This window comes from Azolla caroliniana, unplaced genomic scaffold (assembly GCF_043228905.1).
Source record: "Azolla caroliniana isolate FFs.n. ecotype wild unplaced genomic scaffold, voAzoCaro1.0.p SCAF_22, whole genome shotgun sequence".
NCBI classification, from domain to species: Eukaryota; Viridiplantae; Streptophyta; class Polypodiopsida; order Salviniales; family Salviniaceae; genus Azolla; species Azolla caroliniana.
In genome coordinates, this window is record NW_028230457.1 from 9643233 (window position 1) to 9714688 (window position 71456).

General features: G+C 44.6%; 4 protein-coding genes across 7 annotated transcripts; 3 read left to right on the forward strand and 1 right to left on the reverse strand.

The window, feature by feature from the left end:
- Positions 1-16551: 16551 nt before the first annotated feature.
- LOC147849949 (DEAD-box ATP-dependent RNA helicase 15-like) lies at positions 16552-21521 on the forward strand. Of its 4 annotated transcripts, none has more exons than XM_087336958.1 (12): positions 16552-16574; positions 17367-17523; positions 18925-19025; positions 19106-19278; positions 19583-19814; positions 19897-20015; positions 20143-20199; positions 20283-20467; positions 20557-20701; positions 20813-20896; positions 20978-21041; positions 21132-21521. In XM_087336958.1, exons 2-12 carry the CDS (start codon positions 17405-17407, stop codon positions 21140-21142), a joined length of 1290 nt encoding a protein of 429 aa, XP_087193084.1. In that variant the 5' UTR covers positions 16552-16574; positions 17367-17404; the 3' UTR covers positions 21143-21521. The 4 variants fall into 4 exon arrangements, with proteins under 4 accessions (XP_087193084.1, XP_087193088.1, XP_087193087.1 ...); XM_087336962.1 differs by lacking the exon at positions 16552-16574 and adding an exon at positions 18619-18729 and having other exon boundaries at positions 17367-18517; XM_087336961.1 differs by lacking the exon at positions 16552-16574 and having other exon boundaries at positions 17367-18755.
- Positions 21522-22728: 1207 nt separating this feature from the next.
- LOC147849950 (uncharacterized) lies at positions 22729-25167 on the forward strand. Its single transcript, XM_087337293.1, has 3 exons — positions 22729-22965; positions 24314-24457; positions 24844-25167. Exons 1-3 carry the CDS (start codon positions 22762-22764, stop codon positions 25006-25008), a joined length of 513 nt encoding a protein of 170 aa, XP_087193419.1. The 5' UTR covers positions 22729-22761; the 3' UTR covers positions 25009-25167.
- Positions 25168-26598: 1431 nt separating this feature from the next.
- LOC147849951 (aluminum-activated malate transporter 12-like) lies at positions 26599-30168 on the forward strand. The gene is made up of 6 exons (XM_087337132.1): positions 26599-26839; positions 27642-27782; positions 28017-28289; positions 28385-28524; positions 28620-28763; positions 29322-30168. The coding sequence occupies exons 1-6, from the start codon at positions 26599-26601 to the stop codon at positions 29928-29930; spliced, it is 1548 nt and encodes a 515-aa protein (XP_087193258.1). The 3' UTR covers positions 29931-30168.
- Positions 30169-40736: 10568 nt separating this feature from the next.
- Positions 40737-43621, reverse strand: LOC147849952 (uncharacterized). The gene is made up of 2 exons (XM_087337068.1): positions 43515-43621; positions 40737-42404 (listed from the first exon to the last, which is right to left on the reverse strand). Exon 2 carries the CDS (start codon positions 42307-42309, stop codon positions 41089-41091), a length of 1221 nt encoding a protein of 406 aa, XP_087193194.1. The 5' UTR covers positions 42310-42404; positions 43515-43621; the 3' UTR covers positions 40737-41088.
- Positions 43622-71456: the final 27835 nt, after the last annotated feature.

A 71456-nucleotide genomic window follows, 5' to 3' on the forward strand; every position in this document is an offset into this window, starting at 1 on the left:
AAACCATGTCGTCCTCGTTTTCGAACCTCGCCCTTGAGAGCATGTCGGCCATGGCATTGTCTTTTCCGGAAATGTGTCGTATCTCCGGATTCAGGGACTTGATGTACGCTATCCACCTGAGCTTTGCCAGGTCCGGCGTCGTGCATCCGGAAACCATGCCGAGAATCGGCAGGCAGTCCGTCTCGATTATTACCTCTGTCCCGATCAGATAGTCTTTATCAGCCTTCACCGCCGAAACGATGCCCCAGAGTTCGCGTTTAACTTGGGCGTATCTTCGTTGTCGCTCACTGAGGACCTTCGCGCCGAACCGGATGGGGAACCTCGTGCCAACGACATCCTCTTGGTTGATCACCCATCCGATCCCGGTTAGACTCGTGTCTACGGTTACGTAAATCGGAGTGTTTTTGCCGTAGACAGCCTTTTGGAGCGCCGGTGCCGTGGCAAGTGCTTCCTTCATCTTTCAGACTGATTCCGTATGCTCATCTCCCCACTCGAATTTACGCCCTTTCTTTAGCAACCCATACAGCGGCTCCACGACGTGGGTGTAATGCGGGATCCAGATAAGGTAGAACACGCATGATCCCAAGAATCTTCGAACCTCCGTAACCGAATTGCAGTCATGCTTCATCGCGGAGATGGCTTCCACCTTGGCCGGAGATGGTTTCCGACCGTATGGTCTGCATAGGTGCCCGACGACCATGATCTCTGATTGCCCAAAGGCCGATTTTTCTGCAGAGACCAAAGAAGGTGAGCCTCGCGCCTTCTAGTCTCTGCAGCACCTTCTCGCAGTCATCTATGTGAGTCGCCACAAAATTCCAACATCTGTCCGGTCCGATTGTCTCGTCCTTTTCCTCCATAGGGCATCCCCTGATCGGGATGTCGTCTAAGAATGGCATGGTGATGTCCGGGATACAATCCTTGAGCACTTTGTTCATCGTGTTCACGATGTGAGCCACCGAATTCGTTCCTCCTTGTGGTAGGGTACACATCCGCACTAGGCCGAGAGGAGTCCGCATCGTCGTAATTTCTCTACTCTCCATGGCTAGTTGGAACTGATCGTACCCCGAGTACAGATCACCGACAGAGTAAATCGACCTTCTGGCAAAGGCCTCCGCGAACTCATCTATGGTCGGTCCGATTCCTACATTACGGATGGTCACCTTGTTGACCGGTTGCAGGTCCTGAATGAAGCGCAGCGTGCCATTCTTCTTTGGCACCGTAAACCACCAATTCGAATACGGGGCACTCAACGGTTCGAGGATGCCCATCTCCACCTTTTGCTTCTGAAGCTCCATCGACTTCGGAATGTGAGCTCTCAGCACCGGAATTGGTTTGAGATTCCATGGTACATGCGGTACCGTGAAGATCACCATCAGTTCGACGATCGTCGGGTCCACGCACCCGATCTCCCCCGGCGAGAACGCGAAGGCTTTCCCATGCATTCTGAGCATTATCCGAAACCTGTTCTCCTCCGCCGGTAATAGAAAGCCACCCCCACCTACCTTGAGCTCCCGTAGTGTTATGTCAGTGAACCGGTGCCCTATGCCGGCCAGATTCCACTGAGCCGCTCCTCCGTTGATCTCTTCGTCGGGGGAGAGGACTCTGCATCCACTGAGCCACTCCTCCGCTCGCTTCCTTTCCCGGCCGTTGACGCCGGCTATAGTACAACCTCCGTTTTCGGAGAACCAAAACTTCCTACCTACTGTACATGTGTGGGGTTCTTCCGGTACGTTCGGACTACCGCGACCCCACGCCTTGATAGCCCTCTCTAAAAATCCCCTCGGCTGTCACCGCCGAGGGTCTCGCGATTCCTCTCATGGTTCGGACGTACGGTCATGAATTGGACGGAATGCCGACCGTCCTGGCTCTTGACGTGCGCGTACGCTGAACCGTTGTCCAACACCTTCGTCTCCATGCGTGTTGTCGTAATGTATGGTTCGCCGAGAATCACCGGGTGCGAGGATGTTTCCTGCATGAAGAAATGTTGATCTATCTCGACGTCACCGACCTTTACGTGTATATTCGGGCACGCACCATGCAGCTCCTCCATAGCACGCGTCGCCACACGTATCTTCCACCCATGCTTGGTGTTGATAGGCCATTTACCCCTCTTGTAGAAATCCATGGACATCAGGTTGATTTCGGATCCATGGTCTACCAAGGCCACCACCGGTTCTTGGACATCTCCAATCTTAACAGGGGTCTCCGTGGTCGCTCTGGCCCAGTGCGGCCTCGAATAGTGGCTCTCTGCCAACTTGTCTTCTAGCGCCATGTCCTCTATGTGCATCGTTCGCACTTCCACCGGCTTCTCCGGCTCTGGCTCTGTCGACAACCTCTTCCTCTTTACCAAGTCTACGATGGAGTCGTGGAACTCCTTCTTGGCGATCCCGAGCACTTCCCTCAGCGACAACTCCACTTTGTTGTCGAGGATACGTTCCTCCAGGACCTTTCACAGGTCCATGGTCCTTTCGATTTCCGTGCTCAACCGGTACCCGACCTTCTTGGCTTTATCCGGTGCGTCGGTCGCACCGGCCTCATTCTGCCTTTGACCAAATCGGGTCTCGTACCGTTGCAAGGGCCCGGCCCCTTCGGTTTTACCTACTCGCTTGTCTTCCACCAGAGCCTCGTAGTTCTGGCATGCAGCTTCAACGAAGCCCATCTTCTCTTCGACCGGGTCACTCCACCCGGTTACCTCCCAGACTCGTTTTTTGCGCGGTCCGCTTCTTCTTTCCTTAGTTGTGCACCAGCGAGGCCTTCCAGCATCAGCGGCTAGAATCCGGCTTCATTCGTCTTCTGGGCCTCACCACCTCCGACCTGGATCCCAGCCGACGCGGAGTAGTGGACGGTCTCCGCGTGGCGAGCCGCCGCTTCTTCCATCAGTCGTTTCTGTTGGGAATCAACGCTTCGATTCACCTTCTTCACTCGGCCACAACCGAGTAATCGCGGATCAATGCAGCAGAAAATAGAAACCAAAGAGAGAAACACACGAGTACACAGGGATTAACGTGGAAAACCCTAGATGGGAAAAAACCACGGGAGTACAAGACTCCAAACAACACTATACAAAGAGAAGTATACAATGACGAGCTCCAAGGCGACGACCTTGAGCTCGCTGTCCTCGCCACAGGCGGCGGAAATACACAGAGGCGTCGTCCTCTTCCTCTCTCGCGCTCTATCTCTCTCTCTCTCACGGCTGCTCCCTCTTCACTCCTCTTGAGTGGAAAAACAGAAAAATGATCAGCAACATTAAAACTGTTTGCCCTAAGTCATATTTATACACATATATGACTTTGGGGCTATTTACAACTATAGCCTCAGGGACCCATAGCAGACATATTCACGGATATGTCCCTGCATTCGGATCGCTCTCCGGGTACATTCGTCATCCGGCTCCGAAGTCGGGGTCTTCCTCATCCGGTTCCGAAACCGAAACCGGGCTTGTCGGCATTCATCTCCGATATCCGACCATCCCATCCGAAGGGACCGTAATTCCAACAAACTCCCCCTTCACTTTGGCATGGGATGTCTTTCCAATCCGATCCTCTTCCGGCATGCTTCCAGCTTGTCGGGTGTGAGCACCTTGGTCAGCATATCCGACCCGTTCTCGTCCGTGTGGATCTTTGTCAGCACGAACTCCTTGTCTTCTATCCTTTCCCGGATCCAGTGATATCTTCGCTGGATGTGCTTCGTCCGGGAGTGATAGGCCGCGTTCTTCGCAAGGTGGATTGCACTCTGACTGTCGCAGTAGAGTCGGTACTCCTCCTGCCGAATACCGAGCTCTCTAATGAAGTCCTTCATCCATATTATTTCCTTGCCGGCTTCAACAGCTGCCATGTACTCCGCCTCCGTGGTTGACAACGCAACCGTCTTCTGCAGCCTCGACTGCCACGAAACAGCTCCCCCTGCATACGTCATCACATACCCTAATGTGGACCGGCTGGTATCTGCATCAGCCGACATATCCGAATCGGTGAAACCGTCGAGTTCGGGTTTACCGGAGCCGAATCGGAGGCACACATTCGCTGTGCCCTTCCGGTATCGGAGTATCCACTTGACCGCGTTCCAATGCTCTTTGCCGGGATTGCTCATGTACCGGCTCACCACTCCGACTGCATATCCGATGTCCGGTCTCGTACACACCATGGCGTACATCAAGCTCCCGACGGCTGAGGCGTACGGCACTTTCATCATATCCTCCTTTTCAGCCTTTGTCTTGGGACTTTGCTTGCTGGACAGCTTGCAGTTTGTCGGGAGGGACGATCCGACCGGTCTCGCTTCCGACATGTTGAACCGGTGAAGCACCTTCGTCGCGTACTTTTCTTGTGACAGCCACAACTGCTTCTTCTTCCGGTCCCGTATGATGTGCATCCCTAGTATTTGCCTCGCCGGACCCAGGTCCTTCATTGAGAAGGTTCGGTGAAGAGCCTTCTTCAGCATCCGTATCTTGACCTGGTCCCGTCCGACGATCAACATGTCGTCCACATACAGGAGGAGTATTAGAGAGTCTCCTCCTTCGAACTTCTTCACAAACACGCAGTGGTCGGACTGCGTTTTGAGGTACCCTTCGTCGGTCATGAAGGAGTCGAACTTCCGGTACCATTGCCGGGGAGCCTGCTTCAGTCCGTAAAGGCTCTTCTTCAACCGGCATACCAGGTGCTCCTTCCCTTTCTTCTCAAATCCTTCCAGTTGCTGCATGTAGATCTCTTCTTCGAGGTCACCGTGAAGGAATGTCGTCTTCACGTCCATCTGTTCTACCTCGAGGTCCATGCTTGCCGCTATGCTCAGCACCGTTCGGATGGAGGTCATCTTCACTACCGGGGCAAATATCTCGTCGAAGTCGACGCCCTTCTTTTGCTGAAACCCCTTCACCACGATCCTGGCTTTGTATCTCGGGGGGTTTCCGGCATCTCCCGGTTTCAGCTTGAACACCCACTTGTTTCGAAGTGCCCGCTTTCCTTTCGGCAACTCCACAAGTTCATATGTGTGGTTCTCATGCAGGGAATCCATCTCGTCCTGCATGGCACTCAACCACCTGCGGCTCTGGGTGTCATGCTTTGCTTCTTCAAAGCTCTCCGGCTCCCCCTCGTCGGTTAGCAGCACGTGCTCTGGTTCCGGAAATCTCCGGGGGGCCCTTCTCTCTCTTAGAGGATATCTCCGTTCCGGAGCTTCGGTAACCGGTTCTTCCGATTCTTCTTCATCCGAATCCATTTCGGGATCGGGGCCGGTTCCGGTATCGTTTTCATCTTCTTCGGCCGGTTCTGTTTCTTCACCGTCTTCGGCCGGATCCTCGAGTGCTAACCGGTCCCTTGCCGGTCGGGACTGCTCCTCGTAGAGTTGATCCTCACCGGTCGACTTGGAGCTCTTCACCTTCTTCTCCGACTCCCAGTCGGCGAGTGTCTTGTCCTCCATGAAGATGATGTCTCGACTCCTGAATATCTTCTTGTCGACCGGGTCCCATACTCGGTAGCCGAACTCGTCATCGCCGTAACCGAGGAATATGCATGGCCGGGTCTTTGGATCTAGCTTTCCTCTCCGGTCCTTTGCCACATGCACGTATGCGAGACACCCGAACACCTTCAGATGCCGGTAGGACACTTCCTTACCGGTCCACACTTTCTGCGGCGTGTCTCCGTCCAAAGGTACTGAGGGTGATCTGTTTATCACGTATGTCGCCGTCGACATTGCCTCAGCCCAAAACCCCTTGGGTAATTTCGCATGCGCCAGCATACTCCGGACCCTCTCCATTATGGTCCGGTTCATCCTCTCGGCCAGCCCGTTCAGTTCCGGCGTCTTCGGCACAGTAAACTCGAGTCGGATTCCCTTCGAGCGACAGTATTCCTGGAACTGCCCCCGGTATTCCCCTCCGTTATCCGCTCGTATCGCTTTCAGCTTCTTGCCGGATTCCCTTTCCACTCTCGCGTGGAGTTCTTTGAAGACGCACAACACTTGGTCCTTTGTCTTCAACGGTGCCGTCCACAGCTTCCGGCTGTGATCATCAATGAATGTTACGAAGTACTGGGCTCCGCCATGTGACTTCGTTTCTACCTGACACACAACAGTGTGCACCAACTCCAATGGTGCGCTACGTCTCGTCGGTGGCCTTGAGTGGAAGGAGGTTCGGTTCTGCTTACCGGCCAGGCAATCGGTGCACTTCTCCAGGTGCACTTGCTTCACTGGAACAAGGTTGTCTTCTGCAAGCCTCTTCATCCCCTTCTCACTCATGTGGCACAGTCTTTTGTGCCACAGCTCACCGGCAGTGTCGGTTGCCACATTCAGCTCTTCCGGACATAACCGGGCATTCATCAGGTACAGTGTGTTGTCTTTCCGGGCCCGAGCCACTATCAGGCTCCCCTTGCTGAACTTCATTACGCCGTTCCGGATGCTACCTGTGTAGCCTTCATCGTCTAGCCTCCCGGCCGAAATCAGGTTCAATCGAACCTCCGGAACGTGTCGGACATCCTTCAGCAGCATTTTGCATCCGGTCGGGGTTGTCAACCACACGTCTCCGATGCCGGCAATCCGGCACGTACCTTCATTTCCCATCTGAACACAGCCATGCTCACCGGCTGTGTAGGATGAGAAGTATCTTCTCTCCGGGGTCAGGTGGAACGATGCTCCGGAATCGACCACCCAGGTCGTCTCATTGCCGGCAATGTTTAGTTCACCTTCTTCGGTGATGAGCATGATTTCTTCCTCACTTGCCGCGAGTGCCGTCGTTCCTTTCCGGTCCTGCCCTCGCCGATCCGAACTGCTCCGGTCCGTGGCTCCCCGGTATGCACCGTTTCTCTCCGGTGACTTCTTCGAATCGGTGTCGTCGGCTCCGTTGTCTTTTCGGTAATGCCGACAATTCTTTCGAAAGTGCCCCGGCTTCCCACAGTGGAAGCATGTGGGCCTTCCTCTTGACTGCGACCGGGTCCCCGACTTCTCCCGTCTTTGCGGACTCCGGTTCCATTGTCTTCCCCGATCCGATTCGGTAAGCAGCGCCTTCGAGTCGGAGGCCGGTTCTTTATCTCTCCGACGCGCTTCTTCGTTCAAAATACTTGTCTTTACCGTTTGTAAGGACAAGTTATCTTCGGTGCACGAGGTGCTGAGAGTCACCACCAAGTTCTCCCAGCTTTCCGGCAATGTACACATCAGGATGATGCCTTGCATTGCATCCTCCAACGGGAACTTGATCGCCGCAAGCTGATTCACGAATCCCATGAACGTGCTTACGTGTTCCACCATACTCTCGCCGTCCCGGTACTTGAGATTCACTATCTTCCTCATCAGGGAGGTCCGGTTCAACGCATTCTTCCTCTCGTAGAGGCCCGACAGCTTCTTCCACATCTCATATGCGTTGGTGTCGTTTGCCACATGTTGTAGGACGCTCACGTCGACGTATTGCCGAATGGTTGCAACGGCTTTCCGGTTCAGAAGCCTCCATTCCGACTCAAGTACCCCTTTCGATATTTCCGACCTGTCAATCGGTTCGTACAGGTCCCGAACAATCAGAAGATCCTCCATCTTGATCTTCCAGTCGGCGTAATTCTGCGCATTCAGCACCATCATCCCCGGCTGCCCGCTGCCGCCGCCTTCCATTTTCTGCAACAGCTCGCTCTGATACCAGATTGTTGGGAATCAACGCTTCGATTCACCTTCTTCACTCGGCCACAACCGAGTAATCGCGGATCAATGCAGCAGAAAATAGAAACCAAAGAGAGAAACACACGAGTACACAGGGATTAACGTGGAAAACCCTAGATGGGAAAAAACCACGGGAGTACAAGACTCCAAACAACACTATACAAAGAGAAGTATACAATGACGAGCTCCAAGGCGACGACCTTGAGCTCGCTGTCCTCGCCACAGGCGGCGGAAATACACAGAGGCGTCGTCCTCTTCCTCTCTCGCGCTCTATCTCTCTCTCTCTCACGGCTGCTCCCTCTTCACTCCTCTTGAGTGGAAAAACAGAAAAATGATCAGCAACATTAAAACTGTTTGCCCTAAGTCATATTTATACACATATATGACTTTGGGGCTATTTACAACTATAGCCTCAGGGGCCCATAGCAGACATATTCACGGATATGTCCCTGCATTCGGATCGCTCTCCGGGTACATTCGTCATCCGGCTCCGAAGTCGGGGTCTTCCTCATCCGGTTCCGAAACCGAAACCGGGCTTGTCGGCATTCATCTCCGATATCCGACCATCCCATCCGAAGGGACCGTAATTCCAACAGTTTCATACCCCCTCATCCGACATTCAGGTCCAGGGCCCTTCGGGTCTCGCTAGCGTGCACCCGACCGTTCTATAGGTACACCACGTTGGCTCTCATTGCCTTGGCGAAGTCCCCGCAGTCCTTCCGGACGTGGCTGACCGCGTCGCAACACAAACACCGGTTTCCAGCCAGAGGCCTTTGGTCACGGGCATGTTCGCCACCGTCCCTCCGTGCCTATGCAATCTGGAGGTACTTTACCATCCTAGTCAGCTCCTCTAGAGTTGCTCCTCCGGACGAGCCTTTGACCATGTCGGTCGAAGTCGATCCGGTCTCGAGCCAGTCTCGGGTCTCTTCCCTTCGCACTGGCGGGGTTGGTTCGAGTTTCCTTGCTGCTACAGAGCCCGCCCCTGTTGATCCTTTATCGACCCACTCTCGCCGTTTATCGAAACGGCCACAGACTCTCTTCACCACAACCTAGTCGGTTGTCAGCCCGTCATCAGTCTCCAGCAGGAGACCCACTTGCTCCCGGTCCCTCGCATCCACCGACTTAACAAACAGCAGGACGCGACTTGTGTCTAGTATGGTCCGGTCGAGCGCCGAAAGACGCACAAAGCGTTCTTCAAACTCCCAGAGGAGCACTGACGCGTTTCTCCCCTTTTCGGAGGTCTCTACCCATTCCATGAAGTCCCGTTTCGAGAGTCGAAGCGCGTCTTCAAGCCCGTATTTTTCGAGGAGCCAACCTTCAAACTCTTCCCAGGTTCGGCTCTCAGCCCGTACCTCGAGCACCTCCTCATGGATGCCCGGCATCGCCACCCGAGGGAATCCGGTCAGTCGCCTTTCTTCCATAATGTCTCTCATTACCATCTCGGCCCGGTAGGCCTCCAAATAGCTCGTGGCATCCTTCCCACCGAACCGGCCTATCGTGTCGACGACCGCTTCAATAGCCCTATCGAGGGCGCCTGCGCCTTCGGGCACACACACTATCCGATCCACAGCCGAAGCCATGGCTTCCGCGAGATCCGACCCCCTCATCTTCTATTCCTCTACCGCTTGTTCACGTCAGGTTCACCAAATATGTCGCGTTGTTACGCGCGTGCGTGGAGAACGAGGCGGGACCACCGGGGTCTTGGACCGAGAAATAGCTTAGAAGGAGGAGAACAGAAGGCACTGTGGGCACTTGCACACGCACAGACACGGGAGCACACAGGAATCACAGTCCAACAACACAGCAACACGAGACGACTAGAAGTCAAAGTATATGAACACGTATGTATATAAATAAATAAATAAATATATATATATATATATCAAGACGGTTACAACTAACAGGCCAGCAAGGCGAACACCGCCGCCTGTTCACTCACACACATAGAAGTGCGGGATGGAGACTCTGCCGGAAGCACATGGGCGTTCCACGGAGCAGAGTCAGCCTCCCGAAAACCGGTGCAAAAATGGCTATGGAGAGTGGCAGAGGAGAAGGGCTCGGTCCCAGTCCGGCAGCACTTCGTCCTCTCTAATGCGCAATACCCTTTTCATTCCTCTCCCTCTCTTTTATAGCCCAAGGAGGGAGGCCGTTATCATCCGTTACATCACATTAATTATCTGTCCTTTCGGACAGAGATACACCTCGATTCTCTCCCTATTGAATGCGTGCTACCTAGGATTTCACCTCAGCCGACTTGTACCAACTTACTTACCATACAACGAAAAGTGTGCTCGCGTGTAAGGGCCGGTTTACACACGCTAAACTCGGTTTCCGCCTAGGGACGGTTTTCTTCACGACAACGCAACATGGACGAAGGAAGAGGCGAGCCGAATCTGGAAGAAGGCCTACAAGTTCTTCTTGTGAGACGGGAAGATATAGCGACCCCCGAAGAGGTGGAACGACACTCCGCTCCTGGTGGTGACAAAGGAGGAGGAACAGTCGGTGCTCGTGTCAAAGTTCCACGAGAGTTCCTGGTCCGGACACCGGGGAACATGGGCCACATTGAGACGCTTAAGGGGAAGTAGTGGTGGCCAGGAATGTATCGTGACGTCCACCACTTCGTGACAACATGCAAGAGTTGTCAGATACATTCCAGAATTTGGCACTGCGACGAGCTACACCTGACCTACCCACCAACCATTCACTTCAAGACAACAATGCCAATGCGGTATTTGATGCTTACGCGAGAGGACATGATGAACCAGGTGGAGGGTCGAGCGTTGACAAACAAGACAATCGTAGCGGTGTGCCGATTCCTGATCGAGGATGTGATTTATCGATACGAGTGTGTTAGGAAAATCGTGGCCGGCCGAGGGGAGCTTGATGCACAAAATAAGCCAAGGAGCTTTTCGACTGACTAGGGGTCAAGATTTCCCTCACAATGGCATACAATCCGCAAGCGAACAGAAAGGTCGAATGAGAGCACGAGCCAATCATCAAAGCAATAGTGCGGGTATGCGATGGATGAGTCGAAAACTAGTTGAGACTTCTTCCATATGCATTGTGGGTTGACTGGACCACGCACAACTCGGTGACGGGGTACATGCCGATCAAGCTCATGTTCGACCAGAAATTGATCATGCCGATGGAGCGAACGATAGCCTCGTGGGTGTTGGTCGAGTGGGCGGAGGAGATGAGCCAGGAAGAATTACTAGCTGCACAGATTCGATTATTGAGCGGAGGCCAGAGGATGTGGAACGAGCGACGACAAGAATAGAAGAGGCGAGGAAGAAGAACAAGGGCCAGTTTGTCCATATGCACTGACTCCAGCCACGGAAGATCGAGGAAGGCGACTAGGTGCTAGTCTACGATAGCAGCCTCAACAATCATTATCTGTTGACTTGGAAGTTTGCACGATGATGGTTCGGGCCGTACGTGGTGACAAGAGCCAACAACAACACGACATACCATTTAGTTGAGTTCGACGGGACGAGGATCGTGATATCGGTTGCAGGGAAACGGATAAAGGCCTTCAAGAAACGACATGAACCAGAACCGGATCTGGGGACCGACGAAGACGAGGGGGACAACGAGAACGAGGGGTTGGATGAAGACCAGATCAACGGCGGATCCGGGGAATGCGAGTAAAGACCGCCAGAATCCTCACCGCTTCACTACTTGGCACATGCCAGAGGATGTGCGATTTGGTGGGGTGGATGTCATGGGGACTTCCAACTACTAGAAGGAAAGGAGTCAGAGAGTGCGGGAATAGGAGTGTGCACGTATGTACACAAAGTTGTCTTTAAGTATAAACATGTGTAAGTAACATAGGACTCGTAAGTACTGGGGAGTAGGATTTTGAGGGGTACTTTAATGTTCCATGAAAAGAGGAGAATAAAGCATGTGTGGGGAGGAAATTGAGGAAGAATCGCTGACAAAATCAGTTATCTTAAACGTGATGTAACGGCCTCCCCTTTGTGCTATAAAAGGGGAGGTTTTGAACTATTGTGGGGATCCACCGTTTTGGGAGAACGAAGTGCTGTCGGTTTGAGATCTGAGCTCTATCGTTTCCTTTGTTTCTGTTCTGTTCTAAATTCGGGAAAAAGGTGGAGTCCTCTACTCACATAGGAAGCCCGTGTGCTCCCGATCAAAGGTTCGTCATTCTGTGTGTGTGTGTGTGTGTGTGTGTGTGTGTGTGTGTAGAGCTCGAAGCTTAGCTATCGGTTGCGATCGGGTGTACCCCCTCTATATTCTCTGTTAAACACTAATTTAATGAGTCTCTTTGTGTGTTGTGCATCCACGTATCTTTGTTCTGTTTCCGTTTGAGTGTGCATATTCGAGTATGTGACCTCTTCGCCGCAATCCGGCATCCGGGAATCGATCTGGATCGGATACGTGTCTCCGGAAACCGATCTGGCAAAGTTATCCGGAAACCAAACTGGACAACCTTCCTTTCTCACCAGCTCCTTGGTCAGAGACCCCAGTGGTCCCGCCTCGTTTCAACACACAAACGCGGAAAACCGCGACACTGTGCGAAAAAAAAGGTGTGGTTTTTTTCAGTACTCAGTTAAGATTGGACGACATATTTTGGCAACTCAATGCAGGACTACACCACGGGCTAGTCAATCTTGGACCCATCAAGGGCTCACATTCGAATTCTTAACAAAGTTTTGGAGGACATTATGGGAAAGGAAACAAGATATGAAAATAAATGTCTTTCAATGGCTAGTAATAAATACATAGAGCACTATCGGTCTGCCAGTGGCTGCAACAATTAGTTGGACCTACTGCATGCATCTATTGTAGTTGCCAGATTGAGACATTGAAACATTGCTTGTGGGAATGTCATGTTGCACAACAAGTTTGGAGACGAGTGTTCCAAATTCTAACCTTTTTGTTTAGGGATGGCAGTTTTTCGTGGGGTATGGTAGTATGGGCTACAATATTACAAATGATGTGGCCATATGAGGTAGAGGAAGGATAACGATGGTGTAGTGAGGTCATATGGAAGCTACTTATATGTTAAATGCAATGCAAGAGGTATCGGAGCTGCTATGCACCACCATAATGTGGTTTATTTGGACTACTAGATGTTCTAAGGTGTTTGATAATACTATTGTTCATCCAGTGGAAAGTGTACGGAATGTCTAGATTGAAATGGTGCATACCTTGAAAGGGCGGTATGATGAAATTAAAGGTGAGACAAATGTTGCAGTGTTGCAACGCCTTAAATTTATTGCCTATTGGAAGAAGGTCCCTTTTCTCACACTACAAAATGCAAGATCCATGTGGTGCTTAGCACCACCAGTATGTTTGTTCCCACCATCAATCACATAACTAGGTTATGGAGTGGTGGTGTGTTTATACTATTTATCCTTTAGGGATGGGGACCCAAGGAAGAGTGCAACATACCAAGGTTGGCTTGACAGTAGGTCAACATTCTTGTAATAACTGTTTATAACTAATGAAAGGATATTTTTCAGGAAAAAAAAAACCCTTTTCATAACGATGGGCACACTACATAAATGTATTCCAGCTCTTCATGGTTTACCCTAACACAAACTCGCATCCTCGTGTCTTTCTCACAACTAATAACAAATGTATGTGTGGTGTGCCATTGAAATGTACAAGTGCTTAAAACAATTACCTTGTCAATGAGCTATATGTATGATGTATGTGGACTAAGATGGACAACTAAATGTAGCTTGGAATTCCATCTAGTAACTAGTGAGTAAAATAGTCACTCGTTATCAATTATGCCCACAACTTTCTACGTGCTTCACCTAAGGTTTCCATAGGTCAAAGAGGGGGTTGCTTATAATCATTGATTGCCCACATTTTAAGTATTTCTAGTATATTTTTATTCACCATATATACTATGTCAATCTACATTGGTGCATGGCCACTTACATGTACACCTTGACCAATTACATAGCACAAGGTGCACTATGGTTGGGTTAGTTGTCGAACAACCTTTCCCATGATCGAGGGGTGTAGATGTTTCCAAGTTTCTCTACAAACACAGTGCCTTGTGTGTTGGCTTAGAGGTCAAGCAACATGGAGGTTAACCAATGCATAGGCATGTCTGGTTGCAATTGATCAATCTGTATCGCTTTGTAATCATTGTTATGCATTGGCATGTCTACTTGCAATTGATCATTTTGTATCGCTTTGTAATCATTGTTTGGCAACAAGATTTTAGTTTCAAGGCCAATAATCTCAATACTAATGATGTTGTCAAGTGTTGAACAACATTATTTTCACAATTCTATCTATCCACTATACACCAAAACCTCATTATTGTCTAGCTTTGGACTAGCCAACATCAATAAATCTCATATATATTGATGATTTATATAATTATTTATTAATATAACCATGATCTAGAATTCTCGAAAGGTTGACTTTTGTTTCATACACTTCCAACTTTGATCAATCACAAACATTCCCAAGAGGTATAAAACAAACCACCTAAACATGAAACAATGACATTACATGTGTCACGATGACTACCTTGAATAGAGAAGTGCATTGTTAAATTATTTGTCAAATGATGTGCACAATAATTCACAACTTCAGCAAATAGAAGGGTGGTGGATTGTTATTGAGTTTGATTAGGTTGAATCTTTCTTAAAAAGAGAACAAGTTCATTACTCTTAGAACGGAATTTCAGTCATTGTCCATCCAAATGTTGTATTGATATTTACTATGCTAGAGTTGACAAAAAGATTGATTGTAATAAACAAAGTGGGTGATCGAGGACTTAATATGATAGTTGAGCTTAATAATTAAGCTAATGTAAAATAAGAGCCATGTCAATTGATGTAACCAAGGTTGTTACTAGTTAGACCACTCAAAACCACCTACTATACACGACCACTCAATAAAACATGAATGAGCTAAAATCTGTTCATTGTAATTGTCTTGATATGCTACACTATACACCCAAAAACGTTGTTAGAACGTGCTATCTTTTGTTGCTTGGTTTGATTGCACATATCTTATCCATGCAATGTGTAGTTTCGTTCGATTATGCATGTCTTATCTACCCCGAAGTTCAACGTGCAACGTAATAGGGCAACGATGAATGATGTTAGAGAGGATGTGAAATCGATGGGTCTGATATGAGCATCACCGACTGATAGAGTGCGCAATGGAGGGCAGGCATGAGAGGCTCAGTCTTGAACGTGTCACAATGTCCCAATGGGAACCTGAGATCGCATGTCCCGATGGGCACGTGTTTCAAGGATATTTTAAATTGTAACGAGAGCGTAAAAAGACGGACGCTGAACGCCAGAACGATGCCCCCCCCCTCCCAACAAACAAACAACTTACGAAGAAAGAAGCCCCCCAAGATGTCTGTGAGCCGTCGATGCTCCTCAAAAAGCGATGGCCATAGCCGTCCGATCAAAAGGAGAATATGTGTATGTATATATATATATACATATATACATATAGCACAACAAAAATAGGGTTATGTAAGCAAATAGAAAATAAATAAGTAAAGAAGAAAATAAAAAGTTAAAAAATAGAAAATTAAAAAAAAGAAAAAGGAAAAAGGAAAGAGGAAAAAAAGGAAGAAGTTTAAAAATATAAAATAAAAAAAGGGGAAATGCAAAAAAAAGAAAAAAGGTTAAAGGAAAAAAGAGAAAAGGAAAAAAAAGAAAAAGGAAAAAGGCAAAAAAGAAAAGAGGGAAAAAGAAAAAGGAAAAAGGCAAAAAAGAAAAGGAAAAGGCAAAAAAGAGAAAAAAGAGAAAAAGGAAGAAAAGAAAAGGAAAAAAAAGAGATTTAAGAAACAAATAAAAACGAATAGATAAAATACAAAAAATACAAAAAGAAAGAAAGAAAGAAATAGGTAAATAAGTAAATAATCAGATAAAAAAAAGACGAAGAAACTGTTTAAAATTCTCTCTCTCTCTCTCTCTCTCTCTCTCTCTCTCTCTCTTCTTCGTCTTCGTCTTCGTCTTCGTCGTTCGACAGAGACAGAAGACACAGAGAAGAAACAGAAGAAACAGAAGAAACAGAAGACAGAAGAAGAGCTCCGGTGGTACTCTTCTTCTTCTTCTTCTTCTTCCATCGCATCGCCTGCACACTCTCTCTCTTCTCTCCTCATTCTCATCTTCCAGGTATGTCTCTTTGCCCTTTCTCTTTCTTTCTCATGTCTCCCTTCTCTCTCTTTTTGGTTTCCTTTTATCTCGTACGTCCGCGGACCTGGTTAGGGTTTCTGCAGATTTCCGATCGTTTTCCTACGGATTAAAATTCCCGTAGATCCATCCCCATGCTCATATGGTTACAAACTTACAGAGCTTTTCAGGTTCCCGTATGCATTTGGTTAAGAGTTTCTTCATATTCCCCCCCTGCTCACATGGGTTTAGGGTTTCGCACCTCCCATCTGCTTAAGTTTCGCACTATATATATGTGTGTGTGTATCTGGTTTGGATTTTTTGCGCATTTTTTTGGCCCTTAAAAGGTTGGGGATTTCGCACATTTCAGTGCATCTTTATTTGGTTTGAGGTTTCTCACACCTCCGTGTAGATATGGTTAGGGATTTAGCACATTTCAGTGCATCTTTTTTTGGTTTGAGGTTTCTCACACCTCCGTGTAGATATGGTTAGGGATTTAGCACATTTCAGTGCATCTTTATTTGGTTTGATGTTTCTCACACCTCCGTGTAGATATGGTTAGGGATTTCGCACATTTCAGTGCGTCTTTATTTGGTTGGCGCTCATGCACCTTTATTTTCTGATGTTATTAGGGTTTCCCACATCCATGTCTGCGTAAATATATGGTTAGGATTTAGCTCTTTCGGTATCGACATGGTTACGAGGTTCCAGATTTCTATGCGTTCAGGGTTAATGTTTCTGTAAAATTGTTGTGTTGACACGGCTCTAGTTCTGCTCAAATTTGTAATCGTAGGGAAACAAACGGCTATGGTTTAGGCATACAAGGTACAATTTCAGTGTAGATATAGTATTACACCTTCTTTGGTGTCTATTTCTCCGAACGATCAACTGTATGTTTCTGTTATAAAGGGGATTCTGTACGGCCTATTTTGCCCCATGTATGACTATGGAGTTTGCTGTTTCAAGGTTTTGTCTTTCTGGTCTGCTAGTACCTCTGTTTCTTGTACTACGCCGAGTCTTTCTTGCACGTCTTTTGTGTCAAAAAAAGCTTATTTGCCTCAGTTTGTTCCTAGATTTTTCAAAGTCCGCATTTGTTGAGTTTACTCTCAGGTTTCTGACTGTCAATAAGCTGTTTTGGCATATTTCTGTTTGGAGTCTTTTTGTGTCATTGGAAACCAATTCAGAGAGATGAATATTACTAATCAATTGCAGAAGTACTCCTTTTGGCTCCTACTGTTCCTCTTTTGGAAGGTATCTGATGGATTATTTAACATATAGAAGTGTCTTCCATTTCACATTCTTTATATTATCTCCTGTATCTAGCTTGCAGAACTATCTTATCTTTGGAGCCCATTGTTTCTATTTTGATTTGGTTCTCAGTTTTTTTGTTTACATTTTCATCGTGAGAATCAGAAGAATATCAACTGCTGCATTGTATTGGAGGATATTCATTGCAAGTTTGTACAAAAGCAGAATCATTGCCCTTTGCCCAAAATCTTTTTTTTTTCTTGTGCAAATTATGTTAGGCAATCACATGTATGGAAGTTTAGCTTAGAGATTTAGGTGTGCAGAAGAGTACTTAATATGTTAAAATGAAAAATAATGGAATTTTTGCAGATAGCTAGGCTTCTTTTTCATATATATTCTTCATCAAAATGGGTGAGATCAAGGACATCGATACATACCAAGAGGAGTTGCTTGACTATGAAGAAGAGGAAGAACTGGCTCCCGATGCCCTTGCAACGAAAGCTTCTGGAGAAGGCGGCGGGAAAAAGTAAGTCTACTGGAGCATCGCAAAAAAAATTCTTTGCACGGATGGTTGGGTGATCTCTATAGAGTACATGGGTGGTGGCTTGCTGTCTCCAACTTGTCTCCTTCGAATCTCAACATCTTATGTTCTGTAGAAGTAGAATTATCTCTATTATGTTGCTTATTTGCTGAAGGATAGCCTTTTCTTTGGCAAATGGTCATTAGAAAACCTTTTTCTTTGTCAAATATATGGATATCGCTCTGAACTCTCAATCTACATAGTTTTTGCTTCTACAACATTTTTTTCTGCCACCTCCGTCGTAGAAGTTATTGTGGTTTCGCTGCAAATTTCAAGATTTCAGCCAGTAAAGTCTAAAGATACAAGGTGACAGTCTGCAAGCTGTGTTGTATGGGACACTCAATCAATGACCACTTCATTTAAAAAGTACTCTTTGCCAATATATTTTGCCACAAGCTTGACTGTGGGCAATTTCCCAGTCTGGAAACTACTTGGAGCTGCACTTTCAACAGCAATCTCAAAATTATTTATATATATGGTTCAAAGAGCAGTGTTTGAAAGGGCAAGTTAATACAGAATATATGTGAATTTTTGAAGAAGCAGACCAACCTTACGTGTTGTGTAGGTTTTACCTCTAATATCATGAAGCATGAGGTCTGAATGGATGCCATGGCCACAATTTCTTCCATTTGTGCTATATAGGGTTTTTTTCCTGTAGTGTCTTGCAGCACATGAAGTGAGAATTGCCATCCACTGATCTCAATTATTTAGAATGGTTGTGAAATTTGTGGAATTAAGATGCTGTGCACCTGGTGACACAAAAGATGGTGGATCACTGGCTTTAAGTTGGAAGTTTCTAAATGAAGCACATGTTAGAATCAGAAAGTAATAAGAAAAAGTCTTGACAACTTGGACACAAGGCTACTGAAACTTGAATGACTACAGAAATGGTCTTCTATTTCTCAAGTTGACTTCCATATCATCAAAAGCTTTGCAGTTAGTATCCTTATGACAGCATTTGATACAATTGAAGTACTTCTGATGGTTTATCATGGTAGTGAGATTAAACATGGGAGATTGCCTTACCAGTTATGTTTATAGCAGAGGATCTTAAAGTTTGTTGTTCATCAATGGCTAGAAAGGGAATATCGAACCTGCAGTTGAGTTATAGAGAAATGGGACGGTTGCTTATGGAACTGTTCAAAGTTTAAGGTTCATCAAGACACTGCTTCAATTAAGTTATTCCTTAAGTCTCTCTGTTCTTCTCTAATATGCATTTTATAATTTGCACATGTTTCATAAATCTTGAAATAAGGAAGCAGAAATTAGAGGAAATTGCTACCAATTCTGCACCTTTTAGGTTTATTATCAGTTAAACCTAAATATTCTGATCCTATGCATTTGCAGAGGGTATGTAGGTATACACAGTTCAGGTTTTCGTGACTTCCTTCTGAAACCAGAGCTGCTGCGTGCAATTGTAGATTCAGGATTTGAGCATCCATCTGAAGGTGGCTATTTTCTTTTACGTAAAAGAGTGAACTGTATATGCATACGAATTGTTTAATGAGTATCTTTTGTCTTGTAACAGTGCAACATGAATGCATTCCGCAAGCAATTCTTGGGATGGACGTCATTTGCCAAGCCAAGTCTGGAATGGGGAAAACTGCTGTATTTGTTCTTTCGACTCTCCAGCAGATTGAACCGGTTGCTGGTCAAGTTGCTGCCATTGTTCTTTGCCATACGCGTGAATTGGCCTACCAGGTGTTTATCCAGTACAAAAAAATTTACGCAAAAAAACTGGAAAAAATAAAGTGAAAAACTTCGTAAATAGTCCAGAGTCTTCTTTATTTCTCCAAATGTCCTTTTTCAACCTTTTCTTGAGAAGTTATTTGTTGTATTTGAGCAATTATAGGGTCATTCATCCGCTTTTTCTTCTTTTGTGTGTTACCAGTGGCATTTGGGGCAAATAATGGAAAGTTTATGGCATCACTGGCAATAAATATCTCTATAGTTTTTCCAAGAAGTTAAACTGCTGTTGTTAGTGAGTTTGATAATTGTATTGCAGATCTGTCATGAATTTGAGAGATTCAGTACGTACTTGACCGACATTAAGGTATCTGTGTTCTACGGAGGTGTCAACATTAAAGCTCATAAGGAGCTTTTGAAGAATGATAGTCCCCATGTTGTGGTTGGGACACCCGGCCGTGTTTTAGCTTTGGCTAGGGACAAAGATCTGAATCTGAAGAGTGTGAGGCATTTTATTTTAGATGAGTGCGACAAAATGCTTGAATCGCTAGGTATGTTTAATACACAACTTATGGACATGTGTTTTGAGCAATTGCCTTTTCTTTCTTGTGTAATTGTTTGTGTGTATCATAGACATGCGAAAAGATGTCCAAGAAATCTTCAAGTTTACCCCCCATGATAAGCAAGTGATGATGTTTTCTGCTACCTTGAGCAAAGAAATTCGTCCAGTGTGCAAGCGGTTTATGCAAGATGTAATTTTCTTTGCAACTTCATAATTCTGGTTATTGATCATTAATAGCTTCAATATGCATGCTTTCCATGTTGCTTATATATAATCATTCTTATAAAAGCCTGATGTGATCTGTTTCTTAATTTCAGCCTATGGAAATCTATGTTGATGATGAAGCTAAGTTAACATTACATGGATTAGTCCAGGTAGTTTTTATTTGTTTGTCATATATTTCTGTCAAAGTTTTCTGTCTTGTGATGCTTAATGCTTGTGCGCTATTTTGTTTCAGCACTACATAAAGTTAAGCGAGCAAGAGAAGAATCGGAAGCTAAATGACTTGTTAGATGCATTAGATTTTAACCAAGTAGTGATTTTTGTGAAGAGTGTTAGTCGAGCAGCAGAGTTAAACAAGCTTCTCATAGAGTGTAACTTTCCTTCAATATGTATTCATTCAGGCATGTCTCAGGAAGAACGGTAAGATGGTCATTCCTCCTGGAACTCAATATATATGGTTAGTTGATTAATATAGGCATTTCTGATAATACTCCTCTTTGATGGATCAGGCTAACACGGTACAAGAACTTTAAGGAGGGGCACAAGCGCATATTAGTTGCTACTGACTTGGTCGGACGTGGAATAGATATTGAGAGAGTCAATATTGTCATCAATTATGATATGCCAGAGGAAGCAGATACCTATCTTCACAGAGTAAGCCAAAATTTGTTAACTTGAATGGACTGATAATAAAGCTTTTGTTATATTATTTATGATTGAAATGAATTGTGTCATCTATGGCTAAACCTTGGTTATAATGGGCAGGTTGGAAGAGCTGGTCGGTTTGGGACCAAAGGTCTTGCGATAACATTTGTTGCTTCAAGCAAAGACTCAGAGATTCTCAACAAGGTGAGCGTCCACATGATAATTTTCTCGGAACTCCTAATCAGATGTTACAGATAAACTCTTAAGCTAGTGTTGTAATGTCAGGTTCAAGAGCGTTTTGAGGTGGACATTAAGGAGCTGCCTGAACAGATTGACACTTCAACATATAGTACTACAACCTTACTCTTAATTTCTGTTTGCAATGTGTGTATTCATATGACAGGTTTTTAGAGAAGATTTTTTGTTGCTTTTTGTGCAGTGCCTTCTTAGGTGATGGTTTTTATGTTAAGGTGTTCAATGGAAGGGGCCCTGTGTCACTTGCTAGATGCAGTGTCGTTGTTTCATAATTGGCTATGGAGAATCCTTGAAACTTCATCAAGCATTTTCATTTGGACTTCACAGTATTATCACCTGAAAGCATTGCATGGAGGATGGATGGCTGAGAGCTCTTATAACATATTTTAGAAATGGAAGTTATGTAATGTTCTTAGAATTCTCCTTGCTGCTATGTATGAAATTTGCTGCGCCTCGGTGGGAGTGGGTTCTTGGATCATTTTCCATTGGGCTCATGTACACAATTGAGTTTTTTCACTGTATTCTGCAATGAAGGATGTTGAAGTTCTTTTCATCAGAAGTTAGTTCATTTGGATTCCTTGTATAACAGGCTTAAACAAAGAGCGGGGAAGTACGAAATCTTTTTTGTTATGCATGTATTCATTGTGTTGGAAAGCCTAGTGAGAAGACACTTGTTTTTTCTCTTGTAAGTGTGAAAAATAATGTTTTTAAACTATGAAAATCATTAGTCTCCTAGGCCATTTTGCCACTACAGAAAATTATTACCAAAAAGGCCCGCACTTTCATAGGCCATTTTGCCATTTTACTACAAGAGTATCTCTTGTGCCTAAACCACTTCAGATTATTCTTTGAGGCGCTCAACCTCATCAATTCCTTAACCTTGTTAGAGAATACTGCTGTAGGTACCAAAAAGGATCTCTTGTTCCTTAACCTTGTTAGAGAATACTGGCTGTAGGTACTAAAAAAGATCTCTTGTTCCTTAACCTTTTGATTGTACTCCTTAACCATGTTGACAATGAACATAGTACCTTCTAAATGCAAACAAGGGGGAACTAGATTAGCTCTAACAAAAGATGAAATAAAATGCCTGTATGAGATTACATTTTAGGTACCAAACAAGTGAGGAAACATACATGAACATAGAGAATGGGGAAGTATGCAAAAGAAAGTGTAGATTAATCAAAATACTAACAGCAGGGAACACATTACAAGAGGAATGTGATGTAAACTGAAACTTGCAAGCAAAATACATCATTGTGTGCCCATTGTAGAGAGTTCTTACAGAGAACGAGAGGTGTACTGCGTTTGTTTGTGTGGGTGTGTATCAACACAACGAAAATCCCATTTACTCCCACAAACATGCCATTTGCAGGTCTCTAATGGTTAGACATGCCACCAAATGCTCTAAATCTAGATGACAACCCCTACTTAACTGAAGGAGAAGTATGATGTTAATGAATAGATATGAAAAGAAAGGAGACATATACATATACATGTACTGTTGTACATATGGATATACATATACATATACTGTATACATATATGTATCAGTATGTACATCTCTAATACATACATACATACATGTTCATATACATATATGTATCAGTATGTACATCTCTAATACATACATACATACATACATACATGTTCATATACATATATGTATCAGTATGTACATCTCTAATACATACATGCATACATGTTCATATACATATATGTATCAGTATGTACATCTCTAATACATACATACATACATACATACATACTGATACAATAGAATAATAACAAAGAGAGTTAACAAAGAAAAGGCAGAGATGGGGGATGAAGAGGAGTCATCGTCGTTTCTGGATCAAACCCAGCAGTGGATTAACAGCTTCCGTCATCGATTCCCTGTTTCTTCACTGAAGAATGCAGGGATAGGATTCTATGATGCTCTCATCTGTCGCTCTCTGGTCGTCGATGTGGCTGAGACAGGAGGAAGAGTCGTCTGTACCATGAAAGTCCCTGCTAATATCTGTGTAAGTTTTATCTTCTCTATTCCTACTCTATACTAGGACTTGCATATATACTTCTGAGACTAACAATGTTATATGATGATGTTATCCTTGTACATGGTATCATGCTTATCAATGGAATACATGTACATGGCATCATGTTGTCCATGTTGCGATGAATGGCTTGTAATCTGGGAAGTTTGATTGTATGTACTGTGATCCATGTGCACAATATCATGCTTTTCTATGGGATCCGTATACATGGTACCATGTCATCCATGTGCATAGGATCATGTGATGTATGCATGTAGAATTATGTGATGATGCATGTGCACAATGCCGTGTCACCCATGTACTCCAATATCATGCCATCCATGTACACAAGATCATGCGCATTATATGATGCGATCCATGTATATTGTCTTGTGTTATACAGTCTAGGAGTTTACTAAAAATCTAATTCTACCATGAAATGTAAGCATGAGAAGAATAAATGTTAAAATGTGATCCTAGTGCATGTTATCATATTATACCTTCTTGGGCTTTTGTTATGTCTACACTGCGATATGTATGCGAAGAGCAAAGTAATCCATGTCCATAATATCATGTTACAAAATTACAATATCATCCATGTATGTGGTATTATTTTATAGAATTGTCTGTGTAATGATGGCATCAAGTTATACAATATGATCTATGTAATAACAAGTATCTGTATTCTATCATATCATACAAAGTGATTTGTTTACATCACTTTATCAAGTTCTGTAATGTGATGTAGCTACATAATATCACGCTATAGTATGTGCAAATATATTTTAACTATGCACTATCAGAGAGATAACACTATAATGAACCCTTGCACTTGAATTCATCAATCTAATAACATGTGCTTGAATTTTATGTCGGCTGACGTATGCAATTATTAAATTTACTTCAACAACATTTCAACATTTTATGCAAAGTGTATAGGTTTGTTGGTGTTTAACATCATGTTTACTTAACTTTCTTCCTTCAACTGTTTAACATCATGTTTACTATATGAACGAATTTGCAAGTTATGTTTCGATCTAATGGTCAAGTCAAATATGTGTATGTTGGAAAAGTTAAGAGTGAATGTCAAGTGGCTTGAACAATGACCCATGATGAGTTTCATGCTTCTCCACTCTTCCTCTATGATCCACATATAGGCACTCTTTATTTCCCCCCAATGCTCCTAGCAACCCCTCGAAGAGAGAAGCAACCATTCATTTAGTATATAATTACTCAAATGTTTTTTTGTTTTGTTTTGAAAGATGTAATGGCATTTGGTTCATGTAGATGATCTCAATATTTTTTGAGAGTGATTTCTTTTCATCATCAACTCTGGCAGAATGCAGGTCATCGGCTCCATGGAGGGGCCATTACTTCTCTAATAGATATGGTTGGGTCGGCAGCTATCTTCGCTACAGGTGCACCATATTCCGGTGTATCTGTTGAAATCAATGTTACCTTTATGGACGCAGTCCCCATTGATGTAAGTCTCGTATCCCGATCCATGACTTTACAAATTGTAACGAATCCTTTTATGTTATGTAAGGTCAACACCATATCTCATTTTTTTGCACTGTTTTGATTATCTTCTTGATGGTTTTTACATATATCAGACAATCTAATAAAGGGGAAAATGTAGCACTATGAAAATACATTTTTTTCCTACATTTGTTTTGTCTAGATAACCTAAAAGAGATTGAGTTTCAATGGGGGATCTAGCTATATACTCTTTCTGAGCCACTGAACCCATCTTCTTAGAAATTTATATCTAATCAATACTGTCATCATCATTGTGGTTCATAAGACATAATCATACATAAATCTAGCTTTATTAGAATGAATTTTCTTTTCTTTTCTTCCTGCATGAAGGAGGATGTTGAAATCGAGGCTCAGGTTTTGCGGATCGGGAAAAATCTTGCTGTTGTGACTGTTGATATGCGAATGAAAGCTACTGGGAAAATCGTCATTCAAGGGCGTCACACTAAGTTCATTGGAGGACAACAAATGTTGAGCACAGTGTCGAGCAAACTGTAACATGGAAATCATATTGGAGTGTTTTTGTCCTTTATTTTGTAATTTAATGCACAAAATTCTCAAACTTTGAAGTACCATTAATGTGGTATGAACTCAGCTTAGGGGTTAGGATTGAGCATAAACATCATTGAAACATGGGATCTTAACTTTCTCTGCGAATGAATGTCTGTCTATCATTTTATTATCATTAATGTCTGTTTATAATTTTATTATCATTATATACATGCCTGATCTTGAAGATTGGTTATGCCTTTTGAAACAAGTGTAATTGTTCATGCAACAATTCTATATGCAATGTTTTTGCCAAGTTTTGAAAGGTTTGGGGGCTTTGAAGAGAAAGATTGTGATGCATCGCCAAAAACTTGAAAGCAAATGCGAGAAGCTTTTGATTTATAATCTAATAGACATCCTAACGTAAAGCTCTTAAAAAATGTAGTGAAGAATATGGCTCTATATATACTTTGTAGTGAGCTTTGGCTATGCTATAGGATGTAACATTGTTCTTGTCTTCATGGTCTTCACAAAAACATAATTTTGATTCATCAAAACAATCATTGAAAACCTTTAATGCATGCGAGCCTCATTTGACATGCCTTACTATTCTATCAAATCATTTCATCGATAAGTGTTTAGTGAAGAGAGACAAAAAATTAAATTATACAAAATCACATCACTCTTGGCCCTCATGGCACATAATAATGTTCGATTCATCCATAAAAGTTGCAAAAGTGTGTATGGAAGTTTTTTTTATCAAGTTTATGCATCAACATTATAATGTAATGTAGTGATAACTAGAGAGCTGCTCAAAGACAACGAGCATGTAAAGAAAGGTGACAAGTGAATCTAATTTTTCTATTGGCCCTAATAAAATACGATAATGTTTCATTCATCTACTAAGGGTGAAGTCACTAGTGCCCCTAATGAAAGATGAAAATGTTTTAAATTCAGCTAGTGAGGATGCCAAAGTGTGTACGAAAGTTACCAATTGTATTCATCAACATGTTATCTTAATATTCCTTGAGAGCAAATAAACATTGCACACTTGTAAGACACAAGCACCACACAACAGGTTACTGACAAGCATCGCACACTTGTAAGACACAAGCTCCACACAACGGTAACCTAGATGAAGGATTGGATTGGAATTTAGAGTTGGTAAATGTCTTACTCAAAATATGAAACATATTGGGCATTATGTTTGTGACAACCTTTTTGTTTTTAAACCTTTCCTTTGTTTTTACACTTGCGACTTGTGTGAGCCTGCCACAAACTTCCAAAGAATGTTTAGCAAGTGTGGGAACGGTTGACCATTTTGTGTGTTGTTTCTCCAACTCTAGGTACATCTTTACAAACCCCAAATATAAACATTAAATTAAAACCTTCATATAAGGTCCTATGTAAGTGGAGGGTATTAACTAGTAACTAGTGTATGTGCGTTTGTGATGTTGTAACGTATGAGAGAGAAAGTGAGAGAGAGAGGGTTGGCCTTTGTTATAAGAAGGTGATGGGAAGCTTCAATCTTAGAAATTAGAACTATAGAAGACACAACAATATATAGTGACACTGACTACTAGGGGAGAAACTAAAACAATGAAGCCTAGTAAATTTGTAGAGGAAGAGGATGTGGAGAGAAGGTGGTGGAGGAGTGTAACAAGCTTTGTATTTGTGAAGAGGGAGGTTGAGTGGCGGAGGGTGGTGTATTCTGCAAAGGTTGCGCTCGCATTGTCCCTTGTGTCATTGAGCGTGTTGTTGCAAGAGGTTTTCAAAGAGATTGGTAACAATGCTCTTTGGGCCATCCTCACTGTCATCGTCGTCTTCGAGTTCACCGTTGGTACTACTTGTAACATCTTCTTCTTATGTCACTTCATTGAGATCGAGTCATACTCCCCTTGTTCCAACCTTGGTTTTCTCGACCATATTTATATGCTTTGTTAGGGCAAGATGCCACCACAATTTTCTCCTCATTTCTCTTCCCCTCTAGGCAATTTATATGGTCCCTAATTTATTCTCTTTATCTCGTATATTTATATATATGAGAAGACATTTTTTCTCATTCCCAGGGTTTGGAGACATTTTGAATATAGCGGTAGATGGGGTTTAAAGCTCACTTTCTAATTTCATTAGACATTCCCAGTTTGACTGAATGAATGTGTTCATGTATTTGGGTAAACCTAAGTTGATATTCCACCGAGTCCAATACACTAATGTAGGTTTGATTTTTGATTTCACTAAATTAACTAGATCATATATGGGGGTTGGATCCATAATTAGATTACATTATGTTTTATTAATTCATAATCCTAGGTGAATTGGTCTTTTGTACCCACCAATTTAACTAGATAAAGTAGGGTGCTCGATGCATAGCATTTCTCTCATTTTCTTTCATATATTATCATTGTGCACTCGTTTATTGTTATAAAAATATGTTATTGAACATGGTCCATCGTATTCGTTTGTAGACATTTTCGAGAGAGAGAGAGAGGTCAAATTGCATCTCCCTTTTGAATGTCATTTGGAAAGGAATGTCATGATGTTTGGAAAAATAAGTTTCTTTAGGAATCGATCTTAGTTATGATATTTTGTTTGAACAATTAAATATTTTCACATGATCGTTGAATTGATAACATGTGTAGGTGCCACATTGAGCAAAGGGTTGAACAGAGGGCTTGGCACCATCATGGCGGCTACACTTGGATTGATGATAGACTATTTTGCTAACTTCATCGGACCTGAAATTGAGCCTTATGTTGTGGGATGTTCAATCTTTTTCATTGGTGTGTACATATATACTTTGTCCTACAATCCTAAATTATTCTCTTTGATAGTGACAATTGTTTCAAGCTCAATTGTGCTTGGTCTACTCATTTCTTAATATTTGGTCATGAGATGCACAAACTAATTTTCTTTGTGAATTTTATGATGATTTTCTCTTGATAATCCTCTTTAAGTTGGGTTTTAAAGTATTCTAGAGAGGGAGGGGAACATAATATCACAATATATTTGTGTAGGTATGGTTGCTACATATACACGTACAAATCCGTCAATCAAAGCTAAGTATGACTATGGTGTAGTGATGTTCTTACTAACATTTTGCCTAGTTGTGATAACTGGCTATCGAGTATCCGATAACATTGATCTCGTCTTCGAGAGAATAGTGACAATAATGATAGGAGTCATAATATGTCTCATTGTGAGTGTCTTTGTTTTCCCTATTTGGGCTGGTGACGATTTACATAAATTGGTGATCCAAAACTTTGAAGAGTTGGCTGATTCCCTAGAAGGTTAGTGTTGATTTCAAGTTCTAATTTAACCACAATGCAATATCCTTTGAATGTTTTGCACTAACAGTATGTCGTGTTCGCTTTTCACAACTCAGAGTGTGTCAAGGAGTACTTTCAAGGCGTGCACAAGTTTTCTCGCATATCATCAAAAATATGCAAAGACCAACCGTATGACGATAAAATTTATAAAGGATATAGGGGAGTTCTTATTTCGAAGCAAACACAAGAATCTTTAGTGAGTTGTTTACACATGAAATCTATAATTTCATCATCAAAAGTAGATTTCCCATAAGAATACGCTCAATTGTACATTGTTGTCATGATTGATAGGCAACATCAGCGAGTTGGGAACCAAGGCGTGGAAAACTTGGCTACACATATCCTTGGAAACAATTGGTTGATGTGGGAGCAATATTGCGCCATTGTGCTTACACCGTGTCGGCATTACACGGTTGTGTCCTCTCTGAAATCCAAGTACCAACTCTGACGATAAACTAATTAACAATAAAAAATAGCTAGTGTTGGACTTTCACTTTTCCAAATGTCATAAAGACAAACGAATTATGAATTAGGCAAGCTAGTCCCCCCTCTCTTTTCTTGGGGGACCTCACAAGAAAAAATAAATGTATATTTTACTATTGATGTCAAAGAAGTAGATATAAATAATGTATCTTCATAGTGTGTTTTAAAATTCTAGCATTAGATGCTTGGATAAGGTTTTATTGAAACTTAAAATAAAGACTTAACCCTCAATAACCTTATGTTTCATATTTGGATCCTTATCTAGAGCCAATATTCCTAAATGTTTTCTATTTAAACTTCTTGAAGGCCACGTTGGATACCCTTAAGAGGTAGACTTGTACTACTTCAAAACAAGCAATCAGTACTAGTTGCAACAAACAATAAACGATTGCAATCCATGCATGTTGTTAGAAACCAAAACCACATTCACATTGACCCCAAGTGATGGTGACATTTTGGGATAATCCAGGAAACAATGATGGTTTTTTGTTTTGTTTTTGTAATTGATAGGCCCCAGAAGCTTTGAAGAGGGTGTTTGCAAGATGTTGTATGAGGTTGGGGGTGGAGGCTGCTAGGGTTCTAAGACGTGTGGCCTTTGATCTCCACCATAACCATAAAACACAGCCTAAGCATCGCCTCCTCCGCCCCCTCCGCCATACGATCGAAGAGCTTCGACAAATTGTCAACAAAACATCACTAAATCTCCTTCCTAGAAACCCTAACCCTAACCCAGACCTGAATGTGAACACGAAATCTAACCCAAACCCTAATGCTAACACAAAACCTAATGCTAACACTACTAGTAACCTTGATGATGATCTTGAGAGACTTACCGCTCTCTCTGACCTTCGAGAAAGCATTGTGTTTGCGGAGACCCTCTCATTGTCTGGTGTTGTCACTTTGCTCATTGAAATTTTGGCAAGACTTGATCGTCTCCTCGATGCACTAATGGTGTTTCAAGAGCAAGCAGGGTTCAATGAGCCATTGACATATGATTACTTTGATGGTGTGGATGATGAGGATACTAGTGGTGATATCAAGATTAATGTGCATGTCGATGGTGGTGTCAAGACAATGGAACAATATCACCATGCACCATCAACATCTTGTGGAGAATGAATGGTTTCTTAGATTTTGCCTATCACACATGTACAGAGCGATAGAGAGAAACTTTAGATATTAGATTACATTTCCTTCCTTAGTACCAAAAAAAACATTTTCATCTAGTGTTTGTAGTAACAGTCATGAAAGAGCGATTTTCATGTAGAGCCTCTACTTGAGGTCCCAAAGAAAGCATTCTCAGGTAGTGTTTGTAACTTTAATTGTAAGTATTGATGATCCTTTGTAGTTTCTGTAAGTTGAGTATGTATTCCAAATTTGGGGCCAACATTCTATGGTTCGAAAAATGGGTTCTGAAGGCTGAGACCTTGGAAGAGGAATTCATTAATGTAGGGAATCCATACTCTTTGCATATGCCATCTTCCTTGATGGATTTTACTACTTTAGACATCTTAATTTGTTATGTTCACGGAATTTTAAGTTACTAGCATTCTAAAAGAAAAACACAAAGCTTTCATATTCTAGTTCGGCATACCATAAAACTAGGATGCTATAAGTATAATGATAAGTGGTTAGAAATTTTGCTTTTTGCCAAAAGAGAAAGTGTGCATTGGTTGATGGACTTAAAATTGTGAACAATCTTACATGGTATTAAGAGTTGTAGGTTTACCGTTTCCTCATGTATAAACCCAACAAAAGTTTTAATCATGAGACACGGTTGGTGGTGGAACATGACTCTTAGTCTCTTAGATGTAATCATATTGTTATGTTTCATGATCATTAAAATATAGTATTGTCAATCACAAAACTATAACCATCATGGCATGTGAATGGTAAATCATAATAATTATTGATTCACTTAAACTAAGAAACAAAATAGTGCTCAAATCTACAATGACTTTTATTGAAATTGGGGCTTATGTTTTGCAAAACTTGTAGTCGCTAATATGTGGATGAAGGTTATCAAGGAAGTGGTAGTTCAAGCCCTAGAGGTAAATTTAGTTTCTCTTCATTTGTCATCCTATAATTCTATTGTCATTGTATGCATGCAAGATCTTTCATTTGTTGGATGAAGTATTGAAGGTCTAGATCTTGAACCAAATAAAATCTACAAGTAACTCCACAACCTAGAGTGAGCTTGGTTTTTGTATAAAAGATGAGGGAAAAGCTTGATGATTTGAAGTTCCTTCTGTTGAGAGATCAAGCTCTAGAGTTAGTTAGTTAGTCAACCATGTAACTTCGTAGTTACCTAGATAGAATGCGATGAACAATGGTGCGTAGACCCGAAGGTTGTGGAACCAATGGTGATCTTCACGGTACCGCATGTGCCGTGGAGTCTCAAACCGATTCCGGTACCCAGAGCTCACATCCCGAAGCTGATGGAGCTGCTGAGACAGAAGGTGGAGATGGGCATCCTCGAACCGTCGAGTGCCCCATATTCGAATCGGTGGTTTACCGTGCCAAAGAAGAACGACACACTGCGCTTCATACAAGACCTACAGCCGGTCAACAAGGTGACCATTCGAAACGCAGGTATCAGACCGATCATCAATGAGTTCGCGGAGGCCTTCGCAGGGAGGTCGATCTACTCGGTCGGGGACCTGTACTCAGGCTACGATCAGTTCCAGCTAACCGTAGAGAGCAGGGGTGTCACGACGATGCGGACTCCTCTCGGCCTAGTTCGGATGTGTACCCTGCCGCAAGGAGGAATGAACTCGGTGGCACACATGGTGAATGCGATGAACAAGGTGTTGAGGGACTGCATTCCGGACATCACCATGCTGTTTCTGGACGACATCCCGATCAAAGGATGTCCGGTGGAGGACAAGGACGAGTCGGTCGGGCCCGACAGTTGCCGGAGGTTCGTGACGAATCACATCCACGACTGCGAGAAGGTGTTACAAAGACTCGAGAGCGCGCGACTCACCTTCTCTGGAGAAAAATCATCCTTCATCACGGAGATGGCTTCTACCTTTGCCGGGGACGGTTTCCAACCATAGGGCCCGCACAGGTGTCCGACTAGGTCCGCAGATTCTTGGGTGTGTGCGTGTTCTACCACATCTGGATTCCGCACTACGCACATGTCGCGGAATCGCTCTACGGGCTATTGAAGAAAGGGCGTAGGTTCGAGTGGAGGACGGAGCACGAAGTCGGTCCGGAGGCTGAAGCAGGCGCTTGTTGTGGCACCGGCTCTCCGGAAAGCGGTTTACGGCAAGGAAGTCCCCATCTACGTGACGGTGGACACGAGCCCGACCGGGATCGGATGGGTGATCAGTCAGGAGGACAAGGACGGTGTACGGTTCTCGATCCGGTTCGGGGCGAAGGTATTGAGCGAGCGGCAGCGAGGATACGCCCAAGTTAAGCGCGAGCTGTGGGGTATCATTTTGGCAGTCAAGACCGACAAGGACTATCTGATCGGGACGGAAGTGATCATTGAGACAGACTGCCTACCGATTCTAGGTATGGTCTCTAGATACGCGACTCCGGACCTGGCGATGCTCAGGTGGATCGCGTACATCAAGTCCCTGAACCCGGAGATACGACACATCTCCGGAAAAGATAATGCCATGGCCGATATGCTTTCAAGGGCGCGGTTCAATGATGAGGACGACATGGTTTTGGATAACGAGGAAGTCGGTGAGGATTTCTTCAGGTCAGCCAACATAACAACAAGAAAGGGGAGCACTCTGGCACTTAACGAATTCGACAAGAGCAAGTACGACAAGGAGTGGCTCCAGATCGGCGGGTTCCTGAAGGTGATGACACCGGACTCGACATGGACGAAGGAAGAGGCCAACCGGATTCGGAAGAAAGCGTACCGATTCTTTCTACGGGACGGGAGCATATGGAAGCACCCTAAGAAGAGAGACGACATCCCGCTCCGAGTGGTGGCGAAGAAAGAGGAACAGGAAGAATTGCTAATGGTGTACCACGAGAGTCCCTGGGCCGGACACCGCGGGACGTGGGCCACATTCGAGAAGCTAAAGGGGAAGTACTGGTGGCCAGGACTATACCGGGACGTGCATCGTTTGTGACGACTTGCGAGGGCTATTAGGAGCTCCACCCGACTTACCCTCTAACTGTCCACTTCAAGTGGATGGTGGATCTGGTGACGATGCCAATGGGGGTAGGGCAGATGCGGTATCTGGTGCTGACTTGGGAGGACCTGACGAACCAGGTGGAAGGCCAAGCGTTGCAGAACAAAACGACCGCGGCCGTGTGCCGATTTCTGATCGAAGAAGTGGTATGCCGGTATGGGTGCGTAGGTAAGATCGTGGCCGACCGCGGGGAATTGGACGCGCACGAGGCGGAAGAGTTGTTTGACCGGCTAGGAATTAAGCTCTTACTCACCATGGCGTACAATCCGGAGGCTAACGGGAAGGTGGAGCGTGGACACGGGTCGATCGTCAAAGCGTTGGTACGGGCATGTGGAGGCCATGTCGGGAACTGGCCACGACTCTTACCCTATGCGTTGTGGGTGGACCGAACTACGCACAGTTCAATAATCGGGTTCATGTCGGCAGACCTAATGAATGGGCAGAAGCTGATCATGCCAACGGAGCTGTTAGCGGCATGGATTCGGCAGCTAGAACGAAGACCGGAGGACGTGGACCGAGCCGCGGAGAAGCTACGGGTGGCGAGGGTAAAGAACAAAGGACGGTTCAACCGGACTCACCGACTAAGACCGAAGAAGATCGAGGAAGGCGACTGGGTTCTAATGTATGACAGCAGCCTCGACAACCAGCACCGGGCAACGCGGAAGTTTGCAAGAAGGTGGTTTGGGCCTTATACGGTGACGAGGGCCAACGACAATGGGACCTACCATCTCGCAGAGCTCGACGGGACAAGGATGGCGGTACCAGTGGCGGGGAAAAGGATCAAAGCATTCAAAAAGTGGCTTGAGGCTGAACTAGACCCGCTCGGTGTTGTTGTCTTGGCCCCGCTCATCCATTATTTCATACCGGATACCCGCTCCGGTAACCAACTCCTCGCCGCCACCCGCCGTCTCTCCGGTCTTACGTTGATCCGCAAACGCCGAAGTCTCTAGAATAGGTGTGGAGTGTCCCGCCCATTTCCGGTCTTTCACAGAACCGTAGTCGTCATGCCCGCTTGGCCTCCTTCTCGCTCTCACCGGCTCCCACCATGTGTTGCGACTCGTTCTCCCCGATCTCCAATCATGCTGGCTTGGTCCTTGCCCGGTTTGGTGCCGAACGATCATGTTCTGGTTTGGTTGGCTTCCTTCCATAATTGTAACCGGTCGGTAAGGGTTCAACTGAACACTTCCGGTCTTGCCGGCTCTTCTTCAGTTCGGGCCCGGTTGACCAGCCCCCGCTTCATTCTTTTCTCGGTTCGCCTTTCGATCAGGTCGGTTCCCGACTCTCTCCTTGTTGCCGCTCTCGGCCTCCCCTTCGATCCTTTCGTATATGCCCGTTCTGGGCCTCGCATCCTCCTCTTCGTTTCGGTCACCGGCCTTGCCATCGCCACCGTCCGTCACTCTAGGTCTCATACCGGCTCTCGGGCCAGATGCCGGGGTCTCTAGAACCGGTGCGGGTAAGATCCCGGCGCCGCCACTCGTTATGTCCATAGCCACCTCCATCCAGATGTCGTTGTTCGTGGCTACCCCGTCTCCGATCGCGGAAGCCTCGATTACGCTTGCCGCCTCCTCTCCCTCGATCTCCTTGCCGCCGTCTTTGTTACCTTCCTTGCCGCCGCCACTGTTCGTCACTCTAGGTCTCGCACCGGCTCTCGAGCCGAACGCAGGAGTCTCTAGAATTGGTGCGGGTAAGGTCCCGACACCACCGCTCCTCTTCTCCTCGCTTGATGTTTCGGGCCACCGTGTCCCGAATCCTCCGCCCACTCTCGAAGTGGCGCTCCTTGCTCCTTAGTCACCGACCTCATCCATGGACGCCCATTCACCGCAAGACAAGAGGGTCGCTTGCTCCGCACCCTCTCCCACGTCACCGTCGTACGCTCTTCCGGCCTCCACATAGGCCCCGTCGTCCACGCATAGTGAGGCTTCTTCCTCCACATCCTCTGATTGTCTCTGGCCCGTCTCCATAGTAGACCCTTCTTCGGCTTCGATTTTTGCCTTCACAATCTCGTATGCTTCCCGTACCAAGGCTTCGATGTTGAGCTTCACCGAACCATTCCGCAGTGAGTTTTCCTCCGTCGGCAGTGACGCGTAGTCACGCACCATCCTCCTTTCGCCGCCGCTTGTGGGCCATGTTGTGGACGACCGCATCTCCTCGTGTCGTCGGCATACCCTCTCTACCTCGTTCCAATCCTCGGTGAGGCCGTACGCCCCTTCATCGTCTTCGAGTTCGGATAAAATGGCCATTCTCCCCTTTTCATCGACCGACTTTAAAAATAATAGGACCTTGTCCGCCCCCACCGATCTTCGATCCCGGTCCGAGAGTTGAGCAAAATGATGCTCGAACTCTCGGAATGCTTTCATTGTGCTCCAAGGAGCCTTCACCGATGTTACCCATAGACCAAACTCGCGTCAATCATACTCGTATGCCTCGTCCCGTCTTTCTCTTTGCCTTGCAAAATCCCTCACCATCCTCGCCATTACTTTTGTGATGTCTTCCTCTTCCATCCTCTTTCTCCCTTGCCGCCTATTCACGTCGGGTTCACCAAATATGTCGCGTATTTCCGCGCGTGCGTGTAGAATAAGGTGGGACCACGGGGGCCTCGGACTAGGGAGTAGATGGGAAGACGGGCATGAGCAAAGTGGAAGAGATTAACACGATAGAGAAAGTAGAAGGAGACAATAATTATGAAGCTATGTATATTATGGGCATGAAAGCCGCAATGCGATTACAACTGCAGCCGCATGGGCCGGACTCAAAACATAAGTAGAGTGTAAACCCTAATCGGATAAGTAAAGAAAGAGATGAAGAAACCCTAAAAGAAACCCAAGAAGAAAACCCTAGAAGAAACCCTAAAACCGAATAGAACCCCTCGACCTAAGTGGTATACCTCTCTCACTCAAAATAGGCAACCCCTTCAATAGCATAAGGAGAGAAAGCCGTTACAAAAAGGAGAGACTAAATATCCCCTTTATTCAATGGGGATATTTGCTTAGATTCTAGGAGGAGGGATTGATAGGGCCTTAGCTCCCACTCCTCACACATACTACTATGCCCATTACTCACCTCGTACTCTACAAAGTGCATATTATCACATTTATGCCTCTACGAACTTTGTGGTGCACCTTTAGCACCTTAGATTATTACCCTTCCCATTACATTTTGTTTACTTATTTTTATTGCACAAATTTACAAGTGCCTGTGTAACGTTGCACACCCCCATTTTATTTGTCCCTCCCGATTTTCTCACTGTAGATGGAATTCTTAATGACAACGACTGAACAAAAGCCCGAGAGCTCTACAGAAGTGGCTCATGACCCACGATGGGTGAAAGCAGTTGACCCAAGCCTTCGTCATAGGCTTGAGGGGGAGGAACCAAAATTGCCACGACGCAGAAGCCGACACCGAAAGTCGCACAGAAGCCAACCCGAAAGCAAAACCGGATGTCGGACGCCTCACACTTGAGCTTGAGGGGGCGTGTTTAGAGATCAAGCTCAACTAAAGTTGGTTAGTTAGTTAACCATGTAACTTTGTAGTTAACCTAAATAGAATCTAGTTAGAAGTGTTGACTACAACGCCTTAAATAGGACCTTGTACTTAAGTAGGATATTCTAGATCCTCCATTCCCAAGGTCATTTAATATAGGACTTACACAGTTGTACCTATATTCTCCTCACACACATGCACTCTTGCACATGAGATCTATATATACCTCATTGATGGTATTTTTGTATTTGATAATGTTTTCTAACATAGTTACTCATCCCCCATCTTGTGTTGTTCATAAGTGTTAACTTTCTCTCTCTATATCTCTCTCTCTCTCACACACACACATATCACTTAATCTTCCGCTTAGCTTAACTACATCACATAACTAGGTACTAATTAAACCGTAGTTAATCACCTACTTCTTAACACCTTCTAAGGCTTGCCACTCGAGGACAACCAATCGGGTGCACTTAATTTGCAATAGTGAATTAGGAGAGCGAACACACCTTGCCTTATCTCTTTCCAAAGGATAGGATAAACAAAACCTTGGGAGGTATGCAAGAGTCTACATGCAATGTTTTTGAGACATGGGCATAGGCTTGGCTGATTAAATGTTAAACAAATGCTCTATACATACCCACACTAAGGTCAAGTTTAATGAATATCAAGGTGGTTGATTTCTCATTTCTAATCATGTGTAGTTGGCTTCCTAATTTCTAACAATTGGCCTATTTCATGTGGATATCTGCCTAAAAGTGTTAGCATAGACCCATCATATGTCATGGACACTCTAGATGTTACATTCCCTAAAATTTCCAAAATTTGACATAATTTTAGCTTACCTTTAGACTCAACCCCCATACCATCCAGAACACCCTAATGCCCTCTATATTTTCAACATGTTCCAACCTTTGTGCTACACCAAGTAAGACGCTATCTTCTCAATTTTGAGCCATTGGGTTACATCTTAATGCATTGACATCATTCCTATTTCCATTTCCATTGGGTTATACCTAGAGATGTTATTTCCAACAACGGATCTACACCTTCAGATATTGGTAGTTCATTTTTTTATATTTAGGTACACTTAGGCACCATTTCCAATAGTTGAACTCGTACACCTTGAAACCATAACAATGGTCCAACAAAAACCTATCTCAAGTAGGCTTATACATAACCCACCGATTACAATATGTTGAGGACACCCTAGTGACTTGCCTAATTGCAATTATTGCTTACAACTTGACACATTAATAACTGACTGATCGCTTAGTATGTGATATACGTAGGGTTGAACAAGGTTTGATTTCTCCTAATATTTGTTTCATGTGCAAAACTAGTATGGAGAAGAGGCTCAAATTAAGGCTCTTCTTCCCATATTTTTATTGAAAACAAAGGGAGCCATGACTAGTAATTGACAATAATTGTGATTAGGGCTTCTCAAACACAAACTATTTGTAACTAAACCCTTTAAAAAATTTCAAACACCCAAACAATGAAATCTTTAAACCAAAAGCATTTCCACTGAAAACTATTCAAACCAATTAATTTGAGGGATTTTTAAGTTCAAACCAAATGGTTCAAGAGATCTACAAATCATTAAGCCATGGATTCATGGTTCGGTTTCGACTTGAACCAAATTGTTATAAGGGTTACTTTCGAACTTTAGGATTCACAATTATAACTTCATAATGTATAATGCATAATTGATCAAATTAAATTACATATTTAGTAAAAATTTAAAAAATGCCCCCCAAATTGTAGCCAAATTGAACCATTTACAGATTTTTGAGCCTAAACCAACAAACCAAATGGAATTGGTTAAGTTGTTAAACTATGGTTGTGTGCTTTAGTTTGGCCCAAACTGAACCGTTGTCGATTCCTAGCCAAGGAGGATAAGATGTGAGTTCACTCAACAGAGCTAACTTACTCACCGAGTTATGATAGGGTATCAAGGTTTGGGTAACCATTAACTCTTTCAGATTCAATGCAATGACAAAGTGTCAAAGTTCATGTAGATAGCAAGAAAACTCATAATCTAATGTGAGACAAGACCAATACCATTGAACACTTTTCTAGGCATGACAACCAACCTAATGGCAATTAATTGAATACCTTCATTTCCTCTCACTTGTTCTTATCCCATAAATGTGAAAGTGATCCTTTTCTTATTCCTTTCTATCTCCGGCCACATTTTCTTGACATACAAGAGACATGTTCCTCTCGATTCAAATACATTTGTATCTTGGGCCGACTAACCTATTGGAGCCATATATGTCTATTGAAGATGCTAATTTACATTTCATCAAGGCCATTCTTGCTTCATTTAACTTTGTTGATGCCCAAACATCTACTATTGCAACAAGGTGAATAGCTTAGTAGGTAGGTTTCACTCATTTGCAATTGCTTTAAATCGATTAATTGTTGAGACAAAGTAGGTAGAAATTTCAATCATTTCATTTTTGTCCATTGGTCTTACTTATAGAAGAGACGAGATTCCCATATACAAACATTAGTTTATCTTAGCGTCCTAGTTTTGTCCATATCTACACCAAAGCTACACCTACAATAATTTTTATGCCGCAACCGTTCAAATCTAGGTCCCACATGGCTTGAAAGGTTTTTTGGTCTCTTTTTGTCTTCTATTAGGGTTGGTTGCATCGCCTAGAAGTAAGCCATAGTTTTACCAACCCATGCTTCAAGGTTCAAATCTCTCTAATCGCATTTGATTTATGTACATTGGCTTAAATGGATGGATTGTTATGGATTGAATGCTTAGTGTGTTGAGGGAATTGAAAATACACATACCCATTTGTAGGGAGAAATACACATGATTTCTCTTGAGCAGCCCATATTAGATCATGATAACTCATCATGGGAAAAAATCCATATGCGAGCATGATCTTAAGATGAACCACTACCTTTAAAGGTTCAATGTGTGGCCAACCTTATTTGATTTTTTCACATCTCATGAATCATACATATATTGGGAAACCTTGTAAAGCCATAAAGGAACATGTTGCTACACCACTAGACATGGTTATTTTAGTAAGTTAGCATTAACAAAATGATGGTTGATGGCTTATTTGGCATTAAGTAAGCTATTTAATTGACAAGAGTTGCACATGGGAATATTGAGAGGAGTATGCAAACCATCAACAAATTAGAACTACCTTTCACTACTCTATGAAGAGCCTCTTGTCAAATCCACATAGATGCTTTGGAATGTTTAAATTTTGTGATCTCTGCCCAATATCAGATCTGCAATACAAATTTGAGGGCTTGATCTGGGAGATAACAAAATTGAGGGGGCTTTGCTTGTTGACAGACCCAAATATATGGCATGGCACCTACATCTCTGACCAAAACGATTTCTTTTCGTTAGAATGTCATTACTAGCGAGAAACCTCAAGGTAAGGAAGGGCCTGAGACCAAGCTGAAATGCAACTACAGATTCCAGGTAGTAGGTAACCTTTTGCACCACAGACAAGGATCAGAAGCAAACATAAAATTTGCATTAGTATGAGAGACCCATCAAGTAAATCTGTAATGTACTCAGATCCATTTGGAATGATGAAAGTCATACCAGTATTTCCTCTAAGATTTTGGGTACGTTTCTGCCATGCGATATTCCCAAAATCTTACAAAATGGCGACACTGTTCGAATAGGGGAAAATAGCTTTTGATCAATTGACACCAAACCACCGGGATGTGTTCTTCCCAAACCCAATTCGAATCCGTGTGAACCAATAGTGCAGATGGGGCTTGTCTAGGAAACCATTGGGCAGTTTTCCAAACAAAACCCATGTACACGACCACCTGTTTGTATAAAGATAAGGACCCATGATTTTCTAGGTGGTTTGCATTTCAGGATCCCAAACCATTGGACAGTTTTCCAACAAAACCACATGTACACCACCTGTTTGCATAAAGATAAGGACCCATGACTTTCTAGGTGGTTTGCATTTCAGGATCCCCACACATGAGTTAGGAAGATAACCCTCTCAGATTTGGGACTTCAAATTTCCACCCCCTTTCTGGTTATAAAACCCATCACCTTCATCCTCTTATACATCTCCACAATCAGAAGTTCAATACAATATTTCAATTGCGAGAAGGAATGAGGAACAGATATAATATGCGCCTCTTCCAAAACTTCAGGTATGCATTAACTGGGATTGCTTTAATTTTGCAGTACATGAGAAACAGAGACATATAAATATACATGGTCTTAAATTTCCATGGGGCTTTTTCAGCCTTACTCATGAGAAGCAAAGTTTTGCAATGCAAGCACAAGAACTTCTCTTTTGTATCGAACAGCATTCTGGAAGCTGAACTTGATAATGGTTTTATGTAGTGGGTACAAAAATGGGCCAAATATTAGTCTCACATATACATTTCCATACACATTCTGTTTGGGATACACATAAATACACACACAATACATATGCATAATATTCAAATTTGAACAAAATTCGGGAATGAAGATTTCCTTCCTTTTGTTATCTTAACCCCAACATGGTTAAGTAACAATCTCTGCACTCAAAAATCCTTTCAGCAATCTGTGTCATTTTCTCTTCTCTCTTTTGAAGGTTTGATCTGAATTTCCTTTTCCTGCAAATGTTCCCTCCATGTATTCAATCAGCAAGACCGATCTGCTTCCAGACAGCATTTCGAACACGGCTTATATCTCTACCTTTGAGAGTTCTTCCTTGACCTTCACATACGGAGAACGTGATCATCTGGCTACAAGCTCTCTCTCTTGCCAGCAATTCATGTGGGGGGATTCTCTCTTCAAAGCGATCATTATCATCACCATTACCATTACCATTACCATTGCCATTGCCATTGCCATTGCCATTATCATTATCATCATCGTCCTCCTCATCATTCTCATTCTCATCCTCGTCCTCATCCACATCACCATCATTATCATCACATTCTTCTTCCACAACTATACTTTTCTTCTTGTGCTTTGATGTCATGGTGTCTTCTTTAAGTATCTTAGACCAATCAGGAGCATTGACAGGTGCAGATTGATGCTCAACATAATGAAGAAAATCATACATTACTGATCTTTTCTGAGCAGTAGAAAGTATCGGCATTGGTTCACCCCCATCACTATACTGTCGAGATATTAATGTAGAAGAAGCCTCTGACATGAAATTCTTTAAGGTGTCATTAATCGAGCAACTTGAACCCTTCTCAGGGAGATATTGCCGTGAAGTATAACCATCTCTCACACTACCTTCTACAGTGATATTATTCACTCTAGATTGATGCTTCTTCACATGATCACAGTTATGGCCATTACCATGGAGGTGGTTGATGTAATCATTACCACATCCATTAATTTCATGATGAGCAAATCCTGAAGCCCCTGCATCATGATGAGTACGCCCTTGATTGTAAAACCCTAATCCACCTGTATGGTTGTGATTAAGAAAGACTATCCTTTCTGTGGCAGTGCTAGAGAGTGGAGACTTCAAATGATCTGAGCTTGATTTTATCATGTCTAGATTTAACCACATAGTATCTTCCTCTTTGAGGTTATTATTACTTATATGTGCATCAACATCATCTGCTGTTGCTTCAATGTTATTAAGGTTGTTGTAAGTGGGATCCATGCCATTATTATTCAAAGAAGAGGCAAGAGGGTTTTTGGAGATTGGGTTAGTGATGATTTGTGTGGTAAGAACATTACTAGACCTAGACATGGTATTATAAATACTACCACATAGGATCTTCTGATCACGAAGAATGCTTCCCAGACCAATTACTGAGGCAGCTGACAGACAACGACCTCTTTTTGCAGAAGATGATAGAGAATCTGTACTGACTCCACTCAACCGAGCCATGGCTGCTTCTATAATAGAGCGCCCCTAAGCTCTAATTGTTAACGTTGACAATCTATGTATGTATATATTTATATATACCAGCTCTTTGATTTTTTCTGCATGGAAAAAGAGTAAAACGAGAATTTTTTAAGCCTAGAAGAAATTGTAAGCAAAATAGAAAACAAGAAGTCGTTCCTGAATGAAGGTAAAGGATAGGCAATCAACACTGTGCTAATTCCATGGCAGATTTAAAAACTGAAAGAACGGATATGCAAAGAGCGTTTGATACTATGGATAATACAAAGAAATTGCAAAAGAAAATGAAATGGATCGGGCCATGAAACCATTACGCATGATGAGTGCGCCAGGCATTAAAAGAAAAACAGAAGAACCGAGAAGATCTTAGATATTCAAACAAGTCAATCTTGAACTGGAAGAGCGTGATGCCATATTATATTGGTTAGAGCTTTGCAAGAAGAAAACGATCAAACAGCCGAAGTTGAAGAAGACGAAGAAGAAGAAGTAAAAAAAGGTAGAATTTGGTCGCTGATTATGCCGCAATCATACAATGAGAAGATCAAGATCAGAAATTCAACATCAGAAAAATAGAGAATAAATAGCACGACACTACCATAGAGAGAAAGGTTGGAAAAACGAGTAAGATCATCACGAGCACAGAATATTCTACAGTAGAAATTGCAGAGGGAAACGCAAAAATAGATTAGGAGGCTTAGAGAGCAGAGTTTAGGAAGATTGGACATGGCACAGGAACAGAAGGAATGGCATGAATTATTGCATCATAAGGAAATATTTTCCAAGTTAGAAGAAGAAATGCATATATTCTCAGAGGCTTACGCTTCAATTGGAAATAGGAAAATTAGTAGCACAGAAAAAAAAAAAGATTAAAGAACAGATGAACTTACTGAGCGCTAGATTTCTAATGTATTGAAGCAGAAGAAGATCAAGGCTTCAATAGAACATAGTGAAAAAAAAACTCTAAAGTGCTTGTTTCACCTGAAATTTAAACAAGTATATGGTCATGAACAGAAGATTAATCACCATTCCATTTGGCATTTACAATAATGCAATCATATTCCAGTGTAGATTAGAAAAAGAAATCTCGGAAAGGAATGGGAGTGACTGATTAAAGGATACCACATAATACAGGCGTTGATACGGTTAATCATTATCAAAAGGAGGCTCACGAAAAAAAGAGAGGAACTTACCGAGCAGAGCTGCGATGGATGAAGAAGAGAAGCAGTTCACCGACAAAAAAAAAAAAAAAAAAAACCTGCAGAGAGTAGCTATCCAAAGAATTAGATAAGCAGAAAGATCAATCCTAAGAAGAGTAAAAGAACGTGAAGGATTTGTTGTCAGAAATTACAAATATGATTGAGCAATGAGGAGGGAATGATTGGCAGACCTGGGGGGGGGGGGGGGGGGGTAAGGGTAAATATGTAAGGATGAGATTGGCGAGTAATCTGTGATCGAGATCGAATGAGGAAAGGAAAGAGAGAGAAGGAGAGAGAGAGAGAAGGAAAGGAACTGCAGAGAGGGAAGGCAGCGAGCTATGGCGGAAGCTGCAGCAGGAATTTTTCCATATATGTATATATACAGAACAGACAGTGAAGAAGAAAGAGGAAGAAGAAGAAGAAGAAGAAGAAGAAAGAAGCATAAGAGAGCGAGAGGGGTAGGCTCCGTAATTAAAGAAAACCGGAAATTCCAAATTAAAACGAATTTAATAAAAATTAATAAATAATAATAATAACGAAAAGAGAGACGGATTAAAAAGAAAAACCGCGGAAATAAAAAATTGAACGAAACATTTTACTAAATTAAATAATAAAATATTTAAAACACCAAAAAAGGAAGGAAAAAAATAAAAGAAAAAGTGCAGACGCGTTTGAATATTATTTGCGAGAAAAAAAAAATGTTAATTTATTTTATTTAATTCATGAAAAATCGAAATAATTTAGCAAATAAACATGTGATTATTATTTTTATTTGTATTTATATCGATAAACAAAAAACAATTTAGTTTATCTCTTTCATTTATTAAATCGAATTCTCTGACCTATTATTAAAATAAATAAATAAATAAATCAGAACTGAAGGCTTCGGTTTAGGGAGGGCCCACGGTGACGTCACGACACGTGGCAAGTCGATGCCACGTAGGCTGCGCTCCCGCCACGCACGTGGGTGGAGATCGCGCACGTGGCATGCCACGTAGGAGTTACGTGGCAGAAGAAGGTTATGTTATGTATTGTTATGTATTGTTATGTTATGTTATGTATTGTTATGTTATGTTATGTATTGTTATGTTATGTTATGTATTGTTATGTTATGTTATGTCATGTTATGTCATGTTATGTCATGTTATGTCATGTTATGTCATGTTATGTTATGTGTGGGGGCATTGATGTTGCATGTCAAAGAAAAGGTTTGTTCAATCCTTCATTAAAAACCCGCCGGTTAAAATTTACAAGCTCTAAAATCGGTTGGTAAGTATTGAATACAACACATATGACAAACACAATATGATATATGTATGTATGTATGTATGTATGTATATGCAAGTGTGCCGGAACGTAAAAAATTGTGCAAACAATAAAATGAATGTGTTTGGGTTGCATATATTAATCTGTATAGAAATACATGCATACATAAATACAACATTACATTGTGCGATTGTGTCCATCCCTTTTTGCGTATTATGTACATTGTGCTGTTGAGAATGACGTATAAAGTATCAGTATTTTAACCGCGGAAGCAATTCAGGAATCATCGGCTAGTAGTGGTGTATTAAACCATGGAGCATTACAGATATGTCATCAAATATATTAAACCATGGAGCAATTTTCGAATTCATACGTTAGGATGTTAGGATGTAGCTGATTGAAACCACCTCTCTCTTTCTCTCTTTGCCTCTCATTTCATGCATCCTAATAGTGCCTAGTGTACGTATTGCTTAAAAGCTACAACTACATGAAATGTCCTGATGGTCTATTTGTTTACCTTCAATATGAATGAATGCTTTGATCATTTTCCATGTTCCTCTCCTTCTATGACTCTAAAGGTCTTCCCCCATTGGTCTTATCTACTCCAACTTGCCTCAACTTGCTTTTCCACGTACTCTTCTCTATCCTCTTTAGATGCATATGAGAATCTCTCTATTCACTTTGGTCGTGGTCACCATAGTTCTTTACTTGCTGCCGCTTCTTTTCAGATTCGCCAAGTAGATGGTTTCTCATTATTTCCATTCCTTTTGAGCCATGAATGTATGTGATTCCTTTTCTAAATTTATGTTCTTTATTTTCCCTTTGGTTTTAAGTGTTGCAAGCGAAAACTCTACACAAAATTCATGCATGACTAAACGTCTCTTTCGACAAAGTCAGTGTGTGGCTCCCATAGTGTTGCCGAACACGCACACACATATAGAAAGTTGCATATCCATTATGTCGTATGATTTGGATTTATTGAAATCTACCTCACGTTAGTCCATCTTCTCCCTTCTCTTTCCTTGATTTCAAATTTTTATGTTTCTTCATATGTGGGTTATTTCATATGCATCCTATTCGCGAAATATGCCATGTGTTTTCCCTCTCCATTCTGAGCTACAAATCTTTTAAATGTAGTTATGATTCGACTGTAGCTTAATTTGGACATGTATTATGAGTTTTCTCATGTCCCTACACATCAAGTGCATATTGAATTTGTGTTTAAGATATTTGATAGCATGAAGAAATATCACTACTATCATATTGCAATATAACTTGTGGGAAAATGCATAACATATTTCTTGTTGACTAATTTGTGATTTTTAGGATATTTTTATCCTCACCGAATTCGTGGATGGAGGTGCTCCCATTGAGAGAAATGTGTGCATTTTTGCGCAAACAACTCGTTACTCTCTTTCCCTCTTTGATTATCATGTACAATGTAATGCTCCACCTTCGTTACATTCACATTTTGTTCCCCCACTGTTTCAAGAATGGCTTATCCATACTCACATTTCCCTCTTGATCGTGGTGTCTAGTGTCAAGTGTAATGTTCATTAGTAAAGTCATTGAACATTGTGAGCCACTTACGAACTCTAGACACACGATGTGTAAATGTTTCACTTTGGTTCCATAGGTTGTATTTGATACCTATGGACGATAATACAATCCATCGATCACTCTCTACAACATGTCATGCCTCACATTTGGAGTACACATTGGATCAAACCTTTACATAAAGGGGTAGATATAAGACCATAAACATCTATAGGAAACTTATGGTTTATTCTCTTCTGGAGAAAGTGATTTGGATTTTTACAACCAAATTTGAGTATATGACAGAAAAGAGGCCAAGATACAAAAAAGTGGGTTTCTAAAGACACCATAACGCATTGATCATTTCTCACTTGTCACACTTCGAGTCTTAGTGGATGAAAGTCATTTCAAAGGTAAAATGATTATATTGTTGCTTTATAAACATCAAGGAAACCTTTTTTATGGTGCCTGTGTGAGTATCTTTGGATATGCATGGAAGAACTTCAAGTACGAAGCAAATATATGCTTGTAGTTTCTCACATATATGAGAAAGTGATATATCATGACCATATGGGATATGAATTTTTAAAATTTTCCTTTAGCATTATTGGTATTAGGGAAGGATGGTCACTCTCCTATCTTTAGGCCATGAATTGATGAGTTTTGGCACAAATTCTTAGCAAGTTCGTACAACAAGTGTGGTCATCATGCTTTTGTTATAGACACATGATGCAATACTTGTGCAAATACTTTCAAAGATGAACAATCTTATGAAGTGTCGTAGAAAACTTTTGCAAGGATAATCTATTGAGTCAACGACTTTAATTAAACAAAGGTATGCTTGCAAACACTCAATGATGACAAACCTTGCATTATGCAATGGTAATGGACCACTTGAAATGGTAGAAAGTTTCTAATGCATTGGCCTTGAGGTTCCCTCAATCAATGATGGAATACATGCGTTATTTGTGACTTTGAATCGGTAAAGAGGGCTTATTATGCATTTGACAACACATGCATTGGAGGAGAAATTAAATGTTGGGTTCAAATGAGACATGGTTGACAATATGGTGACATTAGTGCTTTCCTACGTGGTAGAAAAATGGGATGGGTGCATCTCTAAGTTTACTTCACAAGAGTTTGAAAAAAGTCTAGAAGAAATTTCTATATAATTTCATTAAGTTAAAATACAAATTTGATACATACTCCCTATTTCCTCAATCTGGATCCACACAATTGGCTTCATATAAATTATCTCACATTCTCATAATATATGAGATGGGGCGTTCGAAAACACCTAGAGCACGCATAGACCAACGATCACACTTGACTACAACGCTAAACTTCAACCACATTCGAATTTTCTATCCCCAAGTTTTCAACTCTAACCTATCTATCCCAACCCATTTTTCTCTCTTACCCATATGTGCAGTCTCGATCACAATGTTCACTTTTGTCCTCCTTTGAGAACAATAGTGAAATCTCTCTCTACACATGCATACGGAGCAATGTAAGTTCAATTTTTATTAGACATTTGTCAAGGATGTAATTGATGTACAATTCACACTTATTATTCACAAACTTCTATTGTCTATATCAATTCAATTCACGAGAACTATTAGAAGGGATAAAGGCCAATAGATTCTTATTTGTGTAGATGTCTTGAATGATGAGTAGTGAACAATGAATGGCATGAATTTTACTCATTTTCTCCACGTTTCGACAACATCATGTAAACATTTGAGGCCTTAACAATATGATCCCAACTTTCCAATGTACTCTTTCACTGTCATCCTCCCTCCTTTTCCAGAGCGCACTACCCTCCTAAATTCTTGATGAGTGGTTATGAGGCCTGGGAACATCTATGTACTAATCACATTGCATTACTAGTCAATATCATAACAAGTCCCTAATATGTATACTTTAAGGTCTTGTAATAGCACCTACAATGTGGATCATTACTTTATCCACGTAGCAATGGCATTGCACATTCACTTTGGCTTTACATTGCTTATGGGCTTCGATACCGTAATTATAGCTTGAACTCTAAATGAAATGAGAATTTGCTAATAAAATTAGTCACTTCACAATGTTGACAAAATCCTTATATTCTCAAGATATCTATCTAGAAATATATAAAGTGAAAGAGCCTCTTTATATATTCTTGATTATATTATAGTTTTAATTGTCTGTTGTGTTGTAAAGCGAAAGGTGAGTTTTGGCGTTGATGTGTTGAGAGGGCCCATGTTTGTCGAGATTTATTTTTACATTTCATTGCTTTCCTTGGCAACATTATTGGAGTAGGCGCATTGAGCATTATGCTACTCTATCGTATTCTAATTATGTACTACATTTTTGGTACATTTTGACTACTCTTTCGTTAATACCAATTATAATAATTCCCTTTCACCTTGTCGTTGGCCTACATATTGCAAAATAATTCTCTCTCGTATGCTTTAATATTGTCATAACATAGACTTAAGATCTTTTATAAACACGCAAACTCTATTTACAAAACCAAGAGAATTGTCATTGCCGAATTGTTTGGTCGTTCTCAATACTTGGGTTGGGAGAAGTGGATTTGTAAATCCTTTTGAGAAACGAACCATTAGTGTGCATCACCTCAAAGAGATGATTATTACAACAATTTTCCAATGTTTAAGATTTGAAGTTACAACGTTCCACTGTAAACCTAATGCTTCACCACTATCCTCATTGTAATCATATATATTATCTAAGCCCTCGACATCGTAACTTTATGAGCTAATGAGACATAATTCATCCCATCAAACGAGTACATGAATTCAATTACATGACGTATAAAGGCAATGCTTTCCATTATTTACTTACTTTATGGTTAAGATTTGTTTCATTATTATACATTGTTCACCAATCCATGAGGACATGTGAGAACATGATGATGATCACCTCCTATGTGAACCATCAATGTGTATATTTTGGTATTCACCTTCAATGGGAACCCACTCATTCCTAATTGTGTCTCCTACAATGACATCAATTTGGTGCTTGCATTGTTGTAGAATACTTAGCATTCAATATGTATGCTAAGTATTCTAGAAGTATTCTAGATTTTTTTCAAAAAATACTTAGAATACACGTTTTACAGATAAAATAAGTTAAATACTTAGAATATGTGTAGAATACTTGTAAAATACATTAAATACTTCTTAAAATTTAAAGGTTTTTGGAAGACAATTTCATCTATTCTGATGTGGGTAATTTGGAAGGCGCGATGCACATCAATATTTGATAATGTCACTCAGGATGCTTCAGTTATAATTGTTGAATTCTGGTTGTTACTTGTTCATACATTACATGGTCAATATGAAAGTTTCACAGGCAATGTTAATGCCATTTTCAGGAAACAAATGCATTTTAAAAGGATATGGACCTCTATGCTCATTTTTAGGGAAGATGGAGATCACATAATTTGGGTGTATACTGTTCCCGTCATTTTGGGAAACAATGTCTACTAACTTTGTTTATTGACATTCTGTTGTTACAGATTTTGGGTGCTATAGGTTACATTGAATGCTCAATTGTAGTTTGGGAGGAGTAGATGATAAAAATCTTGGAGATATGGTGTACAAATAGTGTAGTTATTGCATATACACATCAAATTGACTATGAGGAATGGTGCTGGAAAGTTGTTGTTGTTGCACAAGTTGCAAGATGGATTATGAAAGAGAGGCATCGGTCAGAGTTTGAAAAGCAGAAATCCAGAAACAAAAACAGCATATTGCTTGAAGTTTAGCTAAAAACATTTCTACTTTCTAGCATTCAAGTGAAGCACTTCTTACAGATGTTGTTACAATGATAATGTTTCTATGTCAGTTTTATCAAGCAATAATTTGGAAAAACAGCCATTGATAAGGTTATGCACAAGAAGGCCAAGTTTATGAAGCTTTAAAAGCTTCAAAAAGATGCAAAATTTGGGCATCTCTCCTTGCTTGATCACCCCTTACAGTTGGTTATGCTCAACAAATTGGCTATGATGAGGGTACAAGGGAATCGGTTGGTATATTTGTTTTATCCAACACAACTTTTGTATTTCTTATGATTTAATAATACCAAGGCGTATCTTTTTAGGAGAAAAGAAAAAAATAAAAAATAAAAAATAAAAGTTTTTTTAGCAAAAATAAATAATTTTAAAATTTTTAAAAAGAATTGAACTTTTTTGAAATGTTATATACTTGTTAAATACATAGAATACGTCAAATTCTTAGATTACATAGAATACGTGAAAATTTGAAAAATGGCAATTCTAAAATGTAGAATGCGTGTAGAATATACTTTAGAGTATTCTAAAACATAGAATACACATTTTTTAACAACTATAGGTGCTTTGAAGAATGATTTTGATTAATCTCAAAGGTACCTCCTTTTGGTCTCCTTAATCATGTCTTCAAAACTAATGAAAGAGACGAAAAAACCCTACAGTAGGTTATTTCCTTCTCTACTTGCTATTTCGCATAAAACATTATCGTGGTAGATGTTTTGGGAAAATTGTAGATTGTTTGCTTACAAAGGGGTAGTTGGGAATTTTGTAAAATTTCAACCTAAAAAGGGTATTTCGAGCATTTTACAAAAATATTGGCCCAAGTTGGCTATTGTTAATTTTTTGTGAAATTTCTTGCCATTTTTGCAACTGACGCACTCATGATATTTTGGGCATTCTCCAAACTTTCAACATGCGATGGCCGTTTTGGCGATCGTACAAAAAAATCATGCACTTTGTGGCTTAACTCATGAAGAATATGTTGTGTGCTAGGTCGAAACTCACATATATTTAGCATCATTGCCTTAAGACTAATGATCAATGCTCAAAGCCCTCAGTTGAGCTTTTTGTAAGCTCTATTTCTAGTGAGTGTTGACATAAACATCAAGAAGCAACTAAATGTTAGAGAGCTAAGAACTTCGAATTGTCATAAATCAAGGGTTTAGGCACGAAACATGGTTAGACTTCATTAGTACAAGTAACTCAATCACTTAATAAAACTTAATTCAAGACATATCATTTCAAAAGAGTCGATAAGAAGTAACAATGGAGACTTGGTAAAACTAGAGAAACATAATTGATTAAGTACGAAGTTTAGTTACAACAAAGCTGATCTTTAATTATTTCACTCTCTCTCTTAGTACAATTCAAATTGGAACGATGACTTGGATACACAAAACTCTGTCTTTGGTTATGTGTTTCTATTTACAAAATGAGCAATAACATGAAAATCCAACAATCAAACTTTCGTAGCCCTATCAACAGAAGTTGAATTTGTAGTTGTTGCATCTGCCACTCAAGGAGTCTGCCTACAATGATTACTCATGGAAATGATTGACTTCATCACAATCTACGATCGACACCCACAAACTTTCAACTATGAATCATCTGAATCATGCATATCCCTAATCAATACCCCAAAGTGTTAACCGTTTCTAGAGGAAACACCTTCAATGAGCCCACAGGCTATCGATATCAAGGGGTCGTGTTACGTGAAGGCTTCTTCTACACCGAGAAGACGTTAGGGGAACGGGGAGCGTACATTGGCTACAACTTGGTAGACATAGACGTAGCTAGGATTACAAGTACGGGGAGAACACACAGATGAAGGAACAGTAAGAGCGAGATTTATATTAAATGAGAAATCTCACAATGAATACAGTACACGGCTCTTAGCCGGAAACATTCTTGTGCAGAGCTAAGCACTACTATACTAATCCTGCTAATAATCTAGGTATATCCCCCCCTGCCGAGGTATGCAGGTCTCGGCTTATATAGTTTTCTTCTTTACACAGAGCCGAGCCGTCGGTTGATTGTGAGTCAAAACTCGACTATTTTAGTTCTACCTATTTCCTCACCAACTTTTCTACCTATCGGCGAATTTACATATTTTGTAATTACATTTCTGGCCTATGAACAAAACCTAGCACGCCCGTGGGACAGGACTTTGTCCGTCGGACCCACGATTCACAAAGTGGAGGGATAACAAACAGATTTTGCCAAAATTTTACAAATTTTCCCTTTATACAAGGAGGGCTTAAGGGTTTGTTTTAATCCTCTTCTAATATGCCGAGGATATCCTCGGGGGCGTGGGGTTGGTCAGGTTGTTCGGAAGGTGGGGTTGGTGATGGGGGTTTTGCTGCCGAGTCCGGGATTGCTGTGTCTTCACGTGGGCCGTCCTCTGTTGGTTCCGGTTCAGGCAGGGTTGTGGTCGTAGTTTGTTGCTCGGGTGTCATGTGGGTGTCTGTAGGAGTGGGTCCCTCCTGTCTGGCTTCCATGGTGTTTGTTGTTGTTGGCTCTGGTTTGTGGTCATCAGTCATGGGAGCTCTGTTAGTCATGGTAGCTAGGCATTCCTCCTCGTAAGCTTCGGCTTCTAAACGGAACATCATTTGATCGTCGTTGAATTCCTATAGAATTTGCTTGATTGCCGTGGTGTGGGATTCTGCTAAGGTATGATATTCCTCGGTCAAGTCTTCATGGAGGGTCTGGATGCTTGTGTGACCCATCTTGTAGAACCCTCGGCCCTCCTTCCTTCGATTCTCGGCATCCGCGCGTAATATGTGTAGTTCAGCGGCTTGGGCTGACCATTCCTGCCATACGCGGTCGAGCGTTTCCTCGATCTTCTTGGTGAGTTGCTGACGATATTTGTTGATTAGGATCTTTATTCTAGTATCGTCCATGCTTATTTGAGCTCGGTGAGCTTCCACTTCCTCCCTTGTAGCCTTGGCGTCTTCTTGGCATTTGCTGACGAGGAGCTCAAGAGTAGCTTGGTTATCTTTTGCTTTTGTGATTACGAGCGCAATTGTTTGCTCGTAATGTTTGGTGAGCTGTGCTATAGTTTCGTCCACTTCCTTTCTCAAAGCGTCCCGTAGTCGTCCCCTGGCGACGATGCCCTCTACTTGCAACTGGTGATAAGCATAAGAAATTTGCACCCTTTGCTCTTCAGAGATCCTCCACTTTTGCATGTGTTCGTTTGCCAGTTCTTGTAATTCCCTTTGTTGACTCCGTAATTCCTGCTTGTCTGCGAATAGCTCGCGTTCCCGTTGGCTATTCCTCTCTTCTTCCTTGATGAATCGTTCTTTGGCCTCGGTGATAGCGACCTGAAGGTTCATCACCTCTCTTTCTTGTGCTTTTAGTGCGGTCAGCTTTGCGGCCAGTGATTTGTTCTTGTAGTTGGCCAATAGTGTTGTTGTGGTTTTGTTCTGCTACCTCGACTCGAGCGATCTGGGCCTTGAGCTCGTCTCGGTAGTCACGGAGGGGAGGCCCTGTCTGGGTTGTAGTTTACCGGGGGTCCGGGGATGGGGTACCATGTCCATATGTGTAGATCTCTCCATGACAACAAGCGCTCGTGGTGTTTGCGTGGAAGCGTGCCTGGTCTGGAGGCTCGGTGTCCTGTCTACCATTAGAGATGTTACGTTGGTGGTGACGACAATTGGCGGCACCATTTGTGTGGAGGTGTGGCTAGTTTGGGGGTGCGGGCTTTTATCTACTAGTGATGATGTCTCGCTCGTCTGTACCGAATCCGTCATTGTGCTTGCATTGACCATGGCTACCTTGGGGTGAGCTATGTCGTCATTCTATGCTTCAGTAACGGTAGCATTCAAGCTCGGATTTGGAAGAGGGGCTGGTGATACATCCTTACTCGGGGCATGGAGGCTTAAGGGTGGTTGTTCTTGATGTTGCTGCTCCAATGATGCCAGTTTCTGCTCGGCGGCTTGCCATAGCTCAGTGGCCCGTTTGGCTGGCTGCTGTGTCGTTTTGATACATCGAGCCATCTCCGTGGCTGCCCAAGTTGTGTGGTCCAGATTTCGATATGCCTTGACTAAGGCCGTGTTTATGTCTGGTTGCTCCATGAGGAGGGAAGCATTCTATCCTTGCTTCTTCCGACCTATCTTCTGTAAGGCTCGATCCTCTTGAGGTTCGAGTTCTCCCATTAGTGCGCGTTGGATCATCTTCGTTTCCGCGTGCTCCTCGGCCATACGAGCGGCGGCAGCTACTTGGGCACGCGCGAGGAAATCCATCAACTCATATGTTGTGCCCAGTCGAAGTAGTGCACTAAACTCGTATGCCTCTGCGGGGAGGTCTTTGTAACCGAGGACTTCTTCCTCTGATATATGTGTGGTTTGTCCATGCTCGATCCTGCCTATGTGGAGCGATGACTCTACTGGTACCATGGCCATGGAACTCGGGCTGGCATCCTTTGATTTCTAATGTTGGGTCCCGTCGATTTCTATGGTCGACTCGCAATTGATGCGACGTTTCGTTTTCGGCTGGTCCTGTGAGTCTGGGGCCGGTGGTGTTGGCTCCTCGGCTTGTTTCCTCTTTTGTTGTCGTATGCCCGAGGGTTGCTGGTTTGTGAGGCACGGGCTCGGTTGTGGAGAGGGCATCGATGTCCTTGGTGTTTTTTGTCGTATGGTGACATCCTCAGTGATGGGCTCCTCGGCCTCATCCCATTCGACACGGGTCACTGGTAACGCCCGTTGCTTCTGTGTTTTTGGTGGGGGTGGTGCCGAGGTGGGAGTAGGATTCCAAGTGGCCGAGGGAGGTGGAGAGGGCGAGGGGTCTTCCCATTCTTCTTGGGTTAACGCCAAAATCTTCTCCCGATGTTTCCGTGGTGGTGGTGGAGAGGTGAGGATGCGATGAGGGGAAAATGAAGGAGGTGGGTAGAGGAGCGTGAGGTAATGAGTCATCACAGGTAGCAATCGCTTACCGGATTGAAAAGACTCCAGTGTTGCACGGACTCCTTCGCCGGTGATGATTCCCCAATCGACTTTGTCGCCTTCGTACTCTCTGATGATGATGGTAGCCTTATTCTGGGGCATACTCGTGGGATTTGTATGCACAAAGGCGTATTGCATCAAAATTCGGGCGATCTCTCCAAAAGACTTGTTTGGTCCTCCGTAGGTGCGGTAAGATTTTCCCGAATTCGAATATATCCCAAAGTATTCCTTGAGGGTCGTGCGAGGAGGAATCTCGACTTCATGTTCTTCGCCTCGCGGAAGGTCAAGAGCGGTGTCGTGATGTGGCGTGCTCGACAATGAGAAAAACCGGCGAAAGGGGGGGGTAAAAAATGTGCATGTGCAATGTGTGTGCACACAAAAGCGATTAATTGTGCATATGCAAAATAAAAAGGAAAAGAAAGGGTGAAAAGGAGGTATAGAAGCTCGTGCAAAAAGTAAGAGAGAGGAGAGATAAAAGGTAGAGGGGAGACAAGCTATGAATTTATAGAGAGAGAATTATATATTATATAAGAGAGAGTTAGTGGGCTAGTGGATAGTCACATTGACTATTAGCTACAGGTGCACGATTCGAATTTGGACTTACAATGCAACGTGATTTAAGAAATTTTATTCCTTATTCATTAAAGACAAATTTGGCGACCCCCCATTCTTTTTTTCCTATAAGAGGTCGAGGGGGGCTCATTCAGGGGGACATTTTTGGGAGGAGGAGACTATCGCCAATTTTCCTTCGAAGCTCTTCATCTCCTTATTCACCACTTCTCTTTATCTCATACCCCTTCATCCCCCCATCGCCACGTGCTCGTCTTCTTCACGTCGGCACTCGAAGTGCTCGTGAGCCCAAGCTTCGTTGGTTCGACGTTGGTTCGCCCCGTTCGTCGTTGCGAGCCCATGTGCTCGCCGTTCGGGTGGTCGTGGTTCGTTGGGATTGGCATTTTGGTGGTGCTCGTGTGTTCATCTTCATCGTGTTCGGATTTGCTTTTGTCTCTAAGGGCATTTAATATTTATGTTTTGATTGAGCTTGTGGTTAACTATAAGTTGCCATTGTAAACAAAACCCTATTTTATAAAGGGTCCTCTTGTGTTGGAATCGAACACGTATTTATCTCTTTGGTCGATATCATTCGTGTTTCTTTCTCTCCTTCTTTCTTTATTCGTGTCTTCCTTGTACGTTCGTCTGTCTTGTGACGAGGAGACCGTTCAGGCTTGCCCATGCACCTCTCCTCCTCATAAAGGCGTACGAGCATTTTGTGCGTGTGTTTGTGTCTTTTTTTTGTACATTCGGCCGTCTTGTGACGAGGGGACCGTTCGGGCTTGCCCATGCACCTCTCCTCATAAAGGCGTATGAGCATTTGTGTGTGTGTTTGTGTCTTTTTTTTTGTACGTTCGGCCGTCTTGTGACGAGGGGACCATTCGGGCTTGCCCATGCACCTCTCCTCCTCATAAAGGCGTACGAGCATTTGCGTGTGTGTTTGTGTCTTCCTTGTACGTTCGGTCGTCTTGTGACGAGGGGACCGTTCGGGCTTGCCCATGCACCTCTCCTCCTCATAAAGGCATACGAGCATTTGCGTGTGTGTTTGTGTCTTCCTTGTACGTTCGGCCGTCTTGTGACGAGGGGACTGTTCGGGCTTGCCCATGCACCTCTCCTCCTCATAAAGGCGTACGAGCATTTGTGTGTGTGTTTGTGTCTTCCTTGTACGTTCGGTCTTCTTGTGACGAGGGAGCGTTTCGGGCGTGCCCATGCACCTCTCCTCCTCATAAAGACGTACGAGCATTTTGTGCGTGTGTTTGTGTCTTCCTTGTACGTTTGGCCGTCTCGTGACGAGGGAGCGTTTCGGGCTTGCCCACGCACCTCTCCTCCTCTTAAAGGCGTACGAGCATTTTGTGCGTGTGTTTGTGTCTTCCTTGTACGTTTGGCCGTCTTGTGACGAGGGAGCGTTCGGGCCTGCCCATGCACCTCTCCTCCTCATAAAGGCGTACGAGCATTTGTGCATGTGTTTTGTGTCTTCCTCGTACGTTCAACGTCTTGTGACGAGGGAGCGTTCGGGCATGCCCATGCACCTCTCCTCCTCATAAAGACGTACGGACATTCGTGTTTGTGTTATCGTCCCCTTGTGCATTCATGTTGCGTGCTCATCTTGCTTGTACCCGTTTGGTCACTTGGCTCGTGCGGTGATCTCGGAAGGTCGACGAGTCATGATCAACGAGAGCCACCGGCCTCACAAAAACAAAGGGCAACTAGACCTTGCTCGGGAAGGGGTCGGGAAGTAGTATTGTCGTAAAGCAAACCTCGGGTCTTCTCTATCCCTTGAGTACTCCCTAGTCCAAGACCCCCGTGGTCTCGCCCAAGTAACAGACGTGCGCGAAACTTCGCAACAGCGACGCGAATCATATTGATGGTCACTGTGTCGGGGTAGATTCTGCGTGCTATTGCTTGGGCTTCAAGATGCACTGGGGCGTCGATGACCCGTAAGTAGCCGCCCAATCCTCGTTGTTGTAGCCAAGAACGAGTTTCCTGCGATGTTGAGAGAGGCATGGTGGAATCGATGGTTTGCTGACAACGAGAGTGGGGGGGGGGGGGGGGGGGAATGAGACGAGGACGAGTTAGAGAGATGGAAGAAGATTGTTGGGGAGGAAATCGTTGTTCTGTGAAGGGGCTATGAGGGCGAGAGAAGGCTCCTAAGAAAATTTCGTGATTTGGGGTGATTTGTTAGGTGGTTTAGGTGAGGCTAATTTAAATGCTAAAACTATTCCTAATTTTACCTAATATACAATTTTGGTGGGTAGGTCAAAATTTTACTGATGGGGGCACGTGGCCTCCTTTGTGGCGCCGTCCATGAACTGGTCCATGCCGTGAGACTCGGTGAAGGGATTATCTGGGGTATTTCCTTGGTAAGGTCGAAGTCGGAATCCATTTACCCAGCTTTTGACGATGTCTCTGGCAAGTGTGCCGAGTTAGAATGTGCCGTTAAACTCATCGATTATCCAGAAGGGGCCTATCCATCGGAATCGTAATTTCCCCGGCATGGCACCGAGTCGTGTTTGGAAGACGAGTACCAGTTTGCCGATGGTAAGTGCTTTCTTCGTACCTTTCCGGTGTCGATCTACGAAGGCTTTGCATTGTCGTTGTCGTTGTCGTTGTTCTAGTTGAGCCATGTTGGCCACTCGATGTTCGCTAAGTTCGAGGAGTTGTTCGAGCCGATATTGATCTAATTGGGCCTCGGGTAGCCTTTCCTTAACCTGAACTCGGAGACTCGCGACTTGGAACTCGATCGACATGACTGCTTCCAAACCAAATGCCATCCGAAAGGGGGTAGATTGAATGCTAGTTTAAAATGTGGTGCAATACGCCCATAATGCACTCTGGAGCTTGTCATCCCAATCGGTGCGGTTTTCATTGACGATCTTTTTCAGGATTGTTTGCGAAATTTTATTAGTAGATTCCACCAATCCCTTTGCCAGAGGATAGTACGGTGTACTTTTCTTATGTACGACCGTGTAGTGTGTAGTGAGCTCCTGAATTATGTGGTTTATAAAATGCCCACCTTGGTCACTAATGAGCTCGATTGGGCATCCATAACGACACATAGATGTTCGTAAATGAACTTTGTCGTGGATGCAGCATGTTGTCCCGTAGTGCCTTAGCCTCGACCCATTTTGTGCAATAGTCCATGGCCACGATTATATACTTGTTACCGGTGTGAGCTGCGGCTGGTTTGAAAGGTCCCACAAAATCTAACCCCCACTTTTGAAATGGTTCTAATAGGAGGATGGGTTGGTGCAGCATCCAGGCTTGCTCGGTCGGTTGTCCCATGCATTGATACAAATCACATTGTCGACAGAATTCATGAGCATCTTTTTTTGTTGTAGGCCACCATAAGCCACTCTGGCATATTTTTCTTGCCGTGGACTCTCTAGCGTAATGACCCCCTGCGATTCAATGATGTGCCTCCTGGAGGATTGCGTGTTTCTCGAATTGACGGATTGCACGGCGCCAAATGTCGTCTGAGCCTTTGTGGTAGAGGGTGTCGGAGACCAAACAAAAGTTTCGGCTCCGGACATCTAGTCGTCTCCAAGCATCAAGGGTCAGATGGTCGGGAGGAAGGCCGGTGCTGAGGAAATGGGTCATCTCAGTGATCCATTCATCTTCGTTTTCGTCTGGCACCATTGCGAGACTAAAAAGGGCAGCATCGGGTAGATCATCATACATGGACTCGGCTGGTTCTTCTGACTCGAAGCGGCTCAGGTAGTCAGCTACGGCGTGTTGGACTCCGGGCCGGTGCTGGATCTAAAAATCAAACTCTTGTAGCAGGAGCATCCATCGGGCCAGGCGACCTGTGAGGGCCAATTTATTTACCAATAAGCCTCTTCTTCTATTGAAGACTGTTGAGAATTCGACGTTGCTTATGTCCGACGCTCGGCCACAACCGAGATTCTTTTCATACACAGAAAAACAGGTAATGAAACGCGACACAAAGGGGAGAAATGGTACACAGGAGGTTTACGTGGAAAACCCCAAAATAGGGGAAAAACCACGGCAGCCCACAGGCTGCAAAACTGTCACTATGTAGGAATATACAACAGTTTGTTCACTGAGGCAACAACCTCGTGCTCTCAGATCTTCGCCACAGGCGGCGGTTACAACAGAGGCAACGACCTCGTCTCTCTCTCACTCTCTCTGTACAGTTACGCGCTCTCTCTTCTTCTTGCACCAACAAGGAAGAATAACAACAACAGAAAACAAACATAGCTAAAAGTTTGCTCTAAGTCATATTTATACTAATATGACTTTTCGGCTATTTACAAATGTAGCCTCGATGGGCTGCATCCGGCTCTCCGCAGTCGGGTACTCCTCATCCGGTTCATACCGGGCCTACACCATCCGGCTCTCCGCAGTCGGGTACTCCCCATCCGGTTCATACCGGGCCTACACCATCCGGCTCTCCGCAGTCGGGTACTCCCCATCCGGTTCATACCGTTTCGGCCTCGGCCGAGTTTGTTCGTCGGCACTGTTCTTCTCCCTTCCCATCCGGAGGGACTTGTCTCCCAACAAACTCCCCCTTCATTCCGGCATGGGGTGTCTTTCCAGCCCGATCCTCTTCCAGCATGCGTCCAGCTTGTCGGGTGTCAGCACTTTGGTCAGCATATCTGACCCGTTCTCAGCCGTGTGGATCTTCGTCAGTGCGAACTCCTGGTCATCTACCCTTTCCCGGATCCAGTGATACCTCCGCTGGATATGCTTCGTCCGAGAATGGTAGGCCGCATTCTTAGCAAGGTGGATGGCACTTTGACTGTCGCAGTAGAGTCGGTATTCCTCTTGCCGGATACCGAGCTCTCCGATGAAGTCCTTCATCCATAATATTTCCTTGCCGGCTTCTACAGTCGCCATGTACTCCGCCTCTGTGGTTGACAATGCAACCGTCTTCTGCAGCCTCGACTGCCACGAAACAGCTCCCCCTGCATATGTCATCACATACCCGGATGTAGACTGGCTGGTATCCACATCAGCCGACATGTCCGAATCGGTGAAACCATCCAGTTGAGGTTTCCCAGAGCCGAATCGGAGACACATATTTGAAGTGCCCTTCAAATACCGGAGTATCCATTTGACCGCATTCCAATGCTCCTTGCCGGGATTACTCATGAACCGGCTCACCACTCCGACTGCGTATCCAATGTCCGGTCGGGTACAAACCATTGCATACATCAAGCTCCCGACGGCAGAGGCATATGGGATCTTCATCATATCTGCCTTCTCTCCTTTTGTCTTCGGGCTTTGCTTGCCGGACAACTTGCAGTTTGCCGGAAGTGTCGATCCGACCGGTTTTGCATCTGACATGTTGAACCGGTGAAGCACCTTTGTCACATACTTCTCCTGTGACAGCCATAATTGCTTCACTGACCGGTCCCGAATGATGTGCATCCCCAACATCTGTCTTGCCGGACCCAAGTCTTTCATTGAGAAGGTCCGGTTGAGAGCCTTCTTCAGCATCCGTATTTTGCCTTGGTCTCGTCCGACGATCAACATGTCATCCACGTACAGAAGAAGTATCAGGAAGTCCCCTCCTTCGAACTTCTTCACGAACACGCAGTGATCGGCCTGCGTCTTATGGTACCCTTGATCGGTCATGAAGGAGTCGAACTTCCGATACCATTGCCGGGGAGCCTGCTTCGGTCCGTACAGGCTCTTCTTCAACCGGCATACCAGGTGCTCCTTCCCTTTCTCCACAAATCCTTCCGGTTGCTGCATGTAGATTTCCTCTTCGAGGTCGCCGTGGAGGAATGTCGTCTTCACGTCCAGCTGCTCTACCTCGAGATCCATGCTTGCTGCTATACTCAGCACCGTCCGGATGGAGGTCATCTTTACTACCGGGGCGAATATTTCGTCGAAGTCCACGCCCTTCTTCTGCTGGAACCCCTTCACCACGATCCTGGCTTTGTATCTCGGGGGGTTGCCGACATCTCCCGGTTTCAACTTGAACACCCACTTGTTTCGGAGTGCCCGCTTTCCTTTCGGTAGCTCCACCAATTCGTACGTATGGTTCTCATGCAGGGAATCCATCTCATCCTGCATGGCACTTAACCATTTTCCGTTGTGGGTGTCTTCCTTCGCTTCTTCGAAGCTTTCCGGCTCCCCCTCATCGATCAGCAGGACATGCTCTGCATCCGGAAATCTCCGGGGCGCCCTTCTCTCTCTGAGAGGATATCTACGTCTTCGGGCTTCGGTAACCGGTTCCTCCATTTGCTCTTCATCCGAATCCGATTCGGGGTCTTGACCGGTTCCGGTCTCAGCTTCCTCTACTTCTTCTTCTGCCGGTTCGGTATCCTCACCGTAACCGGCTGGTTCCTCGAGTGCTAACCGGTCTCTTGCCGGTTGGGTCTGCTCATTGTAGAGTCTATCCTTACCGGTCAACTCGGAGTTCATTACCTTCTTCTCCGACTCCCAGTCGGCGAGCGTCTTGTCCTCCATGAAGATAATATCTCGACTCCGGAATACCTTCTTGTCGACCGGGTCCCACACTCGGTAGCCGAACTCATCGTCACCGTAACCGAGGAATATGCATGGCCGGGTCTTTGGATCTAACTTTCCTCTCCGGTCCTTTGCTACATGCACGTACGTGAGACACCCGAACACCCTCAGATGCCGGTAGGACACTTCCTTACCGGTCCATACTCTCTGTGGCGTGTCTCCGTCCAAGGGTACTGAGGGTGATCTGTTTATCACATATGTCGCCGTCGACAGTGCCTCAGCCCAAAACTTCTTGGGTAGTTTTGCATGCGCTAGCATACTCCGGACCCTCTCCATTATGGTCCGGTTTATCCTCTCGGCCAGTCCGTTTAGTTCTGGCGTCTTCGGCACGGTAAATTCGAGCCGGATTCCCTTCGAGCGGCAGTACTCCTCGAACTGCCCCCGGTACTCTCCTCCGTTATCTGCTCGAACCGCCTTCAGCTTCCGGCCGGTTTCTCTTTCCACTCTCGTGTGGAGCTCTTTGAAGACTGATAACACCTGATCCTTCGTCTTCAGCGGTGTGGCCCATAGCTTCCGGCTGTGGTCATCTATGAACGTCACGAAGTACTGCGCTCCGGCATGTGACTTCGTGTCTACTTGACAAACATCCGTATGCACCAACTCCAGTGGTGCATTACGTCTCATCGGTGGCCTTGGTCGGAAGGAGGTCCGGTTCTGCTTACCGGCCAGACAATCAGTGCACTTCTCTAAGTGCACGTTCTTCACTGGAATGAGGTTGTCGTCTGCAAGCCTCTTCATCCCCTTCTCACTCATGTGACATAGCCTCTTGTGCCACAGCTCACCGGAAGTGTCGGAAGCCACGTTCACTTCTTCCGGACATAACCAGGCATTCATCAGGTACAATGTGTTTACCTTCCGGGCCCGAGCCACAATCAGGCTCCCTTTGTTGAACTTCATGACACCGTTCCGGATGCTACCCGTGTAGCCTTCATCATCCAGCCGACCGGCTGATATCAGGTTCAGACGAACTTCCGGAACGTGTCGGACATCCTTCAACAGCAACTTGCATCCGGTTGGTGTTGTCAGCCACACGTCTCCTATGCCGACAATTCGGCATGTTCCTTCATTCCCCATCCGGACACAGCCGTGATCACCGGCTGAGTAGGATGAGAAGCATTTTCGATCCGGGGTAAGGTGGAACGACGCTCTGGAGTCTACCACCCAGGTCATCTCGTCGTCGGCATGGTTTATCTCACTCTCCTCGGTGATGAGCATCAACTCCTCTTCACTTGCCGCAATTGCCGTCGTTCCCTTCCGGTCCGGCCCCCTCTGGTCTTTACCGTTCCGGTCTGTACCGTTCCGGTTCGGGGTTTGCTTCGAATCGGTACCGTCGGTTTCCTTGTCTTTACGGAAATGCCGACATTTCTTTTGGAAGTGTCCCGGCTTGCCGCAATAGAAGCAAGTAGGCCTCCCCCTTGACTTTGACCATGTCCCCGACTTCTCCCGGTTCTGGAGACTACGGTTTCTATGTCTTCCGCGTTCCGATTCGGTAAGGAGCGCTTTGGAGTCGGAGCTCGTATCTTTGTCTTTCCGACGAGCCTCCTCATCTAGCAAGCTCGACTTTACTCTTGCTAGGGATAACTGTTTTCCTTCCGGCCCGGCGTTGCTCAAAGTGACAACCAACGTCTCCCAGCTATCCGGGAGGGAACCGAGCAGGAGTAGCGCTAGGACCTCATCGGCAAGAGGTATTTCCAATGACGTTGCATGGTGGATCAGCCCCTGGAAGGCATTCATATGCTCCGCCATGCTGGAGCCATCTTGGTACCGGAGTCTTACTAGCTTCCGGAATACCGACACCTGATTGACAGCATTTTTGTTCTGGAACATTATGCCGATCTTCTCCCAGAGCTCATGAGCCTTGCTCTCTTCATTGAAGTTGTTGTACAGGCTCATGTCGATGAAGCACCGTATGTACGCCGTTGTCTTCATGTGCATCACCTCCCATATCGCGGCGTCGATTTTGTCCGGTCTCTTGTCCCCGAACTGAACCGGCAGCCAGAGGTCTTTAACCACGAGCATGTCCCTCATCTTCGACTTCCACACTGAATAGTTGGAGCCGGTGAGCTTGAACATGCCGCCAAACGATTCGTCCATTTTCTGTGTCGATTTCGCTCTGATACCAATTGTTGAGAATTCGACGTTCCTTATGTCCGACGCTCGGCCACAACCGAGATTCTTTTCATACACAGAAAAACAGGTAATGAAACGCGACACAAAGGGGAGAAATGGTACACAGGAGGTTTACGTGGAAAACCCCAAAATAGGGGAAAAACCACGGCAGCCCACAGGCTGCAAAACTGTCACTATGTAGGAATATACAACAGTTTGTTCACTGAGGCAACGACCTCGTCCTCTCAGATCTTCGCCACAGGCGGCGGTTACAACAGAGGCAACGACCTCGTCTCTCTCTCACTCTCTCTGTACAGTTACGCGCTCTCTCTTCTTCTTGCACCAACAAGGAAGAATAACAACAACAGAAAACAAACATAGCTAAAAGTTTGCCCTAAGTCATATTTATACTAATATGACTTTTCGGCTATTTACAAATGTAGCCTCGATGGGCTCCATCCGGCTCTCCGCAGTCGGGTACTCCTCATCCAGTTTATACCGGGCCTACAACCATCCGGCTCTCCGCAGTCGGGTACTCCCCATCCGGTTCATACCGGGCCTACACCATCCGGCTCTCCGCATTCGGGTACTCCCCATCCGGTTCATACCGTTTCGGCCTCGGCCGAGTTTGTTCGTCGGCACTGTTCTTCTCCCTTCCCATCCGGAGGGACCTGTCTCCCAACAAAGACCACTGAAATGGGAGTCTATGCATAGCCGCGTGCAATGGAGACGCGAAATCGGCTAGGTGTCGTAACATCCGGCTATGCCATCTGATTTATCCCAGGAATCGGCTGAGGGCCTTTGCGGTAGAGGGCGTGGGAGCGTTCAGAATGTCTTGCACTTTATCCGGGTCCATGGCGATACCTTCCTGACAGACTATGTGCCCGAGCAGGTTGCCGCTTGTCACCAAGAACGCGCATTTTGCCGGATTTAAGCTCAACCGAACTTGTCGACATCGATCGAGACAGAGGCATAACCGGGTCATATGCTCCAACCGCTGGCCATACACGGCAAATTCATCGAGGAAAACTTGCATGAACTCCAGGATATACTCGTTGAAAATCTCGGTGATGATGCGTTGGAATGTGGTCGGTGCCGTTTTTAATCTGAACATCATTACCTTGGCCACAAAGACACCCCAGTCCGTGACAAACGCCATTTTCTCCTGATCTTCCGGGTGCATTCTAATTTGATTATAGCCATTGAACCCATCTAGAAAATTGTAGCATTCATGACTAGTCACCATGTCGAGGACATTATCCATGAACGGGAGAGGAAACCCATCCGTGACTGTCGCGACATTGAGTTTGCGGTAATCAACGCAAACACGGATTTTCCCGTTTTTCTTGGGGACGACGACGATTGGGCTGAACCATGTGGCTCGTTTACTGGGCGTATAAAACCTATGTAAACAATTACTTGCGGAAGCATTAGAAAATAGAGAAAGCAGAGAATACACAAAGTACACGGGAGAGACAAAGAGAGCAGAACACAAAAGCTATATTCAAAACAATATAAACACTCTGTACATACAACTATGCTCAGTAGCACTACTTATACAAGTCCTCATGGGACTGACAAAAGTATCGCGTACTTCAATGCTCACACGAGCATTTGACACTTACTACGAGACTATAACTGCCTAGTAGTCTTGTTGAGAGACAAGCTCAACATCGGCTGGATCGGCTGAAGAAGCCGAGGACTGGATCGGTTGGGACCAATCGGCTAGGCCGAGTGCGTAAACCGGGAGGTCGTAAGGAAAGATATTCCGTAAGGAATATATTTGGGAGTTAGTGTAGGAGCTCTTGATGAGCATTGAAGTACTGTCAGTACTTCGGTCAGTCCTTCTAGGGCTTGTATAAAAGTGTTCACTGAGCACGTCTTATGTACAGACTGAGTATTATTGTTGAATATAGTTTTTTGTGTTTCTCTCTCTGTCTCTCCCGCGTATACCGTGTAAGCTCAAGCTCTCCATTAAACCTGAGTTTCCTCTCTTCTGTTCGGTCTTCATACTTGCTTCCGCACGCTACTTTCTACATGGTATCAGAGTGCGAGGGTTGAGAACCTCTCTGCAGCCGACACAGCTTGACGAAGAAGAATGAGAAGAACGATGGATAGAGGCATGGCGAGCTCGCTTCCAACAGAGAAGCTCGACAGAACCAACTACGCGTCTTGGTCCTACAAGATGCACCAGTACCTGCTCGGGCACGGCTACTGGAGTTATGTCGAAGGAGCTAATGACGCGGCACCCGAATCGACACACAAAGACTTCCCGTCGTGGGAGCAATCGGCGAGCAGGGTATTGTACTGCTTCGCGTCGTGTGTGGGCGAACAGCTATTGAGCTATGTTCGGGATGCAAAGACGCCGAAGGGTGCGTGGGAAAATCTAAATAAGATTTTCGCTGCGAGAACCACAGCTAGGAAGCTTCAGCTCTGACAGGAGTTGAGCAACCTACGACAACGCGACTTGTCGGTGCCGGACTATACCTCGAAGATCAAGGATATCTGCGACTCCCTCGCCTCCATAAAGGTGAACATCGAGGAGAGCGAGATGGTCCAAATCTATCTCAGAGGTTTGGCGTCGAAGTTCGGAGCGTTCTGAACGGCTGTGTGTACCCGGGAGAATACGCCGTCCTTTTTCGACTTACAGTCAATGCTCCTGGTAGAGGAGAACCACGCGGGTGCGTCTACAAGCACGCACACCGATAGCAGAATGTTGTACACGGAGGGAGATAGGCCTCGTGGACGTGGAGGACGAGGCGAGTCGACACGCAATGGAGGCGGCCGACGAGATCAAAGAAGGCACCGAAGTGATGCCGACAGCAACTCCGGATCCTCCGGAAACAGGGGGAGTCGAAGCGATGAGAACCGGCAAGGGAAGTCCATCGCGGAGTGCTGTTACTGTGGCAAGAAAGGCCACAAGGAAAGTGAGTGCTGGAAGAAGCGCGCTGATTCGGAGAGAAATGGCTCCAGAAATACTGACAAGGGAAATCGACAGCGATCGCACTACGCCGAAGACTCCGGGAGAGCCGGAGAAGGGACTGCCTTCGTGTCGAGACACGAAGCAAACTCAATGAAACAGAGCACCCCGAGATCGGACGAGGTATGGTACGTAGACTCCGGCGCGTCAAACCACATGACGAGCCATAAGGAGTGGTTCTCGTACCTTGAAAAACTGATACAACCAGGAGTAGTCGCAACAGGAGACGACACTCTGCATCCGATCGCGAATGTCGGAGAAGTTCCCCTTAGCCATATCGGGCAGAAAGGGAAACTCATGAATGTGTTGCACGTTCCGACAATCACGAAGAACTTGGTCTCAGTCGGACAGATCGTCGACCAAGGGATGGAGGTTCGGTTTACACACCTCGGGTGCTTCATTGAGGAAGAAGGCCGTGTGATTGCGCAAAGGCGTAGAGACGGGAGGATGTTCATCCTCGACTCCACTGACGGCGGCACCGCAATGTTCGCGAAGGGACAAAAGACCGAGTCGGACATCGACTTGTGGCACAAGCGGATAGGCCACGTCAACCACCAACGGCTTCAAGATCTGCAATCGAAACAAGTAGTGTTCGGATTGCCCAAATTTAGTGGCCGAAAGGCACAAATTTGTGAAGCCTGCCAGCTCGGGAAGCAACACCGACTTCCCTCTCCCAAGAGCGAAACCGGAGCCGGAACAAACTCGACCTTATACACTCCGATGTGTGGGGGCCGGCACAAAACGTTAGTCTTGGTGGGAGCCGATATTTCGTCTCCTTCATCGACGACCACACGCGGCACACGTGGATCTACCTCATTGAGAGGAAGAGCGAAGTCTTCGACTGTTTCCGGGACCTCAAAGGGTTCGTGGAAGCCGAAACGGGACGAAAGATCAAGTGCCTGCGGTCGGATGGCGGGAAAGAGTATTTTTCCGGTCAATTCAACGGTTATCTACAACAAATGGGAATTCGGCGCGAATTCAGTTGTAGATACACGCCGGAGCAGAACGGCGTGGCCGAGAGAAAGAATCGGTCAGTTGTGGAAGCGGCACGGGCAATGCTGGAGGAGAAGAGCTTGCCCAAGTTCTACTGGGCTGAGGCGGTAAGGACCATGGTATACATCCAGAACCGGATCGGAGACAAAGTGTCGGCGCACGAGCTATATTTCGGAACGAAGCCGAACTTGCGACACTTGAGGGTGTTCGGTAGCATTGCGTATGTGCATATACCGAAGGAGAAAAGGAGGAAGCTGGACGCAAAGGCCGAGAAATGCATCTTGGTTGGTTACTCGGACGAGCAAAAGGGTTATAAGTGCTATAACCCTTGCACCAAACAAGCGCGTGTCAACCGCGACGTTGTGTTTGACGAGTCCGCGTCCTGGTACCTGCCCCCGACTACGAACCTCGACTCCAATCCGAGCTCTAACGATGAGGTCAGCGAGGCCGAGATGCCTCCGGATGAGCCCGAAATCGAGACCCGCGAAGAGAGTCCGATTTCACTCCGTTTAAGTGGACCGATTGGACGACTGAGTCGGTACGACCAGTCCGATGAAGAGCCGGAGAGTAGTGGAGACTCGGCCGTGCATTGCCCGCGCAGGAAGCCGAGGAGACGGCTTACGCGCAAAGAGAAAGGGAAGAAAAAGGTATCGGATTCCGGCACGAAAAGGAACGAGTCATACCGACGCGAGTCCGACTCCGAGGGAACCGGTGACAGGTCTTTAAAGATGAAGACCACGTCGACCAAGAAGGCCTCGACATTGGCTAATGTGAGATTACGCTGATCTACCCGCCAAAAGAACCCAGTTGTGTGGTTCGGTTACAACGAGTACATGGCGCATCATTATGCGTACATGACCCGTGTAGCAGAAGTGCGTGAGCCGGAGAGCTACGCAGAAGCGGCTAAAGACGCGAATTGGCGTGCCGCGATGGAGGAAGAGATGCACGCATTGGCGGAGAACGAGACCTGGGACCTGGTTGACACACCGAAGGGTGTGAAGCCGATCGGGTGTAGATGGGTGTACAAAGTCAAGTACAACATCGATGGCTCGGTCAACCGGTACAAGGCTCGACTAGTGGCAAAGGGTTACGCGCAGAAACACGGCATCGACTACGATGAGACGTTTGCGCCGGTCGCGAAAATGACGATCGTCCGTGTTTTGCTCACAGTAGCCGCGGCCAAGGGGTGGCACCTACATCAGATGGATGTAAAGAATGCGTTCCTGCAAGGTGACCTTGAGGAACAGGTGTACATGGTACAGCCCCCCGGATTTCACTCTGGAACGAACTCCTCGGCAATATGCCGACTGAAGAAGTCCCTTTACGGACTGAAGCAAGCCCCGCGTGCCTGGAACGTGAAGATCACGCAGCAACTGCGTCGGTTGGGTTTCGTCACGTCAAAATCGAACTCTTCCCTGTTCATCCGGAAAGGTCGACTCGGACCGGTTAGTATTTTACTGTATGTTGATGACTTGGTCATCACCGGCGCCGACCTAGGTGACATCGACCGCGTGAAGCTCCAGCTTGCGGCATCGTTCGACATGAAGAATCTGGGGGACCTTCATTACTTCCTCGGGATCGAAGTGATCCGTACCCCCGAAGGCATATTGATCAGCCAACGTCATTACGTGCTAAGTATGCTCTTCAAACTCGGGATGGCCGACTGTAAGTCCATCTTGACTCCTCTGGACAGAACCGTCAAGCTTCGTCCCGATACGGGAAAGGTATGCGACCCGACGAGGTTCCGACAAATTGTCGGTAGCCTCATATACTTGACCATCAGCCGACCCGACCTCAGTTATCCGGTCGGAGTGATCAGTCAGTTCATGGTGCGACCTACCGAGGAGCACCTTCAGTGTGCGCAACGCGTACTTCGGTACGTAAGCGGCACTAAGGACCGCGGACTGCTATATCGGACCGGTGCAGCCGCGCAGTTAGTCGGCTACACCGATGCTGATTGGGCTGGCAACGCCGCCAATCGCCGATCCACGTATGGATACGTGTTCTCCCTCGGGAGTGCCGCGATCGCATGGAGCAATAAGAAGCAGCCGACAATTGCACTGTCGAGCACCGAAGCCGAGTACCGAGGAGCGGTTGTCGCGACATGCGAAGCCATATGGTTGAAGCGGCTTCTTAAGGACCTGCAAAAGGAGGTGTCAAATCCGACGACGATCTACTGCGACAACCTCAGCAGCATCGATCTCGCGAAAAACCGTGTTTTCCACGCACGGACCAAGCACATTGAGGTGCACTACCATTTCGTCCGTGAGCGTGTCCTTTCCGGTGAAGTCGAACTTCAGTACGTTCCGACGGATCCGCAGACTATCGACATCTTCACCAAGCTTCTTGGTCTAGACAAGTTGCGGCAATTCTCAGGTGCGCTCGGGTTGCGTCACCTTGACGTGCCGAACTTGAGGGGGAGAACAGTCCCGAACAACCAAGCAAGGCAGCAAGAAAGGAGCGGACACCGCGACACCGAGTCGGTTGACAAGTTTGACATCGGATCGGCTGAAGAAGCCGAGGGCGGACCCGCAGAAAAATCCGGAAGCGGACAGAAGGGGAGCAACCGAAGGAGAGAGCCGAAGCCAATCACGCATGGGGAAGATGACGCCATCGAAGGCGAGAAGACCGAAGACGAGTTGGAGACAGCCAACTCGGACGAGAGCGAAAACCGATCGGAGGTAGCCGAGTCGGTTCGGATGTTTGATTCAGACACGCTGAATCAACCGAGGCCCAAGCGGAAGAAAAGGCAGCAGAAGAAGCGTCAACACCGCAACAACAGAAGAGTTGATAAGGGCCACATGAGCAGACAAGCTGACCGGAAGGGTCGAAGCGCGTGGAGTCAAACAGGTCGAGGAGCGCGAGCGAGGCGAGAAGCCAGGAGGAACCGGTGCCCGAGGATCCCGAAGAGCCTCAAGTTGAGCTTGAGGGGGAGTGTTGAGAGACAAGCTCAACATCGGCTGGATCGGCTGAAGAAGCCGAGGACTGGATCGGTTGGGACCAATCGGCTAGGCCAAGTGCGTAAACCGGGAGGTCATTAGGAAAGATATTCCGTAAGGAATATATTTGGGAGTTAGTGTAGGAGCTCTTGATGAGCATTGAAGTACTGTCAGTACTTCGGTCAGTCCTTCTAGGGCTTGTATAAAAGTGTTCACTGAGCACGTCTTATGTACAGACTGAGTATTATTGTTGAATATAGTTTTTTGTGTTTCTCTCTCTGTCTCTCCCGCGTATACCGTGTAAGCTCAAGCTCTCCATTAAACCTG

Excerpts from the sequence above, each read along its gene's own strand:
- LOC147849949 (XM_087336958.1), top strand. The coding sequence starts at position 17,405 with ATGGGTGAGATCAAGGACATCGATACATACCAAGAGGAGTTGCTTGAC. Across the intron at positions 19,279-19,582 it reads CGCGTGAATTGGCCTACCAG|ATCTGTCATGAATTTGAGAG; the intron begins GTGTTTATCCAG and ends ATTGTATTGCAG. Across the intron at positions 19,815-19,896 it reads CAAAATGCTTGAATCGCTAG|ACATGCGAAAAGATGTCCAA; the intron begins GTATGTTTAATA and ends TGTGTATCATAG.
- LOC147849950 (XM_087337293.1), top strand. The coding sequence starts at position 22,762 with ATGGGGGATGAAGAGGAGTCATCGTCGTTTCTGGATCAAACCCAGCAG. Across the intron at positions 22,966-24,313 it reads AAGTCCCTGCTAATATCTGT|AATGCAGGTCATCGGCTCCA; the intron begins GTAAGTTTTATC and ends CAACTCTGGCAG. Across the intron at positions 24,458-24,843 it reads TGGACGCAGTCCCCATTGAT|GAGGATGTTGAAATCGAGGC; the intron begins GTAAGTCTCGTA and ends TCCTGCATGAAG.
- LOC147849951 (XM_087337132.1), top strand. The coding sequence starts at position 26,599 with ATGAAGCCTAGTAAATTTGTAGAGGAAGAGGATGTGGAGAGAAGGTGG. Across the intron at positions 26,840-27,641 it reads CGTCTTCGAGTTCACCGTTG|GTGCCACATTGAGCAAAGGG; the intron begins GTACTACTTGTA and ends TAACATGTGTAG. Across the intron at positions 27,783-28,016 it reads ATGTTCAATCTTTTTCATTG|GTATGGTTGCTACATATACA; the intron begins GTGTGTACATAT and ends ATATTTGTGTAG.
- LOC147849952 (XM_087337068.1), bottom strand. The coding sequence starts at position 42,309 with ATGGCTCGGTTGAGTGGAGTCAGTACAGATTCTCTATCATCTTCTGCA.